This window comes from Xyrauchen texanus, chromosome 42, assembly GCF_025860055.1.
Source record: "Xyrauchen texanus isolate HMW12.3.18 chromosome 42, RBS_HiC_50CHRs, whole genome shotgun sequence".
Taxonomy (NCBI): domain Eukaryota; kingdom Metazoa; phylum Chordata; class Actinopteri; order Cypriniformes; family Catostomidae; genus Xyrauchen; species Xyrauchen texanus.
In genome coordinates, this window is record NC_068317.1 from 15,676,482 (window position 1) to 15,748,570 (window position 72,089).

At 38.1% G+C, this 72,089-nt stretch overlaps 1 protein-coding gene across 9 annotated transcripts; it reads left to right on the forward strand.

Moving 5' to 3' along the window:
• The first annotated feature begins 3,659 nt into the window (after positions 1-3,659).
• LOC127635347 (eyes absent homolog 1-like) lies at positions 3,660-50,687 on the forward strand. Of its 9 annotated transcripts, none has more exons than XM_052115310.1 (19): positions 9,070-9,712; positions 10,739-10,860; positions 11,261-11,388; positions 12,535-12,600; positions 15,004-15,081; positions 17,152-17,218; positions 17,586-17,731; positions 19,033-19,170; positions 23,695-23,777; positions 24,167-24,353; positions 26,566-26,708; positions 27,305-27,388; positions 31,548-31,637; positions 42,480-42,538; positions 43,168-43,328; positions 43,511-43,625; positions 44,992-45,113; positions 45,801-45,901; positions 48,682-50,687. In XM_052115310.1, the coding sequence occupies exons 3-19, from the start codon at positions 11,265-11,267 to the stop codon at positions 48,760-48,762; spliced, it is 1,845 nt and encodes a 614-aa protein (XP_051971270.1). In that variant the 5' UTR covers positions 9,070-9,712; positions 10,739-10,860; positions 11,261-11,264; the 3' UTR covers positions 48,763-50,687. The 9 variants fall into 9 exon arrangements, with proteins under 9 accessions (XP_051971269.1, XP_051971275.1, XP_051971274.1 ...); XM_052115311.1 differs by having other exon boundaries at positions 9,070-9,306; XM_052115309.1 differs by lacking the exons at positions 9,070-9,712; positions 10,739-10,860 and adding an exon at positions 3,660-3,914.
• Positions 50,688-72,089: the final 21,402 nt, after the last annotated feature.

Genomic DNA, 72,089 nt, shown 5'->3' on the forward strand with positions numbered 1-72,089 from the left:
TTAGAAAACTGAAGTTATAGGTCCCATATTAAAATGTTAATGGATTTGCAATGTAAGCATCACGACAAAGTATGTAAATACTGTACATGAATATGGAACTATATGCATGTTACTGGCCAAGCTTCAAATGCAACTCTTTATTTTATTCTGCTAAATATGGAATAGAGGAAATGAGGCTAAAACTTCGGGTTTCTCAATACTGAATTATCTGAAATATTGTAACAAATACAAAATTTCATTGTTTCTTTCTGTCTCTTGCTAACAGCTGTCATTAGCCTGATTTGCTGCATGAGTTTATCACTATGTTTATCCTATGATTAGTGTTATAAAAAGGAATTATTTATCCAATTTTAGCTGCTCAACTGCTTGAAAAATCACCCCTCAGCAACCTCTCCCATCTTCTACCTGTGTGAGGCCCTGAAACATTTTTTCTTCCCTTGTCAATAGGTAAACATTTCACCTAGTATTTTTTAGGTAAAATGTGTAAAGCTTGTTTTCATTAGACAAAGATGGGAGTTCAAGTTTCCTATATTGGGGGAAGCTTTAGAGTGTTATGTTCTGGGACTACAGGCAGAAAAAGAAACTCGATCTCACCAAAGTGTGACATTGTGAAAACACTTTTGTACCAGTATGCAAACAAATGTATGATATACTGCATACACATTAAAATACAGCAAAAGTGTTGCTGTGGTACTAGTTTGATCTTTTATGAACATTATATGATCTCTGATCACAAAATAAATATTGCTATGTATTTTATTTGATTGTCTAAACAAATCTGGTCAATAATTTGAAAAAGTATTACCAGGCCCAGACAGAATCCACTCATCTTTCACATTTTCAGCACTGATTTGGGGGGAAAATGTGTTATGTTTGTAGCTGAGACTGCTACAATTTTATTGGTGGCTGAAAACCTAATACAATTAGCTAAATATTTCATTAACAGACAATAGAAGGGGGATATGAGAATTATGAGAATTACATTTAATTTCTGCAGAAATATGCAGAGCTTTTCACACAATGATTCAATATGATCCTGAGTCTGAATGCTCATAGAACCTGCTGCACAACAGCAAGAATGACATTCCATCAGGGCATCCATTTATTGTTCTTCAGTTGAATTACTTTAGTTTGTAATGAGCATCTCAACTTCAGGCAGTTGGTTTTAGTGGCTCAGCTGTGGGCAATGCATGAATTATAGCATAATAATGCATTTGTGGCATCATTTCTCGATAAACCCTGTTCAATGTAGGACACAGTAGATCCCCAGTGTTTCTACTTTTCAGGCAGGCAGCTCTGCAGCCTCCCAGTAAGACTGCAGGGTCCCATCAAGATAATCCTTAATAAAGAACGGCTTCACTTAATCTCACGCACTTCTCATATTTCTAGCTTGATATAGTTTTTGGCAAGTAATGTTTAAGCACTGATGTCAGTCTAGGACTATCAATGAATCTTTGTTAAGTCCACCATAGGCACATAATAGGAACACTGCAAGTCTGATTTTCTAATTCTAAAGTGACATTTTGCTAAGCTTTTAAGTCTAGGGAAAAAATAAGTCTAAAACCTAGGAGTGACATAGCTTTTAGATTTAAACTAAATCAGAAATTAAAATGTTTAATGTTTCATTTTTAGTTATGTATAGATTTACAACAGAAATAAAATTAATAGTTTTTCTGCTTTGCCATTTAAGACTGTATATATGTATAACACATGTATTATTGTATTATTACCATTTAATAATTGCATGCTCGCACACAAATCTCAACTGTTCTCCCTCAGGCCACAAGCAGTATTATACAGTGTGATAAACAGTTTATAACACCTTTATTATGTATTGTGAAATCTTTCCCAAGATTTGAGTTAACGGAGTTTATTTAAAAAAAATAGTTTTAACTTAATGATTCCATATATCTTTAATCTTTTAGAATTGTCATTTTCAGTCTTATTGTATATTATGAGGAATCTCTCATCCTGATATTGTGTTATTTATAGTTTCGATGGTACAGTAATGGGAAATATACCTTTCAACATCTTTCCGTTGATGAAGATGACTTTGCTTGAGAGAAAATGAAAGTGGTTACTTGGGAGACAACAACAACTTGTTGTAATTATTCTGTGCAATTTCAAAATAACTGCAAAATTACATTGAAAGTTAATTTTAAATGAGAGAGAGAGGGCTATAACTCGATTGGCGTATACACCCCTCCGCTACTGCGAATAGTTACTTGAGATTCCCTCTGCATTTATTAGTCTATTGAGTTATCAAGAGCCTCTTCAAAATGCAATATATTTAATTTTCAGAGGCTGAAACATGAAACTCTGGGTTTTACCTGTAGGCACATCTGTAGCATAATCGCCTGTGCATTTGCATCTCAACTGCTTTACCAGCACAGCACATCAAGATCAGCAAAAGTCAAGCTTGGGTCTATTTATACTGAGGAGAGAGCAGCAGAGGTTTGTGGAGCTCATGTTGACCTGCTGTCCCTTATAAGGCTGCTGATCCACTGCCGTTTAACTGCAGCAAACCAATATCATCAAGGTGTGTGTGTGTCTTTTTAGCATGTATCCAGTTTTTATATATATATATATATACACACACACACACACAAACACACAATAAAGCACGTACTGTCTTTGTTCATTTTAAAACTTGTTCAGACACTTCATTTCAGTTATTATATTACTACTTCTCATTCTTTCCTATCCCTTTGATACTTTATGCATAGGTACATTTGAAAAACTATAACACCAGGTTTGACTTTATTATTCTTCATTTATTCTTTATTTTATTCTTTATATTTTACATTTGCATTCCTTAATTTCAGAAGGAAAAAAATACATTTTGTATCTAAATGCACAACACATCCACAACAGGAATGCCTGTCCTATAGTATGTGATAGATTGCATTTGTAGTATTTCATTGTGCGGGAGTAGAGAAGGTAAACATTGGAACAAATGAAGTAATATGCTGTAGCAGACAGACGGAAGTCATTACCTTGCAAACAGCAGTGAGTGGTCTACTTGTTGATGGAGAGCTTCCACTATAACGTTGATCGGTCAAGCCAGTTTGCTGCAATAAAATAAACTCCATCATTTACTGAATGCATACCTACTAGGATCCTTTGTCAGGGACAAACCAGAGAGAATCAGCCACACAAAAAAAAATATTACTGAACTGGTGTGTGGCATAAAAACAATCAAACAAGAAAATAAAAATAAAGGGAAGAGGGAAAAGCTTTGCCCTGGGGCTGTGTGTGTGCAGAGCCACAGGATCCAGACTAGCAGAGGCACATGAAGGCTCTGCCGTTTCATTGTCTTAGGATCACTGATACAATCTGGAGAAGGGCTATATTGCTTAAAGCTGTGAGTGAATGACATATGGAGGGCTAGTGTGAAGAAAACTCCCCAGTGCCTCCTCCAAACTAAAGTCTTCCTGTGAGAGAGAGCAGCGAGCAACTTTCTGCGCTTTCAAACTGCAAGCTCCCTCCCTCCCTCTCTCTCTCTCTCTCTCTCTCTCTCTCTCTCTCTCTCTCTCTCTCTCTCTCTCTCTCACACACTCTCTCACACACACACACACACACACACACACACACACACACTACCGGCTCTTTCTCTTTCACTCTTTTTTTCTTTTCCTCAGACACTAGCTAGTCACTGCCTGCAGCAGTAATCGGACAACTCTCGTTCTTGCTCGGAGTCTGTCTCTTGAGATCTAGAACGGGGCTCCATGGCTTTTCACCCTTAAAATGAAAAAGAAAAAAGTTGCCATTTATCGGTAATTTGTTTGTTTAAGTTGAGTCAGAGAAAAGTTTTTTAAAATTTCTTCATTTGCTCTGGAACGGAAAGACACTCAACAGAAAATTGGGGAAAAAGGAGCATTAAAAGAAAGAGCAAGGATTCTACCATAATTGTAGTGAGTACCATTTTGATAATTTACAAATGGTGTTTACTTTTATATTTGGCATTTTGAGTTTCCAATGTTGTTTCACTTTTAAACTGTTTCTGTCGGTTGCAAAATTTGTACTTGGGTAAATGTAGATCAGTGTATTGAAACGGCATATAAGTAGAGCACTTTTAAATTGAGACATATTTTAAAACATATTTTTATGCCCATCAAATTTCAAAATTACAGTGATTTTAAACCACTGATAATTATGCGAGAGACTGAGCATATTAATATTAGTGATCACTCAGCAAAGTGTACGTGCTTTTCAAAATCTGCTCAATCAATTTGATGTAAATTTACTACAATCATTTCTTAAAATATTGTAATATATACATTTTTATATATAGATATAATTATATATAGTAATATATAGATGTGTTTGTATATATATATATATATATATATATATATATCTAATAAAAAAAAATTGACAACCATGTAAATTTCACCAATTCCAGAAAAGGTACAAAACCAAAATTTCTGTAGTGTATTTTGAAAGATAATTTTCAAAACGCATTTATCAAAGCATTTAGTTTTTATTCTGATGGTTATGTTTACACATAAATTATTTAATAACAACAACAACAAAACATTTTTTTAACTGGACTGATATTTTATGGCATATCAAGTATAATATTCTTACATTTTAATTGTACATTTCTGATATATTAGGTACATGTATTCAATTTAAAAATGAATTTCCTTTGAGTTACAGCAAAAAAACTTTTGATTTTAAAGTTTTTTATTGTGCAAATAATGCATTATATTGCTGTCACAGTTTGCCGCTCAAATTTAAATCCCCAGTGACCCGCTCACCCGAGAGCTCACACACCTGATTCACACCTTCACCCGTTTTTCCCTTTCCTCAGCCCTCAGGTGAGGAGTATCTTGATTTTTGATACTTTAAAACAGGTGTACGAGGCACAGAAATAAGAGATAGCATTGTAAATAATTGCCCTCCATTTTAGTCTGCTATATCCTTCTGCTCAATAAGTTTCCATTTTCCATCCAGCAAGCAAAACACAACAGACTCCCCACAGAAGATCCCATTCAGCTGGAAGAATAAACAAAACCTGTCCAGTTTTAGCAGTTGACATCCAATGCCATCTGCTGCATGCCGGAATGCTTTAGTGTAGAAAGAGCGGCAGGCCAGGGTGCATATTGGTGTCTTGTAAGTCATCGGCAGGCAGCCACCACAATACCAACAAAACTGTGCAGTTTTGACAATGTAATGTTTTTGTGTTGTACTGTGAAATGTAATTACACAAATATAATATTTTCTCAAAAGGACAGTATAAATCTTTATTTTATTTAGTAGTTTTTACAGTGGCATAGTGACATATTGTGCTCCAATTAAGAAAATATTGCTTTGTCAAAAATACTTTTGATGTCGAAGAATTAAAATGTCTTACTGCACCAGCTGCTCTCCAACTCGTGTTGTTTTTGCCAGAGTGTGTTAGCACAGAGTAGCCTCAAGCCGGCCCTTTCTGTGTTCCTTTCTTTTCTAATTACCTCATAATGGGTTGGTTGATTCGGATTGTTTGCACACTGTATTTGTTTTAATAAGGCATAAGTTGGACTGCATTAGGCCCTTCCTGATAAGCCCCCATGCGTTCAGCCCCACGATGCGCTGTTGTTTGCCGAAGGCCCAATGTGTTCCGTATGTGTGCGGCCAGAGCCTTTTTCTGAGCTGGAAATGGAGTGCGGTGAAAAACACAGGGTTAATTGAAATTGCTGTGCTTTACTGTTTATGAGATAGAGACAGCGGAAACCATTTGTGGCAATTAGCTGTTTACTAAATACAGTAGAGTGTTATTTTCTTAACATGCCACTGTTTGTCTCAGGAAAACGTCGCTCAGGGAGAAGGAAATAAGGGCTGAGAAGCTCAATTGATCACGGCTCTTCCACATTCACAAATTTCTTTGTGTTTGTTTATATGTAATCAAGGAGTTTGTTTACTTAAGCAGGGGAGCAGAGGATGAGCTAAATCTGGGCATCTTTTCTTTTTTTTTTTTTTTTGAATGTATGTAGAGGAGCTGATTTTTGAAGTAAAGGACTAAAAGACAAAAGAAATTGAACACATTTTTTTCCATTACATATAAATTTGCGTTTTCATATATGTATATTTTTATTCACTAACATTAAAATCTGATTATATTTTATTTTGATCATTTACAAATTTAGACAGATTAATTTCTTCATATCATCAGTGTATAATGCAGTGATTTTTCAATCTAAAATTAAAAGCCAAGAAAAGGATGTAATAATATATTAAAATGTAATGCTTCATCAATACAAATGTACTTGTTCGCAGTTATATAGAGGTCAAGGTTTTCCCCCCGTGCGCTGCGGTGGGAAGAATGTGATCAGATGTGTACCTTAAATCTTCTGTGTTAGACACTCAAAGTGAACGGACTTCTGGAAATAATTTAGTGTGATGAAGAGCTCAGAATTAACAGATTTAATGTAGCTGTGCTGTCCATCGCTCGAGCTCCATGTCAGTTTGAACAAAATGAAAGAGACAAATTGTACATCAACGAAGCACATCACATGTGTTCAGAATTAGCATTTTAATTACATACAATTCTAGAAATGTAAAAGTCATCTTAAAATATACATATGAAATGAAACTTTTCTGAATATGCGTCTAAGCGTGTTTCTGAAAATATGTGTGATAAATATATGTCCTTGGCTTTGGAAGTTTTTTTATATTTATTTGTTTGCGCGTGTCTTTTTTATGGGCCTCATACAGCGTTTATAGGTGTATCAATATTTATTGATTTTCTTGAGTGGATAGTTTTCATGTTGTAATTTAATAACGTATTGTCAGTATTTTAGTACACTCATATTTTAAATCCAAAATCCAGTTACAGGGAAAAAACATGAAGGCATGTACCTGCAATAAAATGATATCTGATGATACAGGCACACATTTCTAATTCTTTTTCAAATGTCGTTTTTTAAATAATCTAATCAGGGTTTTGTTGGTGGTGCACATTTCTTTGCTCCATACTCCTCTTGAGTCAAGTGAAGTGTAGCATTTTGTAAACTGTGTCTAATTCTAGTCACATCTGTGTTCAATTGTTGTCTACATCAACATTCTTTGCAAGTGGATTTATTTTTCCTGGGCCACCATGTGGATTCAGCTGACCAGCTTAAGTTGGGATTAGTTGTTTTAAAGTTATTTTGATTAAAGCGTTGTTTTTCAAAACTAGTAACTTGCAACACATGGTTGGCATAGTCTATAAAATTTGACAAAGGAATATGCATGTCTTGCCCTATAAAAATTAAAGTCTCAAAAACTGTGGCTGGAAACCAAGCAGGAAAAATGGAAGATTTCATGATTAATTTTGGAATTGGAAAATAATTATTCTGCTTTTATTATAATTCTTTTAAATCAACATATTCCAATTTAATCCTAAAATGAATGCTGAGTGGCATAAAATTTTCCAATGAAGTGCATTCTCATTATAAATATCCATAAATATTTCAGCCCTGCTTGTTATTGACAGTTGTAAGAAATAAAGGATTCAGGTGAATTGCTTGAACGTTCTCTATAATGATCAATGTTAAAAGCCTGGCTGTGTTTGCCGATGGAAACGCAGTGCTTGAAATGAGCAAAGCGAGACAAAAAGCCGTGCAAACAGTCCAATGTGAAGTGTGTTTGGCTTTTTGATGACACTTCCAACGTGCCCCTTTGTTCCGAGAGCATCAAAGGCAGCTCAGTTCAGGTTGAATTAAAAAGAACATCAAAGATGCTGAATGCAGTCGTCTTTCTGTTCATACAATACATTTTTAGCAGTACAGGAGAAGGGCTTGTTTTGCTTTTAATCCCATCCCCAACCCCTCGCCTACCTTTCTCATTCACCTGGTGAAAATCACCTGCTGAATGAGGGGCTCTGCAGTGAGACCAGCATATGCGTTGTGCTTCATAACATCTGAGCGCAGAATACAGGCGCACCACTATTCCCTAAAAATCCCTGTTTCTTTGTCCTGCATTGATTTCTTCATCTATCTTTCCTAAAATGAAAGAACTTACACTGTAATGTTTACACAATGTCAAAAGTTTTGCTTTTGAGGTTTGTATTATGTAAGTAATGTATTTAGAGTATAAAAGTGTGTTAATATATCTGGACAGGGTAGAAAGCGAAAGAAGGACGGACTAGGTTGAAATTCTAAAACTTGACCATTATTCATCATGGCTCGGCCATAGTGGGACGAGGTGGGGGCGAAAACACACCAAGACCAAACAGCTCAGGTTACTACATCTCATGAAAACAGTCCACCATTAAAAATTCATCCAGGGATTTTTCAGACTTTTAACATTTTTGGTGAAAAGGCAGAATAAGCGTGACCTACATCCATCCGCAGAGCAAACACTTTGGCCCTGGTCTGGTCTGATTTTGAGTTTTAGCACCACAGGTATACAGCTTTTCTGATGTGCATTGCCTTGGCTAGAGCAGAATGTAATTGTCAACTAAAAAGAGTAATAGCGCCATTTGAAGTGCATAGAAAACATATGTGGCCCCATATGTTCACCTTGTTCTTTTTCCCAGCCTTATTGTAAGAGATGTACTGAGTGGTATCTATAGTGGCTCTGTTGTTGTGTTCTCTCTGGTCGCCCCCTGCATCCCCTCAAAGCCTCGGGCAAAGTCACAATCATCCCCCTGACCATCATTAGGAACTGTCAGTGTGCCTGGAGAGGGAGTGTAGATAAATTTCAGATAGTGTCAATTGCAGATGAAAGATCTCCTGAAGATGCTAGGGGTGTCATGCTTGAATAGCTTCTGTTCAACAAACTCCCATCTCTCTCAACCTTGCACCCCCCCAAACTTCCAGAGGCAACAGCGGCAGTGACCTCAAGCAGGCGCCCCCACCTCGCTCACACAAAAAACAAAACCCCCGGTCCCCCCAACCTCCCCTCTTTGCATGTTGATTGGGGGAGGACTAATCCAGTTTGCAGCTGTCGTAGACCAATGATGAATCACCTTTCCGTCATTCGGCTGTTCTCTCTCTCTCTCTCTCTCTCTCTCTCTCTCTCTCCGAGGGAGGAGGGAAAACCTGGAGTAGGAAACAGCAGCAGAGGGGTTGAGCCTACAGACAATGTGCCTCTGTTTTACCAGCTCCTCTCTTCCCATTCTGCGAGAGAATAACAAAAATGTTTTCTCAGACAACGTCTATTGTGTCACGGATGGCTCTTCACAATGACATCGAGCTGAAATAACAAGGAGTGATATTGTTTTTAGGGTCCTGGCACAGGTGGACAAAAAGATAGAGAGGGATAGTGAGAGAGAAATTTAGAATGAAAAGTGAAGAAAACGCTATGTGACACACATGGCTCAGGCCAATGCAGTTTCAGGTAAGAAGGGAGCTGATTTGCCACCAGCAGCATCACTAAGAAACACTTAAGCAAAGTACTGCCGTTTTCTAGAGGCGAATCAGGTGAAGTTAGTGCTGAAATGCTCAGGACTTGGAAGAAGCAACTGGAAGTTTTGTAAACTGCAGAAAGTGTAAACGAATCAAGAATTAAGGGAGAGAACAAGTGCTGAAGGGACCCACTCCCTTAGGGAAATGCATATTTGAATATTGTTTGCTGTCAGTGCACCAATTTAGGCGGTAATTTGACAGTTCTCGGTCAGGGGTGTTATTTGAAAAGTAAGTTGCATTTTAACATCTCCGTGGCATGGATTCTTTTTCTCTCGTTTTAACTGCCACCATCTGTAACGGATATTTTATAGCCGATCAAGAACAACTGCTAAAAAGAGGTACAGTATGATAATCTACACTGATAAAATGTTGCTTATCTCCTCCTCTTTGCTAGTTATAAAAGTTGACTGTTTTGTTGATAGCAGGGACACAACCCTCTCTAACTGACTCCAGCAGAGTAGTGCGCTAGGCGTTGTGTTTGTTGCGTAATTAGTGCAATAATGCTTTTCTGGAGACTAATGTGTGTTTTAGTTTTGCGGCTGGGCTAACAACAGACACAAACACGCATGCAGACATCCGACCGCAAACACACACTAGCCTGACCTTCTATTTGCTATGCATAATGAAATCGTGTGATTGTGCAATGGAGCCAATAGAATAATGTTTTCAGTGGCGTGGCTCTCAGTATATAAACAAAGAAACAATTATGACGCTTGCCAGAGAAAACAGCATGCTTAAGTGAACTCTTCATTCTGTTTCGTTGAGGTTTAAGGCCTCACGATCACACAGCGATCGCTGGGGGAAATGATCATATGAAAATTGCAGCGTGCTACGGTGCCAGAGGTGGTTAATTTTTAATGCTTAAAATGAGAAAGTCAATCAATCATCAGATGTCTCATTAATTGTTAAATTTGTGTCAAATGTCGTTTGATGTGCCTCAGGGGAATGCCCTTGTTAAACGTACTTCTCTGGAGGGCCGCTGGAATGCTCACTTTAAATGTAGTTTACATTTCCGTAGATCTAATTTTTATTTTTTTAATTCTTCTTTTAATTTTAATTGATAAATGGTGGAATTAAACAATGCCCTCTTGTTTTATTATGTTTATTTTATGGTTAGTAATTGTTTCTCTTTCTCTGAAAGATACATTTTGAGATTTTGGCTATGTGAATATAATTGTGAATTTAAATATGTGTACACTGTATGCATACGGTGTGGTTCAAAAACATGAATCCACATTGCATATTTGGGACTTAAATTTAAAACTGAAAAAAAAAAAAAGAATTTTGAACAATTTAAAACAAAGTAATGTAATAATTTTATAATGTAAAATGAAGAAGTATTTACGATTCTGCACTATTTCTAGGTCACTTGATCAAATAAGCACATTTGTTACATTGACATCAAGCTGGGATAACATGGATCAGCAGGTTTTGCACAAACTTCTGGAAAAGCCAGCCCGAGTGCACACTTTTATTAAAGTAAAAGGTGGGCAAATACTAAGAAATGAATTAATTTAATTAATTAATTTCATTTGTCAAATCCACGTTTCCATTAAATTGTTATGATGATTATATTAATTATTAAAAAACTAAAAAGTTTTAAATGAAAATACGCAAAAGTAGAAACATTTTCACCATATGCTGTATATACAAGAACATATAATCACTTTCTTTTTTTTTATTATTTAATGTAACTTTTAAAATAAAAACAGTATCAAAATTCTAATTTATCTTAAGAGTACTGAAATAAGCATTATATATCAGACTCCCTGTTGTGAGGCTATAAATGTTCATTTGTGGTGTGTGTGTGTGTGTGTGTGCATCATTTAGTACTGATGTCTGTTAGTCTGTGTGTGACCATCTGCATGTCTCTGTCTTCCTTTCAGGTCTATGGAAATGCAGGATCTAGCTAGTCCACACAGTCGAGTAAGTGGAAGCAGTGAGTCCCCTAATGGTCCCAGCATCGACAACTCACATATAAATAACAATTCCATGACACCAAATGGCACTGAAGGTACGTCTCTCCTTCCTCTCATGGGCCGTATACCTTCATTACTCAGGATTTATAAGTGTTATAACACACGGTTTCTCTCCAGTGGAGCAGTTTTTAACTTGCACATTCCCTCTGTGTAGCGTTTATGCCCCTGTTAACTTGTGAAAAGTTGAATTACTGTTAAACATCTACAAATTGTGCTCTGACGGAAATGTGATCTGCTTGTTCAGATTTGACCATTGTAATCTTCTCAACCCTTAAAAAATGTAGTTCTACAAATGTAATTTTGAATGTATGTGAATATTGTATGTCTGATGCTCTGACTTGTAATTAATCTACACTGTAAAAATTAGAAAATGTGAAGTTGTTACCTTAAATAGGTACTTATATTTTATCTAGCCTTAAATTGAAAAAACTGCTTCATGTGGTAAAATATAAAGTAGCTGGTTTGATTAAAGTCAAAAAAATAATTAAACATGTCTGAATCAACCAAAAGGCATTAGTTTACACCAACAAAACTAATGTTTAATGGTTTGAGTGGGTAGAAATAGCTCCATAATGTAACAGTTGCACTTTTTACTGTGTAGGTTACCTGGCCAATCATTTTTTACTGTGTACGGTACAGCTATTGTTCACTCAGCAGGCTGTGCATTGCCGTAATGTTTTAGAGAGAATTAATGGATATTTTCAAATTATGCTGTAAAACCTTTTGCTTTATGTGGTAACTTCTAAATGAACTGTTTTGATTAAATTAAAAAAATTGTGTTTGCCATCACTGATCCTGATGGTTTCACTAACAAAACTAATTTAAAGGTTAGATCAAGTAGAAATAAGACTTTAAGGTAACAATTGCGCATTATCACTTTTTACGGAGTATACATAAGTAAACGTTGTTATACATTTAATACCTTTCATTTATAATTTATCTACCAGTGTGCTACGGCATTACATAAATTCACTTCTTTATGCATGGACTATAAACTTTATACTGTATACCTTTCACTATTTTCAGAGATCATGTTACACCCCATAAGAATTTTAATCAGATCTGAAGTAGTTCCCATAATGTAATCTTGACTGTGGTTTTGTTCCATTTCTTTAGTGATAAGCCCCAAACTGTGGCAGTGCAGATTGTCATGTGTTCTGTCCCATTCTTTCTCCCTATAGGTGATAACATCACTATGCTTACTACAGCTGACTGGTTGTTAAGTTCTAGTTCACAGTCCGCTGCAGGTTTGTGCAGTTCTGGTGCAACAATGAAAGGACAATACTTGGCGTTATATCTGAAATTATGCACTTGTTATGCATTCTTTTTGCCCTATGGCAAAGACAATTTTATGTAATTAGGTTCACAATTGTGAAAACCCAATTTGATCTACTTACGTTGCTTCAACTATTGTGCCTTTCATTTGGAATCTTGTTTGGCATTCTGTATTGTGTTCTGGTGAATCTGTTGAAAGCATGGTTTGACACTTTTTGGCTTTGATTCCAGACTGTCAATGAATGGTGCGGGCACGCGTAATGTGCATTTAGCGCTTTATTTGATATTCTGCAGGATGGTTATATGGTTATGTGTGGTATGTGATAAGACTTGACTGCGCTAGTTTTTGCATGCTCTGTGCCACTCTTTTCCTGTATCCCTTTAAGAGGGGTGGGGGATGTTAGTGTGCATTCAAACCACTCCCCATCAACATGTGTTTCCTTTGAGAGATGAGCATAGCTGCAACATGTTCGACATGACAAGCTGATGGCTACCTTAGCCATGAGGGATTTCAGTGGGCATGACTTGTACCCACATAGTGAATTTTGTTTTCATAAAAGTAAACCCTCCATCCCACCCCCTCCAGAGACAGAGATGGATTCATTTCAAAGATCCGGGCCTGTCTAAACGCTGTGAAATCGTCTCCGGGTTGCCCCCATTGTAGGTCGGAGCGGTTGTGTCAAACACATTTTGTACATCATGCATTGCCTTGACATATCAATTATGCTGCACGTCCATGCATTCCACAGTTTACTCCTGCCATTTAATTCCACCTTTTATGCCTGTTTTCCCTTGATGCTACACAAAACCTTTCTGGTAAGAAATCAAGTAACTAACTGTGAAATAATAAAGAAATATGCCACAAGAGGCTGTGCATTATAGTGAATTTACCACGGTAAGTTTTAGCCCGTGATAAAATCACTGCAACGCACAGGCTTGAAGTGACAACAGAAAAAGGATTAAAGACACAAATCTTCATTTAACAGTTATATCTATTAATAATATTTTTTGGAATAAACAAACTCATATAGTTCATTATCCAAGATTAACTGTTGGCTGTTTAGCACCTTGGTGCATTACTGGTGGCCATTTATAATCATTTTACAATGGCATTATCATTGTTAATCCAATCCGAATTTTGAGTAGAACGATCTGTTCTTAAAATCGTAGGCCATGTCCACGCTAATACGTTTTCATTTGAAAACTCATTGATTTCGGTACATTTTTGCCTCTCATTAACTTTAATGGAGTTTAAACTTTAAACTTTAATTTAAAGTTAATGGAAAGGTGTTTTTTTCCAGCGAAAACTGAGCATTTTTAAAATGCTCTCAATTACCGATGACATTAGGAAACTAAAAATGGATTTGTGTGCATGTAGGATGTAGGATTTAGGCCATGTCCACATTAATAAAAAACAAATTTGAAACCTCATTCATTTTGCTACGTTTATGCCTATTATTCACACTGTAATGGAATTTTCCTTCACAAAAAATGAATACTGCGTATCTTAAAAATGATAATGTAAGAAAACTGAAAACAGAGGAGTCAAACTGAAACAGATTAGTGTTGATGTGGCCTAAGTTTCAGGTTATGTCCGCACATTTAATAATTTATTTTTATTAAAAACGCATTGATTTTGCTATGTTTGCACCTCTCATCCACACTGGAAATGTGCTTTCCTCCACTGAAAATGTAGAATTTTGAAAGAATTTTGATTTGCTGTCCTTTACTGCACACTTTGGAAATGATCATGTTAGGAAGCTGAGCGTTTTTCAAACTCAAACAGATTAGTGTGTACGTGGCCTTAGAATAGAGGATTTGGCATTAACCAAAAGGTCAATTTCCATAAATAAAAAGTCCTTCTTCATTCTGTATTTATATGTACTATATTTGATGTTCTATTGCACTCTTAATTTGCTTTGTACAACACGTCAGTCTTGTTCCACAGAAGTAGATTGGAGAGGTTTGTGGATTTAAATAAGAGCATTCAGTATGGCTATTGTCCTTAAATCAACAGAAGAGCTGTGTGTATTGGAAAGGAAGTGTCCTTCTCTTATTTGTACAATAGATTAACGTTTAATTGTCGGCCTCTCCTGTGGGTTAGCCAAGACAGAAGTGTGGAAAACTGAATGCTCCATTTTCTTAATAGAAACCCCACTTCATTACATCACCCTTACAAAACCCGACCACCAAATGATTACTGTGATCCTTGCCACATTGGCAGCCAATTAAGTATATTAAGTATACAATTAAGTATTGTGACTTAACAAGCACAGGGACCTGAGTAAGGCTTTGAGTAGAGGGAGTGTGATTGAGTGGGCTAAAAAAATTGGGTAAGTGCTGTCACACAAATGCGGCTTTCCTTCTGTTCACAGTTAAAACAGAGCCAATGAGCAGCAGTGAAATCGCCACCCCTGTAGCAGACGGCTCTCTAGACGGCTTCTCAGGATCAGGTAAGACAAACACATTCACTCTGCTGGTGCGAAATGATCTCAGAAATGGGTTACTGATAAGCAGAGGCCCAGGAAGTGTCCCTGTGGCTGGAGCTCTAGTAGCGTGATGCACTGTCTTAGTTCCCATGCCAACAGCCGCTGAGTTATGACCCACCTGGCCCCCCTGCTCGGACCTAATCAAGTGACACCCTATCCCTGTGGCCCTCACACCCGATGTCAGTTTTCAGACTGTAGTAGAACACTGCAAATCCAAGACTCTGAAACTTTGAATAGCCTTCCAAAACCAGGGAATGCCAATTAATAATTAAAATAAATAAATACAAATAATTACATTTAATAGAGACAGAAAAAGACAGAGAATGTAAATTGACTGCTTATTTTTTCTTCTTTTCTAAAGAAAAGCACAACTGAGCATTCTGGAGTTCACTTGCATCGTGTCAAGAGTGTTATACTCTCAATGGTATATTTTCAAACTTAAACATACAAATTTAGGTAGATCTACTCTGTGTTATAAATGACTTACATTACTTACTAAGCAAATGCCAGAGAATGCGAGAACTCTTCATGGAGTATTACATTCCTGCTAATTTGTCTTTTTTCCCTACCTATTTGACTAAGTACATGATACCTTAATGTTAGACTCATATAAATCATGGCCGTGACTTCTATCTCTGACAGAATGAATGAAATTGAGTCATTTGAGACTTGTTTTATACTCGGGGGATGCAGCAGTGCAGTGGTTCACTGTTTGTCCAGGCCAGGTGCTGAAGTGTGGGGAAAAGACCTCTGTCTCAGGGTGTAGAGAATACAGTTACATCGAGCAAAATCTCCTTAACTAACCCTTATTTTAGATGTCACAGCCAATTACAAACACAGGCAAGAGCTTCGTAAAATGTGTAATATGCCCTCCCTAAAGAGAGACATCCGAACCCTACAAAGGGCAATGCACAAAAGTCCTAGGTTAATATTTAGCAATAAAAAATACTACTATTACTAATAATAATAATAATTATTATAAAAAATATTATTAGTTTAATTATTATTATTATTATTATTAAACTAATAATATTGTTGTTGTTATTAATAAATAATAACAAAAACATTATTATTAGATTATTAAATGTATATTAATACAATAATAATAATAATAATAATAATAATAATTATTATTATTATTATTATTACTACTATTATTATTAACATGAAATATTAAGGGTTTCTATTATGTTGCTTGAAAAGAAAAGTACCCTTAAAACCACTACAATTTGAGCCCATTATTCCACAGTTCCCAGACTGTAGTCCTGCATTCACTGGCACATCAAAAGCTCTCATATTGCTCTGTAGTGTTTGTGTGAGTTAACTGAGTGGCCCTCCACACCGTCATTAAAGGCTGGGAAGAAGGCTTCTTATAGTACTTACCTGTAATCAGGCCTGCTGATTTCTCATTGTACAGCGCACTTAAAGCCCTTCACTGACCGCTGCTATACATCATTCCCTGCTGTGTGTGTGTGTGTGTGTGTGTGTGTGTGTGTGTGTGTGTGTGTGTGTGTGTGTGTGTGTGTGTGTGTGTGTGTGTGTGTTTGGGCAGGTTTGGGTGGTGGACGTTTTTTTTAAGTTAAAACTGGTAATTACAAGGGTATTATGCTATAAATGTGGTTTATGAGGACATTTCTAGTGTCCCCATAATTCAAATCACTTAAAAATCATACTAAATAGTTTAAAATTTTTAATTTTTTTTATGTAAAAAGTTTTTTTTGTGAGGGTTAGGTTTAGGGGATAGAATCTATAGTTTGTACATTATAAAAATCATTATGTATATTGAGAGTGCTCATAAGGATAGCCGTATATATGTATACAGTCTGCAGAAAAACCTAACGTTTTACCTGATTATTTTCCTTCGTTATTGCTGTTAAATTTTAAATCCAAAATAAGGTTAGCGAAATAAATAGTGTTATGCTGTGTAATAACTGTTTCCTTAGATACCAGAAGTTCTGTTGGCAAAGAATAATATTTACCTTATTTTTTTAATGTTTGAATATGCTTGCCTCTTTTCTTTTTAACTCTCCACAGCCATTGGAACCAGTGGCTTCAGCCCAAGACAAACTCACCAGTTCTCTCCCCAGATTTACCCTTCCAAGTAAGGCTTCTTTTATTTTTCTTTAAAAAATAAGCAGCATCCAACTTCATTTGGGCCTTTAATTAGATCCGTCTGCCAGATCTTGGACTCTCCGGCTGCTTTGTTTTCATTGATGTCTGCAGCTTGCATACTCTAAAATCTGTTGTAATTGTTATCTTGCAAAAATTTCCCCAACTATTTAATATTCTTTTGCTATGTATATCAGCTGCTTAATGGCTATATTTTTCTTTATTTCAAAGCTTGGCCAAATATTTATTATTGAGTAGCAGAATTACAGAGAATTTTTCTCTGAGCAAATTTCACGATATGAGCTGTAGGGTAAAACAAAATTGTGTCTCCCTTTTCTCTTACTTTTGCTCTCAAATAGCAGACCTTATCCACACATTCTTCCAACTCCTTCCACCCAAAACATGGCCGCGTACGGACAGACGCAATACACCACAGGAATGCAGCAGGCTGCTGCCTATGGCACATATCCTCAGCCAGGCCAGCCCTATGGAATTCCAGCCTATGGTAACAACAGCAAGAGAAAGGGCATTTCAATTTATTGTCTCTGCTTAATGCTCTGTAATCCAGGTTTTCATTTGCTCCTCACTTAAACAGACATATGAAAAACCAAAATGTATCATGGTAACAAAAGTTGGCAAAATACCATAATTACTAATTGTATCATTAGTGTGTATTAAGCTTTCAGAACCTTAGTAATTAAAGTAACTTTCATTTTTGTTTTGTTTTATGACATTGGTGGATAATACCAAGTTCACTATGATATACATTTAAATACAGCTGAGTAGTCACAATAATGATTAAAACTGTGGTATTGTGGTGTAAACTATGTTAACTATGGTATTATTTTAAACCATTATTTAATGTTCATTGTCCATTTTAACACTTAACTAAAACTTAATTAGCAAGTTTAGTATTATACATAAAATGTACATACTGTAAGTAACAATGTGCTGATAACTATAATTTGGCTTACTCTGACCTCTGACCTCTGGCTTCTTTTCCCACCTTCAATTGAAATTAAGAACTCTTCTGACCTTTTGTTTTGCTTGTGCAAATTTCTTATTTTATGCTAGTTTGACAGATGTCAGAGATATGAAGAATTCAATTTGAAACAAGGCATTTGCAATGGAGCTTTGTTTGTCCAAGGGATTGAACGTTCTGAACCCTTTGCGAAAATATGTGCACAGATAATGTTGTTTAGGTAGAACAATCTCGAAAAACGCTCTAGAGAGTTCCGATGTTTGTTTGAATGGAAGCAAATTGCAAACCTGCATTGGGCCTGATTCAATCTAATCAAAAGTGAGTTTTGTTTTAACATTGACCAGCAAATTCTTGAAAGCCTTTGCTGTGATTAGTGCAAACTTTACATAACGCTTCAATGCAAAGTTAACGTTGTGATCTCTCGCTAGGGATGGGAAATTACAAGTTTTTGTAAATAAAAAAATTATTGTTGATATATTAAAAGTAATTTAAAAATGTATGTTCGATGATGGTTGTAAATAATTGAATAACAAATATTTCAGTCTTTAGGCCTAATATTTTTAAATTTTGGCTTTTAGATCTAATGTTAAATGGCTTTAATTACCAATTTATCCATTTAATAGAGGTACTGGTTGCTGATATTCGCCTACTTTGTATCGGATCGAAAAGAAAATAGGTGTTATCACCCATCCTTACCTTTAGCACCTCTACCAAAGTTTGAACCATGGCCCAGTTAGAACCAAGCCACCTATCTTTTACTTGATTGGAGAAAGTAACACTAAGAATTGTGCATCATACTGCTCTGGTGTCACTAACTGATTTAGGTCCATTGTGGGCAGGCATCAAGACAGAGGGTGGACTAACCCAGGCCCAGTCTCCAGGCCAGAGTGGCTTCCTTAGCTACAGTTCCAGTTTCTCCACGCCTCAGACAGGACAAGCACCCTACAGCTACCAGATGCAAGGTCAGGATCTCCCCTTTCCTTTTCTCTTTCCCTCCACTGATGGAGTGGCAAAATCGAGCCGTGATTCCTTTCTGGCCCCCTTCAAAAGACGACACAATTAATGGCAGACACAAACAATTCATAACATCCCCAAGCAGATGGTTGTATTGGTTTGTAGTTAGACACAGTCTTTTATGCATTAGGCCTGAAGAGAAACAGCACAGATGGAAAAAATAGATGGCTTTTCCCCACTTTAAGAACAGTCCTTTTCCCCATGGTTTGGCTTTTTGCTTGGCCATGGATGGTCTTAAGTATGTTTGCATTAGAGAGAACACCCGAGACTCTTTCAGGTCAATGCATGAAAGTCACACTTGCATACTGAGATTTAAATGTGCATAAGTTGAACTTTGTCACCCAGACAGTTTGTTTTTTTAGAAGACAGTGACAACGGCTCCAAAGCCACCAGTCTGTTTCTATCTTTCTCCTCTCTCTCACTCAGTGTTTTCCTTCAAGCCTCCAATAGTTTGCGCCAATTTGAGCTCTCTAATCTCCAAATAATGTGTGACCATAGAAACATCTCCATGTTTTTGAAGGCTCTCCAGAGCATAATAAATTATGTGAATAAATAAGCAAATAATGTGTCATCTGTGGTCTGTGGAAGCTTCTTTTCCATGCCTCATAAGTAAAAACTGCTGCTGATAATCATGCTTGAACAACAGGCCTATAAATGTTAGTGTCCCCAAACGACAGCAGTCTGAAGGCATGTTCATACTAAATCAAAAGAGACAAAATGTTACCCATGTCAAACACAATTTTTTGCACCAAAATCTATTTACCAAAAAGAGTCCAATGCCAAATTTTCTTGGAATGTTGAATATTTTGTCTCTCTCTTAAAATGTTATATATTCTTGGCAAAAAAAAAATGTAGCACACAAATGTAAAAAACAAATCGACTTCGAGAATCGAAAAATCGAGAAAATAAAGATGTTCATCACACCGTATTCAGATTTCAAAAATAGCTGTTTGACATCATTGACACCAAACGGCATTGGTTCTCTTCATGTGTTGTTACTGTACTCGGCAAAGCAGTTTGGATATTTAGAATGTAGGATGAGATTTGAAATGTAGAAAAGTATATGAAAGATTAAGATGAAGTTTAAGATTTTCTGTAAATAATTACTTAAATTCTGATATGTTCCGACAGACATTAAGATGAGTAAATAATTACAGATTTTACCATTTTGGGTGTGCTATTACTTTAACTCTGGTGTCTTCTGACAATGACAGTATGCATTGAGTTTGCTGCAAGTATAGGCCATCCTAAGGGACTAAAGTATCTTCAGTTCAATCTGCCATACATAGCCCACACAGTAATAAATACATTAGCTCCTAACTGCAACAGCAGATGACAGATGACTATTAACCAGGCCAGTCTGTCCCTACCGGCTTACTCTCAATGCCTCATCGATTGGGCAGGTCTGTGCTCGGAGAAAGAGCCTGAACATGGTGGCAGGCCTATACCCCCATCTATACGATACCAACTGCTATCCTATAACCCCAGCAGAGCCAGCCTGTACCCAGCTGTCAGAGGGAATACAATTAAATTCATGTTTCCACCCGCTCTTTCATGTCTAATAGGAAGGTGCTGGGTGTCTGTGATCTGGGTGTTCTTGGCTTAAAACTGTGAGATTTTGAAGTTGCAGACGGAGCACAGCAAAATGGAACTGAACGCAGGGATTTGAAATATGTGTTAAAAGTTGGACTATTTTTAACTTGACACTTATTTTTTTTTCAAAATCCAAATGTTAAATATATAAATGTACATATAGAAGTAACAAATCTAGATATTCTTGTTGACCACAGTAATCCATGTAATGTTGGGACTCTCCCTAGTGGAGATTTGATTTGCTACATTCCAATAAATGTTAAGACTTCTCAACTGTATTTCACTCAATACGTCCAAGCATACATTCTGAATTAATTGTCCACTTTCATACCTGTTTGTGCTTTGCTTCCTTTTCCATAAGCCTAATGGCTATACGGCATGAGTTGAGTGAGAGAGACAGGCTTCACTGATTTTCACTCAGAGTAGATGATAATTACAGCAACAATTGGGCCTCCCTCCATTCTGCAAACAGTGTGAGAGGAGCAGCAGACTGCTTTTAAAGAAGTGCATCTGGACTTGATCGCTTGCTCCCTAGAGACGCCTACAAAACTTCTGCTACAAATATTGTGCACTGATGATAGACATAGCCCATGGCAAGAGGACTGATCAAGCACAGCAAATGGACTCCCAATTGGAGAGGCCATAAGGAGAGCCAGTGTCTCGTCTTGACTGAACTAACTGGAGCAAGACAAAGTGAAAGGGGGGTGGAACGACCAGCATGGAGTCATTCTTTAGGGACTGGAGGGGATCTTGCTTGGCTTTTATGTGGTTCCATAATCTCTGGAGTCAACTTCTATACTACAACTCCTGGCTTTTATGACTTTTTGAACTGTGAATTTAGCTAATTTGTTGTGCAAAAGGGTTTGATGTGTCCTGCCTAATGTGAGATGTGAGGGCCCAAGTCTGTAGAGGTCAGAACAGAACAATTTCTGTTCTGAAGAGAAGAAAGAAGGAAAGAAAGAAAGAAAGAAAGAAAGAAAGAAAGAAAGAAAGACATATCTTTCAGAGTTTAATTCTGCTTGTTTTGCTGAACAAATGTGCATTTATGCTTTTATATTAACACATTTAGTTAATGTTGGGGCCATTTCAAATTGATAAGTTTGTTCAGTGATAACTTAAGTCTCTAGAGAACCTATGAGGTTCCTCTTGCAACCTTTTTGAAAACGTGGGACTTCAGAGACTGTTAATGTTAGTTAGCAAACAAAAACTGCTGGGAAAATGCTTACAACAACCATCACTGACAATGTTGGTTTTGAAAAAGAAGATTTAAACCTGAATTGTTCTGAGGTCCCTTTAGAAGCAATTAGGAAAGCATTGGAGACTTCACTTACCTTAAGGCTATCTCAGTCCCCTATAACCCATGTCATGTATGTTATTAAGTCATTAGATGTTATCTCTCCATAGAGAGACATAATTAGCTAGAAAATGCTTCTTTGGAGCAGCTTGAAAAGCAGATAGATATGCATATTCATTAAGGCAGGATGTCAGGTAAAAAGACCACCCTCTAACACACAAGAGTAGCACTCTTTCTATCATTGTAAAGGTAGCAATGGATGAAATAATAGACCTGACCCCCTTTACTTTTTAATTAAAAAACCTGAGGCCTCCTGCTTTTCATATTTTTCTCTAAATGTTATCTTATATGTATCTAACTAGAGTTTTAGAAGAGATCTCAACAATGTCTCAAACTGTATACAGATTTTCCAAGATACCAAGGGGCCGGGGTGAGAGGGGGCCAGCAACGGTCAACCAAAAGAAACCATAAAAATGAAAGATTCACTAATGTATTGTGGCCTGTAAAATCTGCAATTTTTGCATGTGCTCTCTCCTCTGGTTTAGTGCCCGATTCACTAAAGAAATAATGCATATCAGGCAACGGTGCAAAAGCGCCCACAAAATCGTGCTAAATGCAATTTTCACAAGCAATTCTGATCTTGTGGTCCAATTCTGAGCACTATATAACGAAGGAACAAGCAGACCACCGTATTAGACACACCCTGCTGGGACTGTACAACATCACTTTGATTCAGACACCTGGATCATCTCTTAAGCATGCAGAACGTGTGCTTGACAGCACCGCACATCTGGATAAATGCTAGGTTATAACGCTTTTCTCCATCATTTGATGATTATTTGATTAATTGTACATAATGCACACAAATGTCTCTTTGACTTTAAATAAAAATCATTTTACCGCCTACTTTCATTTGCCAGTAATAGCACAATCTAAATTGCTCCATGCAATTTCTGTGAATGACGTGCAATTTTCAATGAGCCTAATTTACATAGAAAGGAGGCGTGTTTGCGTGGATAGGAATGACAGTGACTTCAATTAAATAATCAAGACGCAGCGCAATTTCAATGCTGATTGTGCCTGCTAAAATAGATTGTGGGTCATTAGTGAATATGATACAGGTTTTAGCACTGAAATACCACGCTCAAAAGTGGCGCAACTGTTTAGTGAATCTGCCCCAGATATATTATTATGAACTCAAGAAACATTTCTAATCAAATTCTCCCAAGACCTATTTATCTGAGCTATACTGTCCACTTCATAGTGCTGTTTCATTACTGTACGACAACCATTATGGTTTCTCCTAAGGAATTCTATGAGAAAAATCTGAGACAAACTTGATGCTTAATTGAATTCTCAGTTATGTTTAACTAAAGTCTTGATAGCTATTAAAGAGCAAAATCTGAGCAAGAAAATTGACATTACAGCTCCATCATTTAATTGTTTTATTTTTTGTACAATGCAGAAAAGAATCACTTGAAAACAAGACTTAATGTCTATCACATCAGATTAGAACTTACTGTGCTTTTTTCATTTTGTCTTGCTGCATTTGTAGATAACTCACCATAATGTCTTGCACTCATAGGAGGCAGTTTTACAACAACTTCAGGGCTGTATGCTGGAAGCAATTCCCTCACAAACTCAACTGGATTCAATAGTACACAACAGGTAGCTGAAATTAAATTTTCATCTCTGAAATCTCTGACTATCTAGTCTGTAGTGCATGGTGAAATTATATTTCCTATGTCTCAACTCTAGCCTGTCATTCAGTATTTTCTCCTACCTCCTGGAAGCCTTTATAGAACATGTGTATGCTTGCATTATTCAGATGATATGAATCATTCTAAATGTCTCTACCACTGTATGCAAGGATTACCTCTTGCTCTATGTGCCTATGAATTATGCCACAAGGAGAGTAAAAAAAGTGAAGACAGATCACTGTCCAGATGTAGCACACTGGAGACATATGTTCACATTTACGTTTTGGAATCTGCACTGTAAAGTAGCAGCGTTGCGGTGCGGCCATCTCACATTACGGCCTTGATGTCTTTTTGCAGGAATACCCCTCCTACCCAGCCTTCGGGCAGAGTCAGTATGCGCAATATTACAACAGTAGCCCCTACACCTCTCCCTACATGACCAGTAACAACACCAGCCCCACCACACCCTCCACTACTGCCACCTACACCCTACAGGAGCCTCCATCAGCGATCACCAGCCAGGTCCTCTCAGAGCAACCTGCAGGTAAATGGGTTTTGCAAATTAATTGAGGTATGGCAATTGGAAAACTGCATGCTGTTGACGTGATTTGGTGAAATGAAACCCTGGTGGTGAAACTTTGTAGCTCATTGCCGTTATAGTGTTTAAGATGCACTCAATATACTGTATTTATATTATACATTTTAAATCACAGAATATATATAGTGTGGCTGACAGCAAATAATACAATGACATCAGGAACTGAAAACTGTTTTTGAGTGATGCCGCATCTATACCACTAGGTATTAAGCCCAAAGTATACTTTGGTCAGACGTGCTCGAGCACTGAACACGTGCAGCCCGACTTTTCTAACCGTCCGTTTTTGTACCTTTTAAGCCCAGAAATAGTTGTGTACTCAATTTTTTGAAGTGTGACTAATGTGACTATTCTGCACTTTCCTAAAGTACTATATTGCTCTACAAAGGGAGATACTTTTTTTATCAGGCACTAAAAAACTGAATAAAGGCTGAGCTCATTATAAATGATTTATTTTACCATCTCTACTTGCCTGTTAATTTATTATTCAGTTAAACACTCAACAAGAAAAATTATAGAACTTTTAATATGTGTTGCAAAGAGGGCGAGTTTCCTTATTTTATTCTCAAAACATTACCCGATTACATGCTAAAAGGGTCATGATGCGAGTCTCATCAATGGTTTGACTTTCCATTCAGCACACGACTGAATAACACAGGCTGCATGACTATGATAAATGATTACTGCAAGAGTTAGATTAACATACAGGTGTGAAGGGACTTCAACGTTTCTAAATTGCACAAATAAAAAATACATATTCATATTAGTCTCTTGCTTGCTATTGCTCACGTGTCAATGATTGCCCCCCTCCACGTGTCAATGATCCCTTTTATGTTTAATTTCATCCCTGAGAAGGTTTACCTGCAAACTTAATAGCACCAAACATCAAAAGCAGCCTCAAGAATGGACACAGAGTAGCCATATAACACTTTTCCATGAGCAGAATATTGCATTAGAGATTGCTAAGTTTGTTCAAAGGGAGTTAGAAAGAGTGCACTCACATGCATGGTTGCCAGATTGCACAAAATAATTATGACATTAGGCGAAATATTTCCAATCTGTTATTGGAAATATCCAAGTATTCCAAGTATAAATCTCAAATTGGAGATTGTTGCGTCTCTTATCTGGCAACCCTGAGCATGTCAAACACTTTGGAGGGGCGTTAGGTTCCAATGCAAGATAACTGAAATATCCAATGAAAAAAAAACGCTTTTAGGATAAATGATTAAACCATGTGGAGAGCCGGATCCAGCTCGTGGGCCATAAGTTGCCCAGGTCTGCTTTAGGCTTTAGTGGAACATAAGCATGAATTTTATTGAGTGCACCTTACAATTTGTTGTTCAGTTCATGTAGTTTAAGCAGTAGAGCTTGGTGCTAGCAATGGCAAGCCTGTGGGTTAGATTCCCAGGGAAAATTCTAAACTGTAAGATGTATACCTTGAATAAAAGCATCAGGCAAATACCTATATTTAAATGTACATTTTCTCATTATTTAAGCAGTATTGAATGAACAAGTGAGCCATTGCAATGAATATCAGTGCCACTGTAATTTGGATGTGAGTACAAGGATATCACAGCCTTGCTGATGCTCAGTATAACAAATCCATGTGTGATATTGCTTTTATACAACAGTTCTATAGACAGTAAGTTTATATAGAGTAACATAAAATGGGCAGTTAATAGGTTTCTGTTTGCCTCGCCAACAAATTGTTTTATGTTTGCATCTGCAACGAAAATAGTTACAGAAGAATCCAAAGCAAGATGAACTATTTCATGTTGCAGAGCAGCGAGACATACCTGTTCAATTTTACTGGAGGGTTTCAGCTTGGCCTTTTGAAATAGAAGACCAGAACAACTGTTGTATAATTTGAATGATTTTGAACACACTTTCGTTTCCAATAGCTTTAACTTTCTTCTTACATTTGCCTTCTCATGCAGTTACTGTGAGCATTGACGTTATGTCCACCACACCCCCATTCCCATTAGAATAGTCTGAATGGTATCGGGGGTATGAACTGATCCGATAAAGAGCAAATTAGAGCATTTGGGAAGTAACTACTGGATGAGATAAACAGATCCAACCGCAATGTTGAATTGTGAAGGTGAAAGCCTTTTTTATTTACCCCTTTTGATATACTTTTTGCATTTCTTTTTTCCTGCAGGAGAGTACAGTACAATCCACAGTCCATCAACCCCCATTAAAGATTCAGATTCAGATCGATTGCGTCGGGCCGCAGATGGAAAGTCACGTGGCCGTGGAAGAAGGAACAACAACCCATCCCCACCTCCTGACTCTGACCTTGAGGTATTGGACCGCTGCCTCTCTTTCAATGAGTCTCAGGCAGGCTGGAATAGGAGAGTTAGAATTAATTATGAAACTTTAATTATGTAGAATCAGGGCTTTCAACCAGGAGTCCGTGAAGGTACTGCAGGCAAAAGCTTTATAACATGTAATAATGTTGGTTCACGATTTTAATTAAGTTTTACAACAGAGAAAAAGTTCATATTTTGGAACTTTGTTGGTTGTTTTGTACCCAAATCAGTTTGTTCTAAGCAGAGAATTTTTAGTACCACATTAGTTATCTTTTCATATTTGATCTGCATAGTTTCGTTAACATAAGCTGAACCTCAAGAAGGTTTTGCCCCCATTAGCAAGCTGAGATCATAGCATGTTAACAAATCTAGTTAATTAGTTTGTTGCTATTGATTGTGTTAATGCATTGAGGACAAGAGATGGATAGTCTGCTGGTGGTTCTTCCAGCAGTTGTGGGGTGGGATGGTGACCATCATTGCTGAATATCAACAGATCCCAGAGCGCATAAATCTGCGCACCCTTCTTATTGACAATCAGATCATCTTGCATGCTGAGAGAGCCATTGATTTTGCTCTTTCTTTTCCCAGCGCGTGTTCATTTGGGACTTGGATGAAACAATCATCGTTTTCCATTCCTTGCTCACAGGATCTTACGCCAACAGATTCGGCAGGGTGAGTGAAGTATTTTAACAGCAAACATAGGCAAATATTGCGACAAAGTTTAGAAAAACATACAGAAAGAGAGTGGGACTGTTTGGGTACAGCTTCGAGGAACTCTCGGCATTCAGGTAACTGTTTCTTTTTTTTAATAAGACCAACGAGGCCTCACAGGCATTTAGCTAGGACTGCAGCTGTCTGAGTTATGTGGCTGGTACAGGCGTGGATTACAAACCAGTTGCACAGAGAATGTCCATTGACACTTCTTAAGGGGTTTTTATCCTTCATAAATGCATCATTGTTAGGTTTAATTAAGTGTTTGCCCTTTAAGTGGGGTTAGTCTGTTATAGCATAAAGAAAAATGATCTTTAGTGTTGGACTTCATTATATTATACAAGAATTATAGTGTAGTTACATTATTCAAACTGGTCTTATTAAGGCTTACTACCAAATTTAGCAAGTTCAAAAGGGTTTTGAATATGAAATGAGAACTAGTTTACTTCTGCTGTCATTGTATTTGTTATTTTATATACAGTAAACCATTATAGGCTATATCTGAACTTTCAAAACAAACAATTTGGGAAGTATGCCAATCTAAAATTCTCAGGCTTTGTCAATGATCTCATGGCTTTATTTTACTTGGGGGCAAGTGCTCCCCTAATAAACCAAATTACAATAAAAAAATTAAATAAATATAAAAGATTTTATTGCAGTTTTAATCTGAATTCAGTATGCATGTGTTTTTGAATTGTGTCTGAAGAATGTAGAATACTGCTTTCTTTTTTGAGGGAATAAATCACAAAGCTGGCACTTCTTGGCGAGGGTTCTTGAAGGGTTTTTCTTTGTGCTGAGTGTAGATGACAGCAGCGCTCATATGTCAGTGAAACGGGGCCTGTCGGCTGGTTTGTTCTCTTTGTTCCTCAGGCAGGGTGTTTGATGAAGGTGGTGTTTTGTTTTAAGGGTGAGGGAGGACTGGCCCTCGACCCTGCACTGTTTATTTACTTTATCTCGGCTGAGCATGCTGGGTAAAGAAGCGAAACTCTGAGAGTGCTTCAACGTCTTGGCGTCTGTTCTCATACACTCACACACACACTTTAGTTGAGCCCATTCTTCAGTGCATCCTTCTGATTTTAACCAATCATCAATTATAATGTGACAGCAAGCCCCCATCTTTCTTTCTTTCTTTCTTTCTTTCTTCATTTTTATATTGTATTGCTTGCTTTACTTTTTCACCTTCCTTCCTTTCTTTCTTTTTTCGCTTCCTTCCTTCCATGTTTGCTTACTTGATTTCCCTTTCTTTCTTTTCTTTCTTCCCCTCACTTCCTCTCTCCCTTTATCACTTTCCCTCGCTCTCTCTTTCACAAAATCTGATTACACATTGCCCTCCTACCAGAAATATGCTTATCCCATCTACTCTGCTACATCACAAACCACATAATGCTCTCTTAAATCATATCAACACACTCATCTCAAACCCTTACTTTAAAATCCAAGGTGCTTCACATTTCTCAGATATGAGCCTTATATGACATAAACAGTAAGAAAACCCACTGAAATGCATTTCTTCCAGGGAGGCCGTTGAAGAAGAGCTCTATAAATAGAGCTATGCAGGAGAGCTCACTGCTGTGGTTATCAGTTATCCTAATTGGCATTAGAGCAGCTCGCTCCCATAAAGTTGATGGCTCAGGCCAGCTGTGTGGCCATCAGCCTGAAGGGAAAGATTTGGGAGGGTGTTGGAGGGGAGGACTTGGCATCTTTTGGGTGGCACTGATGTGTGGGGACAGCTGAAGACCCTCAGGCACTCTGGCCTGCTTGTATTCTTAACTCTCCTGCTGAATGATTGTTTAGATTTAATTGGAGAGGATTCGTCAGGCCAGAGAAGTGCACTTTGCATACCTCTCACCACCAAACCTTCTTTTATTAACTGTCAGATATATACGCAGGTGTTTATATTAAGTTGACTGACTGGCAGACTGAAAATAGATAGGAAGTTTGGAGTATTCAAACATGAGTGCTTTACAAAGAAAGGATCTAGTTTATACTCTATACTGTATCTAAAAGTAATTATGTTCATATCTAAAAGTCACACTATTTGTTTGACATACATTTTTTATTTACTTAATTTGCATCATGAAATATACTAATTTGTATAGCTTTTATAGGCAGGTTTCAAGATCCAAAAGTGTGTGAAGATTTTCTTTAAAACCTCATCAGTGGCATTGCTGGTGTTCTGTTCTACTTGTGTGGTTTCCCCTCCCGCTGTCCACAGTTAAACATTTTCATTGTTGAGTGTGACATGTAATCAGTAAAAAGCTCAGCCGTTTCTTCAGGTGGCTTTAAGCTCTAATCCCTGAAGCAGAGCTCTCTGACTCAGCATGGCCGTACAGACACTGGAATAAATCCCTTCCTTCATTCCTCCTCCGCTTTCCACTTTCCCTCGCACACTCATGCAATCCTCTTAATGAACAACGAGAGAGTGGCCACTGATTAGAAAATAAGCCCATATGAAATGAAGATCACAAAAGATGATTTTAAACAGAATATTTGACTAATGTATGAACTGAAAGTCATGTGGCCTTTTTCAAGCTAGTCTTTGTCTCAACACCGTATACTGACACTCTAAATGCAATTAATATTACAAATGCTTGCAGTTGTTTGCAGACAACACATGAAACCTTAGAAGGAGAGATAGAGCACTCCAAGTGACCACTTTAGTGATCGAGCACTTTATTTAGGAAACAACAAAATATAAACCTGTCAGATGCAAAGGGGAGTTAATGCATTACACGTACATGTCAAGATCGAGATTTTAGGTGGAACTTATATGAATGTATAAGGGAATAAAGTGTATATTTTATTTGTTGGCTGGTTAACAGTTTTTCGCTGTTTTTAATTACCTTGTTGACTTTACTAGTTCATTTAAAATGGCCATGCATTGTGACATATCAACTTTTTAAAAGTAGTCTCTCAATTAATATGAGGTCTTAAAAGCTGCATACAGTACATACTAATAAATAATTACCAAAATGCTGTTTAAAATAGTTTTAGAGAATCACACTGCAACACACTTCCAAAAATTATTTAATGTCAACTACTTCATTATAAATGCGAGGACATGCAAGTTTATAATAATGACAACGTCATAAGTGTTATTTTGCGATGAGCTTCTCCAATGAGTGTTGTCTATATTATTAAGGCAAAAACACTCTGCAGTTGATTCATTAACAATTCATAGAGCCATCATTGTGTCAGCTCTAACACAATCACTGAGATCACCATTACTGCCAGTATTGCATTACAGTGGAAACAGAATACAATTTAAAAAAAAAAAAGTCCATTATATTTTAAGTGAGTAATCCATTTTGATTACTGCCAATGCCCAGGTTTGTAAAGCTTTTCTGTGTAGGAAAATTGTGTGTCTTCCTTGTTCTAAGTTTCTATTAAATTCCCAACATGAACCTTTTACGAATAGTTAGAATAAATCCTCCATTTTTCTCTGATGTGTGCAAATTGTTTGGGGGAAATGCATTGGTAATGCTTAGAAAGATGATCTAGGGTCTGAGGTATGTGGACAGTGATGTATTTATGACAACACATTGACCTCAAGTTCATTTCAGCTCATCGGCACATCTAAGACTATTTTTACTGCCTTTACTGAGTGGCTCGCCCATAGTTCACCCAAGAAGTAAAATTCTGTCAGCATTTACTCCTACATTTGTGTCATTCCAAAACCGTATGTCGTTTTTTTTTTTCTTCCATGGAACACAAAAGGAGGTGTAAAGCAGAAAGACAGGGACTGACAGCCTCAGTCACCTTTTACTTTTATTGTCTGAATAAAAAGATGAATGAAAGTGAATGGTGACTAAGGCTGGCATTCTGCAAAACATCTCCTTACGTGTTCCACAGAAGAAATAAAGTCATAGAAGTTTGCAACAATATAAGGGTGAGGAATAATGACAGAATTTTCATTTTTGGGTGAACTAACCCTTTAAGTACATTTCAACTAGAACGTTCTATGTATATATGAATTGCAAAGACATGTATATACTGTACAGTATATATATATATATATATATATATATATATATATATATATATATATATATTCTTTATTTCTGATCTAGAAGGTGTAATTGATTGCTGAGTACATATATATCTTCTTTTTCTTTTTCAGGATCCGCCAACGTCTGTATCATTGGGACTAAGAATGGAAGAGATGATCTTCAACTTGGCCGACACACATTTCTTCTTCAATGACTTAGAGGTAAATCGAGCATGCTTTGTCACTATAGGGGATATCCCCATTTTTTGTGCTTAACATATATGTAGCTGGCTTCACCCCCTGCAAAGTCTACTTCAAGACTTCTAAGTATGTGATTACTTTTACAGCTTGCTTTCATAGCAACAATATTTAAAACGCAGCCCCAAAAGGTGGATAAGTCACAACTGAGTGTATACATTACATTACGAGCAAAAGAGCAGTCCATTAAAGTTTAAGCCATAGCATCAACAACCATTTAATAGCAGGGTGCCTATTTCTCGCTAATGTCCCTTAGTGGTGAAGTATTACCTCGGAGCCCACAGTATACTATGAATTTTACATGTGCTGTCAGTCTCCCCGGCCGTGCCCACCTCCCCCCGCCCCCTCCCTGCTGCCCAGGCCAATTTGTTAGCTTCTAATATTTCTGTACGTGCTCTGACTGTCTGCGTGTCATGCTGTGTGCTCTGTGTCTCTGTCCACCCCGGCCGCAAACTCTCAGTCACGGTCTGAAAACTGCTTCTCTGCTTCATTCATGTTTGATCAGTGTAGAATCTGCCCCTGGGGGCAGTTACAGAGAGGGTATCTAGGTGTCTGTCTGCCCCGCCTGGTGAGGGGTGAAAATGAGAGCGGCAGGTTTTCTTCTACCCATGATTGACAGTACTCCATGTGTTCATAGAAGTGAAGTTCAGTTTGACCAGATCTGGTGTTGCTCAAGTTAGCACATCATTCAGTGTATTCAAAGTGGCCAGTTAAAATGGCATCAGGCTTGAAATATGCACTGTGAAATAAAAAAAAATCTATGAACCCTTAAAGGAAAAGTTCACCCCCCAAAAAAAAGAATATTCATGTCGTTACAAAGTTATATTACCTTCTTTCTTTGTGGAATGTAAGTGGAGACATTTTGAAAAATGCTCTGATCGCAATTTTACAATAACAATTAATAGGGACTAGCTTTCAATCTTCAAAATGGATGTAAAAGCACCATAAAGCTGTCAATAAAAGTGCCCCTTTTGACTTGTGCTGTCTATTCCAAATCATGTAAAGCACGTTCTTGAGAGTTCATGAGAGAAGTAGCGATGTCCGATCTGTGAACGAATCGTTCAGAGCGGTTTTGTGAACCGGATCAGCTAATTGAAAGAACTGTATGTTGTTTAGAAAACTATCCTCTGGCTTGTGAAGACTTGGAATATAGTGCATGAGTCATATGGACTAATTTCATTATACTTTTATGGTGCTTCTGCATTATTTTTGAAGCTTGAAAGCTCCAGTCAACATTAATTGTAAATGCATTGAAAAGATCGACCAGTTCATCAGTAACAATTTCTTCTTTTGTGTTCCACGGAAGAAAGAAAGTCATACGGGTTTGGAAAGGCAAAATTCCTAAAATGAGGAAAGTGAGCTATTCCTTAATAAATCCTTGCCCAATCTGATCTTATTGAGCCCGTTGTACCCACTCTGGCTCAGACACCGCTGGCGAGGCACTCTCCCTCGTCCCAGAACCCGACACCACTGACCCATTGATTTTCCTCTGCGTCCTGCTCGCAGCTGACCCTGCAGAGGAGGAAATGTTTTGTTTGATACTTAAGTGTGAGGAGAACTGTTGCGAGTCTGCCAAGTCTCATTAGTCAACGGCCCTGCTCTGCTTTTCCTGCCTCGAGAACCAGGGAGAAAGAAAATGTTTGTGCTGCCCAAGACAGACGAGTGACGGGGAGATTCCAATCGCACTCATCTTGATCAAAGTTAATTGGCAGAAATTGGCTGTTAAATATTTCCCGATGTTTGGCCACATCGAATTGTGCACACTGCACTTTTTATAATGGAAGTGCCCCCACCATTCTAAAAGAAAGACAGTTTTGCGACAAAGCTTAAATGTGGCTTTTTCAAAACATCTGTCCTGTATTTTGATTTTGTTTCATGTGTTTAAACTGCTTGCGTATGAATTGGCTGTCCGGGCATCTTGTAAAATTATTGGATTGTGCAATGCGCAGTTTTTCTTGTCTGCTATATCTCAGCGACGGAATTATTGCATTTCGTTTTGACACTTTAAAGCGAAGGACCATTCTCTTAAAACTACAATTGCATGCAATACCAGAATACTTTGCTGTCTATACTGTAAACCGCAACAGAATGTTTTCTCTGAAATGAAAGGGGTGTTTAGAGGAGCAAAGAAAGTAACTGAAAAGAATTGGAAGGAGAATTCCAAAGGAATCCAAACTGTAAATATCACCACAGCAGATGTAAATTTGAGCCTTTAGAAAAATGCATATGCTCAGTCTAATATAGTCAAAGTCATAAAGGGATTTCCCTCTGGTTTTGCGCAAACAAATGTCTGATGTTGTTTGTCAACTGTGTAACTTATGCACAAATGTGCAAATGTCAAGTGGTACAGTCCTTAAATAAACCATCAGCCTGATTGATACACGTTATAGATTTTGTATAATACCCTTTGCCATGCTCCTTAGCTTTAGGTTTGTGCTAAGCTATTACAGTGCACACTTTTGGGAAGAAAGCAGAAGTAAGAATCTAGTAAATGCTGGTGGTGTGTAATCCAGATACTGTCGGTAATTTTTCTTGTGGTCACGTCCTCTCTGATTAAAGTATCTGTCTGTTTTTGTGTTGTGTTGCATTGGGGTCATGTTGCATTGTGTTGTGTTGCACTACAGTATTTTGTGCAGTTGAGTGGTTGTGTTATCTGTTTCCCCCCAATTTCTTGAGTGTGTGTGATTAGAGTTCGATCATTGCTGATAATTATCAATAAAGTTAAAAAAATAAAATGGCATGCCATAGAGGTCATAAAGGATCAACTGTACTTTATAAACACACACACAACACACACTACTGTGATATTGCACAAAACCTTGGTCTTCGGAAGAGGTCTTTGAAAAAACACACAGTCTTGTTTTTTTTGGCTCACTTAATTATTGATATTGTACAATGGCAGAATATAATTCATACTTGTCAGCAATATGATCCTTGTATTGATTGCAGTATACTGATTCAGAATTCTTCATGAGAGGAATATTTTAGCAGTTATTTTTAGGGACTACATGTTTCGAAATAAAATAGTGTGTGCAATGTCCGTGCAAATTTAGCAAATAACATTACTAAATTGTTAATCACAATATGTGTTCCTGTGCTATCCATGGTGCACATGTGCAAAATATGTGTTCACTCCTAAGCTAGGCTCATTATTATTTCAATATTTATATTTATAAATATACATGTGCAAATTGTACATAATAAATTATTAAACTGTAAAATATTTGTCAGTAATGTAAATATACAGAGTAATATGTAGTTATATTCTGTATATGTATGCCCTGTTCATTTATTCATTATTTTTATCAGTACTTTTAATTCAAAACTGTATTTTTCTTTAAATGTCATTTTAATTTATTATCAAAACTGTTTATAATTACTACTTATTTCTTATTACTATTATAATGTACACACCTATTATAGTCAATTTAGACTTGGAATGTAAACCTCAGTAAAATTCAACAATTTAGAATTTAGTAGACAATATAGCACAATAAGTATTATTTTTCTTGTATTCTGTAAAATATTGAATTATGTACAATTATAGATTAAAAGTTCTTTTCACGGGTTAAGACACTGTTTCCATCCCTAATTTAACAATAAATGATCAACTGCATAAGAGCATGGAAAATGGTTTTCTTGAAATGATTCTTTCTGGTTGTACCACAACTCTTGTACGCAATTACCCCTAGCTTGTGTGATATGCTGCGTGGACCTGAGAGTGAGGACATTTTAGGGATGAAAGCATTCTTGTGTTTCGGTGAGAGGTGGAGTGCGGGTTTGTGTGTGGGAATGTGCATCTCAGGGGCCCGGCTGTGCTCCCTCACAGCGGGGAAGGGCCACGGCTCGCTGGGAGAGAAAACAACACAGAGCCGTCTGCAGGACAGAGTTCTCCTCCCTGGCTCTGTGCTCTGCTCGGCCGGAGTGGGAATGGTTTCAATTATCCCCAGCCACACCTCCACAGATGCATACCTGAGGCCAAACCAGTGACACTGCAAAGCCCAGGACGGTTTTTAGCACCTCTAGGATGTTGGGGCTTCACTTATCATTTTACAGTAAGCAAATGGGACTGAGCAGAGATGTGACATTCATGTGTTTTTGTTGAGGTTAAAATTAGAATTAAAAATAGTTGGGTTTTTTTGCACTAAAATGTAACTTTTTTCATTTACGTTTCACCATTAAAATGTCACTTTTTGTGAAGTTTTATGAATTTAAAGATTTAAATTCTATCATCATTTATTCACCCTCAAGTTGATCCAAAATTATATGACTTTCTTTTGTGCAACAAAAAAGGAGATGTTAGGCAGTACTGATGTTTGTGTGTTTCAGTCATCATTCACTTTCATTGCATCTTTTTTCCTGTCACTTTAAGAACATCAGTGTTTTACTATAACATCTTTCCATTGCAATTCAGCTATTATAGTTCATTTTTGTTGTTGGTTATTTAGATACACATAGATATATCTTTATTTAATATACAGTATTTCTGGCCAATACCACAAGCAAATGTTCCATCAAAATTCCTTGAGCTCTTTGGACCAAACCAAAATAGAGGAGTGACTCTTTTGAAAGTGAAATAAGTCATTATCATAACTTTCCCTACGCGTGTTGTGTGCCCGGGAACAGGATTTGACTCTGTGGTTTTAATGTGTTTTTGTGTCTAGACGCAGGTAGTGTCTGTTGGCTGTCAGGGCTCCAGAAGTCCCTAGGCAGGAGCCCTGATGTGTTTTGGAATGACTAAAGAGAGAAAGGAGAGCTTTTAAAGTCTTCCTGTCCATCTTCTCTCAGCGCCGGCCCCTCTTACCCCGCAGTATCCCACAGTACCGGGGCCTAAAAGCAATAAGGGTTGTGCGTCTATTGAAGATGTAGTGTTACAAACAATGTGATGACAATAGATGGTTTTGAAACCGATTGCTCATCATCAATGCAAATTCCTAACATTTGTCTGTCTAGGTGTTTTTCAAACAAAGAAATGTTTGAAAGCTGCTACAAAAGTACCTCTGATAGAATATAGAAATAAATATTTGATTAATTTTTACATTTAAATTATTTATCGAAAATGTAAAAATGTCGATGTAATCCTCATGTCATCAGAGGATTAATAAGAGCATGTTTTTCCTTGTCGTCCTAGTTGGATAGACATTTGTTTTAACTGGAATCACACGTATAAGGTAGTAATGCAATATAGTGCAGTGGAACATTTGGCTGTAGTACCTGTGTGTTGAGTAGCCTCTTTATTAGATGTCTTTACAAGAGCATTTTTTTAGAGCATTCAATGCTTTTTATATATTCAGACCAGCTGAGCTCCATACAACTTCTCCATCATCTTCTCGCCATCAAACTCACTTTACTTTAGTCTACTTAACTATTTTCCATCTTAATATGAGAGTGTGATAAGCTTTGGTTTTAAGAAACCTATGTTTCCAGAGAGCTTTGTTTTACCCGTCTGTTTGAATTCCATGACTCTTCAAGCACAAACTGTGGATTGGAATGAAGTGGGTTTGAAGAACTCTCTTTGTTCTCCATATCCTGTGTCTGACCCACAGGTAAGCTGCTCCCCTCCCTCTCTCTCTCTCTACCTCTCTACCTCTCTCACCCTAGTGTGGGCCAACTGTGGTGGGAAAGTGATGGGGGGGCCAACACTGGGGTCATGAACCCCCCTCACAGATGGGGGGATGACAGACCCTGCCAATGGATTGGCAGCATTGAGAACCTGCGAACCATGGATTGGGCTTTTTCACATGGACTTAGCTTGTAGGCTTGGAGGAATGTTGTGATGATGGCTGTAATCACTCACACTGTGCCTTTGTTACCTAGGCTGCTCACCTGTATGGGGAGTCGGTTTTTCTCTAGACTCAATCTCTGTTCCAAAACCTAGTGTGCTGCCTAGGCACGCTTGTGTCGAGAAGGCTGTTCCAAAAGTTGGGTAGCTAAATTATGCTAAGGTATCATCATCGTTTGTATACTTCTCCAGAAGGCAACACTATAATGCACTATAATTAAGAAGCTCTATGAAAAATATTTTCAACATGGAGAACAAAGCGAGATACATATTTATTATAAATATACATGGTATATTCAGTAAGTTCAAAAATAAGTGGGTAAAATTCAGTGAGTAAAAATAATAGAAAACTTACTATTTTACCCAAAATGAGTGTGTATCCTGTATATTTATGCTCATTAGAGTAATGGGTCATTCCTCTCATGTCACTTGTATTGAAATAAATTGTAAGTCCAGCACACTTTGCATGAGGACTGCTATTTGAATGACTCACTGAGTTGCTGTCTATGTAGAGCATTTCAAATCAGTCACTCATAAGGTTCCAGGACAGTTAGGGGTCGTTTGCACCAAACACGTTATGGTGTTGATCTGTGCTGTTTTTTGATATTTTCCATTCAGTACTGAAAGGTATAGATAAAAATGGTTTAAAATAATACAAAACAACTATTTTACCCAAAATGTATTTGTTCTATGTGAGCTGCCCAGCTCATGGTCAGTCATTACCTTATTGCGATATTATTCTTGCATCACATACAGTATATTTAAATTAATCTCCCTTGCACTGTGCGTGAGGAATGCTATTTTGTTGACACGCAGAGTTTCCGCCTATATAGAGCACTCCAAATCAGTCACTTGATGTTTCCTGACAGTTAGGGGTCATTCACACCGACTGTGTTGTGCCCCGTTTTTTTGTGTGTCATGCAGAAGCATCATGTATTTAGATGCTGTGTCAAATTAAAAGAAATTGTCTTTTGACACCAGCACTATGTTCTATTTGTTGTGCTGCGTTAATGGACCCTTAAGATGCTGCAATAGACGGCTGCTGCCTGTGTAGGTAGTGAGGCAGCTTACTAGGTTTTGAAACAGACCCAAAGAACGGCAGTAAGCTTCAGCTGAGTTCTGGCAAAAGGCACGACCAGGGATGAAAGCCCCTTACCTCCTGTGCGAAGTGAAAAAAGAGAGAAAGAGCTAGGAGAAACTAGGAGGTAGCCAGAGGAGTAATGCAATATGGATGTTTCCAGTTTCTGCACCAGGACGCAAGGGAAAGTGAGGTTTGTAGTTTTAAATAATCATTTTCTTTTTTGACATTCTCCAGCTCGCTTCTGAGCAGTCAGCAGCAAAGCCCTTCCTCTGGCCAACAGGAAGAATCAGCCAGTCCGGCCTGATTGCTTAATGACAGATGCCAGGCGAACAAAGAAGGCTCTGATAGCTCGCATAAATGAAAAGGTTTTTCAAGGCCTGGATAGTCAAAGGAGGAACTGAAAGGAAAATGAGAGTGAGAGAATGGAAATAGAGAAGAGCTGATTTGAAGGTGTTTATTTTGTAGTTTGTTAGGCCCCTCTTGCTGTTTCCCACAGTTATGCACAGTAGCTCTTTATGGATTAGTTTCTTTAGATTTCTTTCTGCAACCAGAACCTTTAGACAGTTGAATGAACAAGAGGAATGATCAAAAACATTGATGAATTAAACAGAGAGACAAAGTGTTTGTATAAGACGTAATTATGTATGGATTGCAGAGGAGGATCTTTACACAGCCTACAGTAGGAACATCTGGTCTTAGTTAAGAGCGATTGTAGGTTGTGTAAGAACCACTACTTGGTGAAGGAGGAGTAAAGAACTACAATGAAGACAACCAAAGGACAGACAGACCTATTTGCACTGGATTATGCTCGGTTGTCATTTCCTCTACCATCTCAAAGCCCAATATCTCAATTGAGTTCCTACACCCAGCTCTCAATTAACCTACATTAAGGTATACATAATGCAATATTTATAGCATCTCAACCCAAGATAACACCGTCTTGAAGATACCTTCAGCCACCCTTGAAGATCAACCACATGCGGTACTTAACCACTTAAAGCTGACCTATCCTTGGCCATTAGGCTTAACAGTGTTTACGAGTGCTTAAGAAGCTGCCTTAATGAGTCTCGTGAGTTACTATAAGACATTAGGAACAGTCGGCTCCATTAGGGGCTTGGTGCAGCTACCAGAGTGGCAGTCAAGTGGTTTATGTGGGCCCCAGCTGTGTGCAGTAATTGCAAGACGTTGTACATTCTTTCTCTGTCCTTACTTTCCTCCAGGAGGTCTAGAAGCCCACAACACAACTGTTAATTGAGTGTCGTAATAACCGTTGAATTAAAAGACAATGTTAACATGCGGTAGTTCCGACAAAGTTGGTGGTAGAAGTGAGATTCTAACATGCCAGCTGCTCACACTCTAAGGAGCTTTTCAGATGCATTCTTGCATTTAAAAAGTAAATGGCACAGCATGCAGATATCCCAAGATGCTGCAAATCTTACGACGCGCTGTGCAATGGTCCAAAATGGACACAAAAATGTTTTCAGTATGAAGAGGCCCTAATGAGGTCAACACTATTGGAATGTATTTCTGGTTTATAGTTTCAGTGGTTTAGATATTGATGATTTTTACATGGCTTGTGGTTGCTTAAGCAAAAAAGTTTTTTTATAAAACGCATATTAGTTTAAAACTCAAGCATTAGCATTAAAATCCTCATTTGTTAGGTAGAATATATCTTGCTTTTAGCGCCACACAGTGGGTGTTTTACCTCTAAACGCCACGCTACGTAGTATGAAACATATAATTTAATTTTACAAAAATAACATAGCATAATTTTCATGAGATCTTGCTGTTTTTTACAGTGCTTTTTATTAATTTTATAGATTCAATTAGATTTATAAATCATGTACGCTTTATCTCAAATGATCATGGACATATTGCATATTTTGTCATCGTAATGATTTGATGAGCACTATGCTTTCCAGTGAGTGAGCCATGATTTAACATTGTAATGGAGGCCCCAGTTTTCTGTAATGATTTTGGTCTGTCCAAAGGTCCTCTTTCAAAAATAAATTGGTACTTCACATGTATTGCAGATCCAATGCTGACTGTCTAGAAACAGATTACGCAAATAGGTTGAGGTGTTCCTGAGCTGTGGCTGCAATTGGCAGTCCATCTCTTGGCCCCGCATCACTCCAAGTTCTCCATGTGAGGTCACTCCGCCTCCCCCCACAAACCCCCCTCCCTCCAGCCCCCCTCCCCCTTATCTGAGCCTGTGGAGCCTTGGAGAGGAGGAGCAGGGCACAGGGTCAAAGTCTTTTCCTCTTTGGATCTCGAGGCTTGCTGGGAGAAGCTTGGCGAGAGAATGGCTGCATTAGAGCTGGGGTTGGGGGTCAAGATTTTAATTATGTTAAAGAACAGCTGGTTTGAGTTTCTCTTCACGTCGCTCTCCCCTCCCTCTCCCCACAAATCCAGAGAGATGAAAAATTTGTTCAGAGGGGAACCAGTAAAATAAAAAAGGTTTACAGTCTGAAGCTCTTACCCCTACCCTGCTGTAGCATTAGACAGGAATGCAATAACGTCAGCATTTGGCCAGGTTCAGCTTGAGTTAAAACAAGGAAGTCCTTTTTGTGTTTTCAGTGTCTTAGCAGGCCGTTGAAACTTAATTAAAAGGATTAAAGTTATGAAAAGGAAATATTCAATAATAGCTAAACGGAAATACCACCTTCTTAGGTTCGACTACCATGTAAATTGTTGAAATACGATTGGTGGTTTAAAGCTGAAGTGTGTAATTTTTGCGACACTACCATCACCAATCAGAATTGCAAAAATAATCACTGTTTAAAAACACATTCTAGAGAATTCCCCACATACTCAATTGGTTGTACAAATGGATAGTCCCGCCCCAAACTCACTCCAATGGTCAAGCCAATGTCAAGCTCAAAATTACAGTTTCACACAAAAATTAAAACTTTTTGATAATGTCACAGAACCAAAATGCTAAACTTTTGGGTCAAATAAACCTACAAACAACTTCCTTATAGTTGAGACTTTATATTATTCTGGGATAAGAGAAATGTATCCTTTAAAGAATTTGAACATCCAAAATATTACACTCATCAGCTCTATACATTATAATTTTCAGTCATTTCTGTATTCATATATCCAAAAATCATCTGTGTGTGTATATATATATATATATATATATATATACACACAGATGATTTTTGGAATGGTTAAGCCCGGCTTTCTAGCATCTATGGCTCTTACAGAGGGAGAGGGGAAGGCAGACTATAAATGGAAAACTAATAACAGATTTTCAGTCTGCTTTCTCCAAAAGCTGGCCTCAGGCTGTGTTGGTGTGTGGCTCGGCAGCAATCAGAGGTCATAATTTCATTGGCGGTTAGCATCAGGTTCAATTTTTGTAGTACGTTACACTTACCAGAAAGTCTGGTTTGTGTTACAGTGTACACTAGCTGAATCGGCTCTTGAGCTGCAGAATCATTCAGCCATTCCAAGAAGTAGAGACCCTGAAGGTAGCTCAGACGCTCTCATTATCCCACAGCTATCTCTATGTTCAGGCACCAGTCGCTGGATTAGCAGTCCGAACACAGAGAGTGAGGCCTTTTCTTCCTTACCAGAGTGTACAGCAGCACGCTGATCCCATCCCGATTGATTTTATGTATTGGCAAATGTGTATATCAAGAGATCCCCCTAGTGGTAGAGGCCAAATAGGTTGAGCCCCCGGTCCCCTGATGATTGTGTTTATTTTTATTAAGATTTAGCAGGTGGGGGGTTAGGGGCTGGAATGGGTTGAGGGCTGATTTGAGCTTTTGGGAGAGAGCTTAGGCTTTAAATGGGAATTCCACAGTTGTTGACATTATTCAATTCACGGATTCAAGCTGCCAAATTGCACCCATTTTTGCACATGAAAACAATTAATCAAAGCAGCTTATTTTAATTCATTGCGGCTTACCATGTCCATTCTATGTTTTTCTTTTTCCAGGAGTGTGATCAGGTTCATATCGATGATGTGTCGTCAGACGACAACGGGCAGGATCTAAGGTAGAGTTGGCACCTTGTTGTACACATTTGACAGTTTTGGATCCCTCAGGGAGCAGCACAGGGGGAAATGATATTGCTCAGAGGTTGCTCTTTCAAAGCTCAGGAGACTTAATTGAATGCTCAGTTGTTTTTTCATTGAAGTATTAACTTTTTTTCAGATGTTTCTCCTAAAAATGTGTTAAAAATTGATGCAAATGAGAGTTCATACAAAAAGAGGCAATTCAGACTGAATGCATTCTTGCATTCAAAACATCTATATTCAGTGCAACAAATGGAACAGAATACAGACAACGTTTTTGAGTAGCTGAAATTCTTTTAACCTGACAAGGCATTTTATAAACGGCACACACATGCTTGAGAAGTTGAAATAATGGAAAGATGTGGCACAACAATCAGTTTGAGCCTTAACAGTATACTAATAAAATTCATGTCGGTAGTAAAGTACAAAAAAATTGGTCTTGGAATAATTAGGTGAGAAATATGTGTTGTTGAGTTGATATCGCATCTCCTTTGAAATTTATTTGCAGTCTAGGAGAAACAACTGAGATATTAAAGAGATTGCATTTGTAATTTTTCATTCCTATGAAATGTCAAGCTCAATGTGCATTCTCTCTCTCCTCTCTGCTTAGTACGTATAATTTTAGCACAGATGGATTCCACGCTGCTGCCACTAGTGCCAACCTGTGCCTTGCCACTGGCGTAAGAGGAGGTGTGGACTGGATGAGAAAGCTTGCCTTCCGCTACAGACGAGTAAAAGAAATTTACACCACCTATAAAAATAACGTTGGAGGTAATCCCCCAATAAATTGCTTTGCTAAAATTGCTGGGGAGGGGATAGTGTGTCGACATATGCACACTCATAAGTTTTTCAAATAACCCCTTATGCAGAACCACTTGGTCAGGGTAAATTTTGAAATTTCTGAAAGTGTTTGCAGGATGGTCCAACTCAAACAATGTTTCTGTTCATTTCAGGTCTGCTTGGCCCAGCCAAAAGGGAAGCCTGGTTGCAATTGCGAGCAGAAATTGAAGCCTTGACGGACTCTTGGTTAACACTGGCACTGAAAGCACTAACATTAATCCACTCAAGGTAAGCCTTAGCAAATGCAAATTATATAGAGCCCATCTCTGTTATACATAAATAAAGAGGCATGAATAGTGTTGGTGAGCACTCTACCTCAATACCTCAAAAACACTTCTCTAGACTTAGCCTCTTCATTGTTTTGGAAGGTAGCTTTTTATAGCACTGAAAAACCAAAAACGAAAATATTACCATAATCGATTCACCCTCATGTCTTTCCAAACCCACATGACTTTCTAAAGCGGAACACACACAAAAAAAAGAGTTGTTTTAATGAATATCCCAGTCTTCAGTTGATGCAGTTGATAATGACTCATTTTAAAACTTAAAAAAGACCCATAAAAATAAATAAATAGTCAATGCGACTACTGCCTCATATTCCAGGTCTTCTGAAGACAAACAAGAGGTTTTGAAGTTCAAGTTGTTTTCCAGTAAAATCTAGAAGTCTGTTATGCATTCATGAGCACTTTGAGAGAAGCTCGTTCACAGAGACTCATGTGTTCATTTGAGAACTTTTGTTTAGCGCTAAAAACAAACCACGTTTCAGTGTGAACACGTGTGCTACTGTGAATACGCTTCTCTCATGCACTAATGAACACGCATTCCGACTTTTTCATCATGTCTTCAGAATACTTGGAATATATAGCAATTTTGGACTTTATTCTGACTTAATTTTTATCGTATACCTTCAGAAGACTTGGAATATGATGACATGTTCACTTTAATTTCAAATGTATTTTCATCGTGTGTCTTCAGAAAACTTGGAATATGACACAAGTTTCATCTTAATTCCAACTTTTCATCATATACATAAAGAAAATTTGAAACATGACAGAATTTTCATCTTAATTTCGACTTAATTATTATCGTATATCTTCATAAGATTTAGAGTATGATGAAATTTGTGTCTTAATTTCGTGTTCATTTTCATCAAGACTTGATGAATAAAATAAAATTTTCATCTTAATTTCAACTTAATTTACATTGAGTCCTATCCATGTCTTCTGAAGTCATACAAAGGTTGCATCGACTACTTATATGTTACTTTTGGGTCCTCTTTTAAGCTTTAAAATTAGTCACTATAAACTAGCATTGAACTTGAAGATGGATCAGGATATCAATTAAAATTTCTCTTTTTGTTTTCAGCATAAGGAAAATCATACAGGTTTTTAACGACATGAGTGTGAGTAAATTATGAAAGAATTTTCATTTCTGGGTGAAATAATTTGCAAACAATTAAAGGTCCATTAATCATGTCAAGATTGCCTGGTGTGTTGTGGGTGACGAATGGAATGCTTTGTCATTTGTAAAGCCGCTGTTATTCTTGTCCACCCTCCTGCACTTTAGCTTAACAGAATGTATCTTTCAATTACAGGTCAAACTGTGTGAACATCTTAGTGACCACAACACAGCTTATACCTGCCCTCGCCAAGGTCCTCCTCTATGGCCTGGGAGTAGTATTTCCAATTGAAAACATTTATAGCGCCACCAAAATAGGTAAGTGTTTTGATGTTGGCAGCAATACTACAGTAACTACCTGTGTGTGTCTGTGGCTTGAGAATGGACTCTTCATGTGGGCTATTGGAGTGTGGCCATAATTACTGCGATATTACGTGTAAACAGCGTGAGACACATGGCGTGTGATTGGGTTAGGCTGCAGAAGTGGTGGACACACGAGAGGGTTGATGTTCAGGAAGAGGCCTAATCAGGCTGGGATTATTTTCTTGGAGCTCAGCCTGAGCTGGGCCTCTCCTTTTCAGGTCTACATATGAAACCACTTCGGCAAATTTATGTCATTCCACTTTCTTCTCGGCCTCCACTTTTTCAAATGCTAAATAAACACCAACCTTCACTTTCGGGCCATTGTCAACCAGATCCACCACTTGCACAATATCCCGTGGTTGTGAGCACCGTGCCTCCCAAACTGGCATTTGCATGTGAGGCTGATTTAGCTTGTTAAACTCCATTTGTCCCAGATTCTGGGAGGAATAAGACACACTTAATGCATTTCAGACTGCCTTTATCTAGGTATCGATTTTATCGAATCTCCAAGCCAAGGCAAAGTGTTTACACTGCGTAATTTTGTGTAACTTATTGCGTATTTAAAGAGCCCTCACAAGGGCTGGGTCTTGGATGTGGCTTCCATGCTTTCTGCTGCACTAAACCTGTTTCTCTTCTCCCCAGGAAAAGAGAGCTGCTTCGAGAGAGTAATTCAGAGGTTTGGAAGGAAAGTTGTTTATGTGGTGGTGGGGGACGGTGTGGAGGAGGAGCAAGGCTCAAAAAAGGTATGAAGAACCCCAGAACTCTATACCTTTTTTGTTTGTTTTTTCCTTTAAACCTTCCATTTCTTTTGTCTGTTCCCTGAAAGTTTAATTGGTCGAGGAAGAGAATGAATCTTGCATTGTAATCAGCTCAACTCCCCTTACAGCTCTAATGCAAAGGGAGGCGAGATTACATAATGATATGTCCCTGCCTGTGACTGCACCATTGCACTGTGTGTAATGCAAGACAAGTCCTCTCAGGCATGTTAGAGGGACCAGTTAATAAATAAAACATGCATTTAAGAGGCTTAAATCATTGTTCGATATGTTTAGGATGTTCAGTGCAATCACAAGCATTGAGGAATGAAGAATAGAGGCGTTTGGACAAGCACTCAATGTTGTTTCCCCTGCCTCTTGTTGTTCCAACTTGAAGATTTATGTTACCTGCCATTTGTTGACAAGAAGTGTCATATATTCAAAATGCCTGCCAAGTGTCATGTAAACCACAGAACCTGAAATTATTCATAAAGTAATTAATTATGTGTTGTTCAGACAGGTTAGAAATAGACACGTAAGAATGAGAGTGTTGTCACGATTCTTTATTATATTGTGCCAGGTGATTAGTTCCATGTTGTCAATTAATCATGCAAGCAAGTTTAGAGAGGGCAAAGCTGCTCATCAGTTTTACATGTCAGCCCCATTTCCTGAGACCAAGGCCTTTAGTGTTTAGCTGCAGTACAGGAGATTTTAATAAGTCCTAGGCACTTTATATAGAGGAATGCAGAAAACCAGGCAAATCTGGCTTGATATAAAATGGCACAGTTTTGTCAGATACAGGACGAGTGTCAAAGGGTGACTTTGTATGAAACCAGCAAAGTAAAGTCAAACCTTTGTATAGTTTGGTTTTTTCATTGTCCTCTTGAAAGAATCCCAGAAAACAATTCCCCTCTAGTTAATAACTCGACCGAGGCAAAGACAGATAACATCTCTGGCTTTTAAAGTTAAAAGCAAAGACAATTTACAAAACAAAAGAAAAGAGTCTTTTAAGGGTCAGTGCAAACTTCTCTAAGCGGAACATATGCCTGAGAGAGGCTATACCTTTGATAAGACTCAGTAATGGTTTGTGTGTAGAGGACTCGGAGCTGACAAGCTTCTTTCATTCCGGCAGAATCATATTTCCCTCTGGCCTCTCCCAGGAACAATGCCTCATTTGCAGTGTTGTCTCCAGCTAAGTTTGTGCAGAGTTGCTGTATATATAGTGCATTTAATAGTTATTTCCCACTGGGCCATTATACCATATCCTGAGGAGTAGTAATTAATCATTCACACTTTGACACTAGATTCATTTTTCTAATGGGCCTCCCTTAAGTTTCTTTAAGTTTTGATAACAAGCAAAAATATATTTCAGAATATATTTCAGAATAAAATATAATTACATGTTTTTTTTTTGTAACTACAGCCTCCAAGTGTAACTTTCAAAATGTTATCTCACGTTGTAACACTGATTCCTTCTTAATGGGCCTCCCCTACTTCTTAAACTTAAAATTTCCTAAAGTTTTGATAACAAGTGCAAAATATCAGAATAAGATATTACATTAGAAATCTGCAGTAATGACATATTTCTTGTTACAATAGCCTTTTAGTTTAACTATTACAATTTTAACTTGGACTCTAACACTAGATTTCTTTTTCTTGTTAAACTTTCTCTTTAGGTTTTGATAACAAGTGCAGGAAAAAAAAACCATTATAAAATAGTAAATATAATGACATTTATTTTGGAATTAGAGCCCTTAATAAAAATATTTAAAATAAATAAAATTATATATATATATATATATATATATATATATATATATATATATATATATATATATATATAATTGTATTCATTTTTTCAATATTTTTTTATTATTAATATAATTTTTTTATATAATATTTAAAAAAAATATTTTATTTTTTTATTTTATTATAATAACAAAAAGAAACAATTTTGCTGATAGAAAGTAAATCGTATTTTAGGACCATTAAAATTTTATTATATTGTGACAATTGTTTTTTATGACAGTTATGCACATTTTTGCCTCCCTATTACCGTGGTGTGAAAAAGATGGTTATTACGATATTCTCATTAACACAATGTGAAAAAAAATATATATTTAATTTGTAATGTATTTATACATCACAGTAGTACTTCCTTGGTACTGCCTTTAATTTTTGCAGCTTTTAATTAAGAACATTATTGTACAACAGCATCTTTTTTATTGTAATCCAGTAATGACAGCATTACGGTAACGCAAATCATGATTAAAAACAATGGGGGACAAAGTTTAACGTACAGATGCATAGCGGTAAGGAGAATTTGGGTAAAATAAAAAAAAATTAATTGTCGTGAAAATAATGTCACATTGAAAAAATCTTAATGGTCCTAAATGTAGACTTTTTTTTTGTTAAATATGATCAGAAATTTTTTGTCAGGTTTCGTGAGAATAACCCATAGTATCGTTATTTTATTTTAATATGTATAGTATTATAATTATTATTTATAACAATTATTTTTATTCAAATAATATGAATGAGATGGCACAGGATCATCTGCATTATCTAAATGGTATGGTTCCACTTTTGTGCTTCTAGTTTAGAAATCCTTGTGTGATGTTATGGGCCATCATGTATGTTCAGACACCACTCATGTCATGGGTGTGATTGTTTTTCCAAGTGAAGTGTTCATTGGTGCGTTTGTGTTTGCTTTCTCCTTTCTATTTTCTGTCTTCACTTTCAAAAATTCTCTCTTTGTGTCTCTCCAGCACAACATGCCTTTCTGGAGGATCTCAAGTCACTCTGACCTCATGGCCCTTCACCACGCTCTGGACCTGGAGTACTTGTAGCACTGTGACAGCCGTTCCTTCCCAGCCCCGCTTCGGCCCTGTCGCTGGGACTGCGCGCAGGCCTTGCAGACCCACACCCCACACCATCATCAGCATCGTCAGCCTGCTGTGTCGCCCAAGTGTCTGCGTTCCAATAGTACCAGACCAAAAACTAAAATTCATATAGTATAGAGCCAGCAAAACCAGAGCGACATGCTCATCGTGTTGACATATGGCTGCAATTCGTCTTAACCCTAAACCTTTTCGAAGTGGAGGAGAGTGAATTTATGGTGCTGCAGCTGCTGGCCCTGGTTACTGTGAATTGGCTTTTTTCTAAAGCCATCAAAATGTTTTACAGCCCTGCCTGTGCGGGGGACTCGGCAAGGGTTCACACCTGTGACAAAAACTGAGCTACCGATGCCTTTGGAACTTAGTGGGACTCAGATCCCATTGCGGCTCAGTGTAAACTTCCTCTGTTTTGTGTCTTTATGTCTCCATCTTTCTCAACCAATGGTACAAAGACAGAAGGGCATGGCCCCTCGTTTTCCTCGTTCCTCCAGCCTTGGTTTGATAACCATTGCCCTAGATGTCCTACACTTCTTATTTATAATCTGAGACTTTGTGGAGCGGCACTGGCCTGAAAAGGTGCCCAATTTGTGTGACTTGTGCCTTTTCACTTGACAAAGTACTTTGATTCCACTACACCAAGAAGTTTTAATGGAGGAAAATGGATTTTCTAGTAATTTAAGAAAGAACATTATTTACATTGCGGAGACAATCGTGTACAGAAGACATTTTTTGTGCGTGTAAATTTGTAATCACTGGACTATTCCTTCCTATATTGATTGAGCTACATGCTGTGGAAAGGTGGCAATGCTTCTTTTCTTTTTCAAGGAAGTACATAAAGGCGTTCGCACACAGTCGCTTGTGCAAAGCCTGAAAGTGTTGATGTGTTCAAGGTTTCGTTCAATAAATAATTGTAGATAAGGGATTTTTTTGTGATAATTGTTTTGTCATGACCAAAAGCATGGATGTCAAGTGTCAATAATTTCGTAATTTCTTCAGTGATGTTTGTTTTTCTCCTTTGTACCTTCTCTGTTTCAAAGTCATTGAGAGATTGCATCCAAATAGAGATGCAAGTCTCTCTCCACAATGAAATGTGACTCATCTGGTCAGGATTTCATTCAGGACTGAATTCTAGAGTGTCCACAGTCCCAAAGGTAGCTCACAACACCAACTCCAAGGAAGAACCATCAAGGATTACATTAGCAACATAATAAGAAATATGCATTAAGAATGTAATCTTCTAAATGTCAAGCTTCAAACTGAGTATAAATGTCCATAGTACCTATCTCATAAACCCTCAGCATCCATAACAGGCATTTAAAACAAGCTTAAAATAGGTTTTATTATCTTTTGTACCCGTGCTATACAGAAATTCTTGTACAGCCAGTGTAATTTTGTATGAAGTAGTCTTTATACTTTGACTTTGATATGTGTTCTGTGTACACTCGGAAATCGCTGACAATTTTCATTGTGCATATCGATAGTGCTTAGGTAACTGAGGACTGGGAAACTAGCTGTTGGACTTTAAGAAAGAAAGCCACTACTCAATGACACGGGCGATCATATGCACCCACACACACACACACACACACACACACACACACACAATGGAGTTGAGAACATACATGTGCTATTGACTGTGAATTTTCCCAGCTAACTCGATCTGTTTTTAATTTTCCCTCCCGGCACATGATGTTGCTCGGCTCCTGCAGGTGAGGTCTTCTCTAGGCTAAGTTTTCTCACCACATTTACAATTCCACCCCTCTTATTGCATACCCCCCCTCACCCCACCTATGCTCTCTACCCCCCATATCGGGGAATCACATTTTGCTGCTAGAACACGGTAACAGTAGACATGGGAAAAGTTTTCTAGGTTTAACACAGCAAGCTTTTGATATATATATATATATATATATATATATATATATATATATATATATATATATATATATATATATATAATAATTAAATGTTGCAATCATAATGCAAACTGGAAATAATGTACAATATGTGGGCCTCGTTGTGAAACAGTTTGTTGTGTCTGCAAAAAAGATGTGTACAGATGTTTTTGACATTATTATTTGATTGTGTTTAAATTAATAAAACTGATTTGTGAACTGTTACGCACATTTTTCCCTTTGTCCAAGTGATTGAAATTGTGGCTCTGCAATTTTCTGCTCTCAAGGTTTTATTTATTGAGTGTTCATTCCTGTGATCAGGTCAGCAATTTTTTAAGAAGGGGAAACTTGCTTATATCTGAAAACAGGAACAACCGATGCATGTTTTAAGGTCAATATTTTACAAACACACACACATACAAAGTTTCAGATATAAGTGTTTTTAAATCTGTTAAATTGGATGGATATGTAGATTTTGTGTGGCCTCATCTGTTCTTAGGTGATCAGCGATTCAACTTCTACTTTAGATGGATTCTCCTTTCCTCTGCTCTCTGTGCAAAGAAACTGTAAGCTAATTTATGTGGGATTTCGGTGTAAATTTTAAATCAATGAATTCAGTTTACATGCAAACACAGGAAACAATAAATCTGCAGCATTTCTGTCTTTTTAGTAATCATTTTTCTGGCTGCCATGTCTGGTGACTCTTCATGCCACATAGGAATCCTGCAGTCAAAGACCTTGTACTGTGTTAACAACCACAGTCATTCATTTTAGGGACTCGTGCCACAAGATATGATGATAGACATTGCTAAAGTTTAAATTTATCACAGTAACACCTTGCAAGTGTAGTGATTGACAGAAAAAATAATGCAACCAAAGTGTGAACATGGAGTTTGTTGTGGGCTTTTTTAAACACAAGGATTTTAGGTTTATGCATGCCCTATATGTAACTATTCATCATTTCTTTTCAGTTTAAACCATTTTTAATCACTGTTTTTGCCTTTGCTAGTTCATTTCACAGTAAATTGTTGTTCAATCTATTCAATGCTTTTCTCAATTAATAATAAATTATAAAAGCTGCATGCATAATAGCAAAGTAGTAAGTATTATTATTCAAAAAATATTTTTTTTAATAATTTGTAAAGTGCTGTTTGAAATAATTTTAAATAGATTATAGCATGTCACAATGCTGGAAGTCAACTTTCCAAAAGTATTTAATGTCCCCAAAAGTATCCATGTCCTTTTGATCTGTAAAGATCATATTCATCAAAACAATGCAGAAAGAAGTTCAGAATTTTTGCTTTCGCTGAATTTAGATTAGGAATTAGCCTTAATCATCCTACACGGGCACCACGGATTTGTCAGTCCGCCGTTTGTGTTATTCTTGGGCAATGTTGTAGGTGAAACCATCTCCTAATTTGTAATATCTTTTTGCAGTATAGCCAAATGCTTCCAATAACAGCTCCTCTCCACAAATGTTTCCCTCAGACACTTGCAGTTGGGAGTTGAGTTGGTTTATGTAACACATGAAAAATATTTATGAGGTTGATTTAATAAGGTGGCCAAAATGAAGATGTAACAGGAGACTGACAGAAGAATAGAGGCTTTTCTGCAAGATGGGCTCAGAAGAATTAAGCATTCATGGGATCTGATTTTAGACAGTTTCGTTCTTAATACTGAAGGCAATTATGTTTTTAGATGGTATCTTAGTGATATTCCAGTGGACTCAGGGGCAGCCAGAAGCAGCAGATAGGGTTGTTATCCACGGAATGTAACGAAACAAAATAATACAGCTTTTCCCACATCTCAGCAGTTGAAAGACAAAATACTGTCCAAGGCTCTGAACCCAGTGAGACAGAAGGTGTTCTGTTCCCTTTGATTTCCTATTTCCCATCTGCACCACTACTGCAGTTTCTTTCTTACTTTCTTTCTTTCCATCCTTTTTGCTTTTCTTCTCCCTTTTATTCCTTCCTTCCTTTTTCTAGTTTTTCTCTTCCTTCCTTCCTTCCTTCTTTCCTTCTGTAGCAGAGTGGAGGATGAAGTAAAGTAAAATGACAATTGAGGTTTTAAGTTAGAAAGGAGCTTTACTAAGCCACCCTGGGAATTTCACCCAGGGAGATGTTAAATGAAAACACCAGATTTAACCAAATAGGTCACACAGGTTCGTTCTACACACAGGGCAGGAGATGTGTGTCCAGTTATAAAAATTGATATCTTTATTTAGTACATAACACAATAAAATCAGTGTTTCAAACCAATAAAGTACACTTAAAATGGCTCATGCAGTATTGGAATCCAGTCACAGAGTTCCATTCACATATATTAATAGGTAAAAAGACTGTTAGTCCATGACACAAAATGTACTTTTACAAATTGCCAGAGAAATCATAACTACATGGCTGAGGCTTAACCGTGCACACAAATACGCACACACACACACACACACACACATGCAATGAAGTCTGAAGTAGGTGACAAACACAGCATTCGGTGAGAGGGGCACCATCACCAATTAAGGGAAAGAAAGCTAGCCTCTGCCTTGGGCACACAGCTCATGCAATAGACAAAACAAACAGAAAATATAAAAAAAACAAAACCAGTTGGCACCGTACATGTAGGCCCTTGTTATAAATATTGAACAAGGCTTAAGAAGATCCAGTGCAAAAGCAGCAGTTTGGGTATAATATGTAAACATAAATTACAGAGAAAAAGTTACTCAAAAGCAATCAAATGTAAGGTGCTTAGAAAAAAAATAATTCCAAAATTTAAGAAAATAAAATAAAAATACTAAAAACATTGGAAAGACACCATCGAGGGCATGAAATCCAAAAAATAAAAAAAGCAACTTGCAGTGCCCCAATGTAAATCGACCTGAGGCAGAGATATGGAAGTGTTTTCCCTGAGGGCAAGATACTTTTTTGAACAAAATAGCTGTAAACTCAATGAAACTGCACTTGCTTCATAGAAGAATACAAACTGCTGTAAGCAGAAGCCCAACTGGCACAAAAATCTAATAAAAAAAACAAAACAGCTGGAACAAAACAGCAGCACTTGCAGAGGGCAACCAGAACACACCGCCAGCCATTCAAGGGTACCTACAGAGAAGATGATACATTTAATGACAGAAAACCAAAAAACAGAACTAAAACTGAACAACAGAATAGACTTACATACAGAGAAGCTGGTTTCTCATTTTACCATGGCTAGGGTCAACAGCAAGCATGAAAAATGTAAATTAGCTGGAACCCATGGGCGGCGGCTAGCTTAAACACAAAGTATAAATAGCAAAGCCCTGCTACGGCCTCAGAACACTAACGCTTGATTAAAAACACCCATAAAGCATACCTGGGAGTAAGCAGGTAGTTGTTAACGTGCGGTGAAACACAGGGACCTCTCCGAAACCCATTATCAGGAGCCAAAAACAACATAGTCTGACATGCTGGGAACCGAATGTCCCAGGTGACATTTTTCATGCCTTTAATAAGCAGGCAGTCTCTAGTACAGGAAGGGTTAAACCTGCCCTGCCACACTTCCTTCCTTCCTTCCTTTCTTCCATCCTTCCTTTCTTCCTTCCTTCCTTCATTCATTTAATTTATTTAATTATCCTTTAACCCTTCATCTTTTTCTTTTCTTTTTTCATCTTTTTCATTCGTTCGTTCTTTCTTTCTTTATTATATTTTATATTCTTTGGCCTCCCCTTATATTAAGGGGGAAAATATCTAAGAGTTGAGCTGTCATGGACAAAAAAATAAAAAATAGTCACATAACACAGTAATGCCTTGACAAACAGCACTAGAGTGATTTACTGCCTGTGCCCAGACACCGATTTCATGCAGATTCACATAGAAAGAGCCACTCCTGGTGCATTGCAAGTGTACTAATATTATATTACATACATATCAAACATTAAAAACTCGTCCCGCAAGAGTTACTTTACAACCAGAGGGTCTATTAAAAGGTCCTTGTTCCCACAAGATACAGTAACTAATGTGTTACAAGCTTAGGGAGTTCAATCTCTTGTACACTGCAGACAGGAGTGAGAGAGAGAGAGAAAGAAAGAAAGAGAGAGAGAGAGAGAGAGACTGTAATAAAGAACTTGCAATGTACATTTCTCCCAACAGTAACATTATGAAACTAAATAAGTCAGTGGTGCCTGTCATTTTACTGCCATCGCCTTTAATTATGGTGCTTACATTTGGGAGAAGAAAAACACATTTGAAGTTATTGTTGCCTCTCTTCATGGTGGGTTTTGGACAGGGCGATTTAATGCTTAGAGTTAAGACTTAAACTTAAACTCTCCCATGGAGGGACCCAAACTGCCAATGCGAATCTAGGCCTTACTGCTGAACTGGGACTTTTGTTTGTTTATTTGTTTTTATTGCGAGTGAGGGGGGTTGGTGGTGGAGCTGTTTACACAGGTCAAGGAACCAATGTGAACACATACTCAGCAAGGAGCTCCTATTATGACATCATTGCTGAGCTCTGAGAGTTGCTAAATAAATAGGCTGAAAAAAGGTATGTCCATAGGGCCCTAGGTCTTCTTAATTGAGCTGAAGGGAAGACAGAATCATTCAGAGGTCATTCAAGTTTAACACCAAAGTGTTCATCTAGGGGAAACAAACTGGTGCCATTGTTTTTCGATTTACAAGTTTTAAGGACCTTGTCTGCAATCTTTACAATCAGGGTCCAAAAGTCAACCACATTAGGATTCTGAATCTACGTTAATCCTGGAAATAAACCGTTGGTTTTATGATTTTGAAAAATGTATACCACAGAAATGTAATGACGTTAAATGAAGACGCAATATTTAAGATTCTTCACTATATATAGGTCACTAACCAATAAGCAAATTTGTGACGTTGACCATATTAACTCCTTTGTGCTAAAGGCCAGATTTTCTTTATGTAAACTTCTTCATGTAAACAGATGCTGATAATCTGATTTGCAATAAATAAATGAATAACTTATGAATAATTATATTGTAAAAATACTAAATAGAAGTATTCTCACTAAAGCTGACTGACTTGGAGAATTTATGTTGCTATGAAAGATGTCAGAAGTCCCTCCACCACGAGTAAACTTAAAATTGGCTCAATTAACATATATTTGATTTATCAGTGAAACTGCAACTTCACAATGGAATGATTAAACAGTTCTGCGAGGATGTTCTTCAGTGCAACACCCAAGTGACGCTTTGTTAGCTCTGTCCTCCAAATCCTCTGCTGTGTAAACATTGCAGCCTATCACGGGCCAGTCCTTGTTTAATAGCAGCCGTGTGTTGGCCCTAAACATCGGGGTCTGTCATTAGGCAAGGAGTTGTTACTAATATTTGTGAGAGTGTTCTGCATTGGCTTTCCTTTCTCCCGTTCGCAACCTACACCTGCACTTGCGGTCAAACTGCACACTCACTGCTATTTTGTAGGCCCACCAAGCAGCGAGTGGCAGTGAGTTATATGGACAGCTCCGGGCTCATTTTGGCAGTGTGGAGCCGATGACTCCGTCTTCCCCTGCTTTGAGATGTGAGCTTCTGCATCTCCCGGGGCTTAATTTGGCCAGCGAGTTGAGCTCAGACCTCCCGGTCTGGCGTTAATTGGTCAGACTTTCTCCCGTTATGGCTCCGACTCGCTCCAAACACTTTCTCAGCTGGCCCGAGTTCCAAACTCTCAGTGAGTTTAATAAACTTTATGTCAACCATTTAATAAAACAGCGTTGTGTCCTGCCTTGGCTTGTTTTTCCTCGATAAGTCATGGGATTTTTCCTCCCTCTCCCTTTCTTTCTCCCTTTACTCTCACACACTCTGTCTCTCTCCATGGGCAATTCAGAAGCATTGCCTCCGAGGCTAAAATACACTCTGTGAGAAGTGGATAATGGCTCTTGTATTCTCTCTATAAAAATTGATCTCTCCTCCTAAGGCCGAATTCTTCTATTGTGTCATGCTCAGGGCTGGACTGGTAATCTGGCATACCGGGCATTTTCCCAGCCGACGCACTTTGGGGCCGATCAGGGGTGGAATGTCCATTGGGAGAACTGTGCGTTCCGGTGGGTCGCCGCGAAACGTGCCGAATGGGCCGCGATAAGCTCAAATGTGCCACCGCGTTATGCAGAACGGACCACAAAACGGCTCAGCGATATGCAGAAAAGGGCAGTTTAACCACCCCCTCCAACAAGTTTTGGGCCAGTTGCCATGTAAAATCCTATTCCGATTTCTCTTCCCAGTCCAGCCCTGGTCATGCTCATTGGGTCTTACAGTAAAGCATTATAGTAAGTCAACTTTAGATTGTAAAACACTTCCTTTTCTTCTTTATGGATTCCAATAAAGTGGGAGGGCTGAATTCTCTTTTGTAAGGTATGGCGGAGGATCAGTGCCTTAACAGATTCCCGAACAAACAAGAACTTACTGTTAAAAACCCCCCTAATTACTGAAATAGCGCCAACCAGCCTCCACAAGCACAATAAATGTATTGACAAAGAGACAATGAACTATTGACAGAGAACCGCATGTGACATCCGCATGCTCACCACGTGCTTATCATGTGGACAGGAAGGGGGAAACTTTGAACGTAAAAATGTGTGTGTGTGTGTGTGTTTTTCAGTTAAACACAGAACTGCATATTGCTAATGAAATACGTGTAATCCCTGTATGTTGTGTATTTCTGAGGTATATCAAACTCGTTAGAACTGTTTCGTTGTGTGTTTTAAACTCTGAGGCCTCATATTTAATAGCCTCAGTGTATATTCCCTTATTAATTGTACTAAATATACCTTTCTTGGTATCAAATTAAACCTTACGATTTGTCCGAGCTAAATTCGAATATAAGATCTTCGTAGAATGATATTACGTTATGTTTTGCCATCTTTTGAGTCATTCAGCCCAAAATCTCTTACCGTCATAAACCCAGCCAGAAACATGCAAATGAGCCGTGACGGAACAAAGGAATCATTCTCCTGCCCAGAGTAATGGAGGCCTTTACGACCTCCAAAGGAATGTTCAGAGAAGTGCTGACCCTCCCTTCATTCTCTTACTGAGAAAGAGAAATGAACCCTGTTAATCCTATATATATATTCTATATATCCATGTGATAAATATTGACATGTATCTAATGTGCCATCTCACATTTTCCCTTAAATGTGCTTGATCTATGTTTTCTTGCAAACTAATGGGTTAATGTTTCAGACTTTGCATACTATGGTTAACCAAAATCATATGTGTGGCATATTTGGTCTCTATAACTTGGTATTTTGAAGATTGAAATGACTGTGTACATGATATGTCGATAACAACAGCATATTAGTATTACCAGTATGTTTCCTATTTTCTTTCTTGCACATGCAATGGGCAATTTTACAACAAAGAGCAATAAACCAAATTCCCGCCTGGAACCCAAACCCTTCTCATTGGTCGAGCCAATGAGAGGTGGGACCTGTTTCCCGAGGGTATAAAATTGCTGCGCCCACTTCCTCTTATCCTCTTATCTTACCAACTCTTCTTAGCTTCTCTCTCTTATCTCTTCGCTCTGTTATGCTCCTCCGGCTTCCTGCCTTTCTGGTTCTCTGAGCCTTGTGCTCTCTCACTCTCTCGCTGAATGATGCCAAACTAAAGGCCCCAAGGACTCCCAAGCATGTGCCAGGCTACGGCCTCGACTGCCCATTCACCAAGATCCTCTGACTCTCACTGGTTCTCTCTCTCATCAAGACAACATCATCAAAGATCAACTGGAGCCTCAACAAATTGCATCAGGACAGTTTAATTCAAATGGGACATGCAAGTATCAAACTTAGTCTCATTATTTGATACATTAAGTATCCTTAACCCCTTTCTAAAAAGGGCGTGTCAGAACTAATATGATGGTTTGCTCAGGCTGTTGATCTGCTGAACTTCAAACAATGCTATAACTTCTTGCCTTCCTGTATTCTGCTTCAGCCCTCTTTCCCTTGGTAAACTGTATGAATGTATGTATATGTATGTTAGAGTAGTTTAAATGTTTAGTCTAGTTAATAAAGTCTTGTTCATGTCACATGTAAAGTTGTCTGTGTCTCAAGCTCATATCTAAAGTCACTAATCATAGATTTTGACTACTTGCTCTTAATACTTAGTAAGAAAGACATTTCCCTTGCCCCGGAAATGTACATTTCTATTAATTAATTAATTAATAACCAAAATTGAGTGTTCACGGGATGAACCGAGTATTTGGTTGTAATGTTAATGTAGCTACATCAAGTTAACCCGATTAACTGATCCAAATATTCATAATTGATTATAACAAGTTATGATTGATTATTAATATTTCATAGAGCTGATTCGCTACCTAATGGTGGAAGAATATAGAGCTGATTCGCTACATAATGGTGGAGAATATGCGGGCATGATTAAACAAAGGTTATGAGCTTTAACCACTGTCAACCTAAAAGTGTGCATTGAATAATTCCGGTCAGAATAGGACATGACATGCGAAACGGCATTTGCTTCACTAGTTGCTGGCTTGTTTGGATGCGGATAAAGTGATGGCTTGAATTGACATCTCTACTGTAATTGAAAGAGTTTTAAAACATTTAAGCATATTTTCAAAAGGTATCAGTGTACGAGTAATATGATTTTAGCGGAGAAACCCTAATTTCAGTATTAAAGTGTAAGTCTGTTTTGATGAAGGAATCTCAGCTCAGCGGCATGTAAACTGTACCAGAATTGATTGCTTAACCTGTTTCTGATGAAGAAATCTCAGTACAGTGTTATATAAATGTAGATTTGGGTGATGCTCCCTTTTCACAGTATAAAGGCCTTACAAATTATAGTTAGATTGATGTCCTTCATCTAAACTTTATCTGTGCATCTAAAAGGCTTAGCTTCCTGGTGATCAAACCTGTGTTTCACTCACTGAAACTCTGAAGTGCATTGGTTCCCATGACAACGACTTGTCACAGGAAGTGCTCACTCCAGATAGCACGTGTTTCCTTCCGACGCCATTTTGTAAACAAACCAGCCTAGATGGCTAAGCTAACCCAACTTAGCAGCCCCTTAGCTTAGGCTAAGCTAACTAATAGCTTCAACAGTTAGCTGCTAGCATAATTTACATGAAGCCGTTATCTACAGCTTGTGTGCATGCAGAGTGAAGTGATCTAAACCATTTTCCTTTAACCCCATTTCTGGTTTCTGAATTCTCACTTTCTCTTTCCTTAACTTTAATTCTTCTCATCTAACTTCACCTGCACCTTTCAGGTGCATCCCTTACTGAACGCTGTTCAGCTAAATTTGCAGTTACTTTGTTAATTAAATCTAAAAACTTAATTACATGTAAACTGTTTAGATAGAGAATAATTTTTATAGTTATTGGGAACTTTCAATGGCACGTTGACTAAACTTTATAGAGGGACAAACACATTGTGTGGTCTTGAACACGCAACAGCTGTGACCAACTATAGAATGATGTCCAAAGCAAATCTAATTGTTAATCATAAGTGCTATTGATTATTCCCAATACAAGGTTATTCTGCTATTTTAATCACTTCTTCAAGTCTTTTTATTATTTTTACTAATAATAGAAGTCAGCTATTCATTTTCCCATTTAACCCTCTTGGTCTAGTGTGGTTTTATTTCCCCATAAAACTGCAAAAGTAACTAGACATACTTTTCTTCTCGATTGTGTGTTTATTTGCAACAAGTTGCTTACATTTTATGAGCCAGCTACACTAGTAATCTAGACGATTTCTATGGCATAATTTTGAGCAACACTAATAGACACAATCTAATAGGAAAGCTCTTTTCTTCCTCTTTCTTTCTCCTCTTCATGTGTTCAAAGATCAAGCCTGTTGTATGCTATCAGTAAGTGCTGATAAATAATTTGACCCAAAGAAACATCTTAAGTCATTTATTAAATCTAGGCTTACGCTCTTTTAGCAAAGCCACTCAGATCCACACAAATCTGAGCACCCTGCTATTTGCAGCTAAGATGGTAATAATCAGGAACACATTTCAATTGTTAACCACACCTAGCAAAACCTAGCTGTACCTTATACACCTTGCTGTCTCACTTTGCCTTTAGCTCCAAATCCTGTTTGATCTTGCATTAGTCTCTTGCCCTTACTCTCACCAGAAGTGTGCCAAAATGTTGCAGATGCTCAGCCTAACTGCCCAGATGGCAGGCCAAAAGGACTGGCTAGGTGTTTTGAGGAACACCCTTTTATCCATGACTGCTGACGACCTTCAGCAACAGAACAAAAAGCAACTGGAAAACGAGGGAAAAGAACTAATGACAGACGACTCAAACCAGAGGTATGAGCACAAATATCTGACTGAGGTTATCGTCCTGGCCCACAACCTCACAGGTTTGAAACAGGAGGTAAACAACCTCAAACGCCAGATCACTGAGTCCCAAACGGAGCTGACACATGCTAAAAACCGCATAGACCAGCTAGAGATGGAGGCTCAGGACAGACACAAGGACCCTGGCAGAAGGGAGTCACAGGAGGTAATCCACAGACTTCAAACGGCTCTGACAGCTGCTAAACAACAAGAGCAGTTGGAAAAGACAGCTAGAGAGCACCTGGAAAAGGTACTTTTTCACAAAGATTCACTGTTAAAAACAGCAAATTCTGAACTCTTGGACAAAGATGCCAGAATCATGGCCTGTGAAGGTCAACTGAATGTGTCCAGAGCTGAAGTTAAAGTGCTGACTCAGCAGCTGGAAAACACCAAAGATGAACTTGACATGGTCCAACGAGAACTGAGACACTCTTACCTGCTGCAAAAGGAACCACAGCAGGAGAGACATCTCACTCCCCCACTTGCAATCAGCAGAGAAACCTCCCCCAGCCAAGCACAGAGTTACAAAGGGGGAGACAAACCCCACTGCTTAACACGTCATCGGACAGTTTCCTTAAAGCTTCTGCAGCCGCAGAAGGAAAAGGATTGATTCAGACGAATCTTGAAACGACACGTGTAGCGACACTCAAAGACCTCAACCGAATGGCCAGACATATCCCTGCATTTACACCAGAGCTTGCAGGAGACCACGACGTCCACGCTTACCTGCGAGACATTGACTTTCACCTGCAGTCTTTGATGAGTGTGAACCATCAAGATAGACTCCATCTGATCTGGATCACGTCCAGCCCAGAGTTGCGACGCTTTCTGGCTCGACAGCCAGAAAACATCCAGTCTAACTACCAGCAGCTGAAACAAGCCATCATAAGGGAATTCTCAGAGTCTAAAAACGGACTGATCGCTGCCCTAGACACCAAACAGGGTCGGCATGAATCTCCCTATGTTTACTACCACAGACTCAGACGAGCTTACTTCGGAGCTCGCAACATACCTGGGATGGAGGAGGACACCAGCTTCAAGAGCCTTTTCCTCCGAAACCTCCATCCTATGGTAAGTCACCATTTAGGCATTATGGCCTGCCCCCACACAATGCCTATCCAACAACTGCGTGACCTGACACAGAAGGCCTTTAACAAACACAAGGCCTCACCCAGCAAACACCACAGGACGTCCCACAGCAGTCTACAACAACATCCTCCTGTACACCTTTCAAACAGGTGCCAAACAGAGGCTGCACAAAGACAGCTAGAAACGCCTGTTACTGAGTTACAAGAGCTGCTAGCACTAGCAAAAGAGCTCCTGGAACAGAACTCCCCTGAGGAGTACTGGGAAGAACAAACCTCTGACTCTTGCCCAACACCACTCAGGCAAGCTCAAGTCAGCACTGCTGCCAGAGCAGAGTAACACTGCAGACTTCAGACACCTGGTGACTGGGTGCCGAACCAAGGGCGAACGGCCACCTGCTGCCCTTTTGCTACCAGTACTAGGTCAGTCTGAAACTCTCTCCACACTACACAATGCCCATAACCACTCCCTGCAGCCACAAACAAGCACCTGCCTCAAACGAACTGACTTCATAATGACAGGTGACACACTGTCAAGGCACCTGCTGCCTCTGCACCTGCTGCAGAGACCTGGATGTGGCTACTGTCTACATCACCCACCGTGGAACAACTACCTGCTACAAAACCCTCATGATTCACCTGCCATCCGCCATTGTGATGATTGTCGTCCGATGATGTCTCCAACAGGGACACCACCTGGCGAAAAAGGGGGACTGTAAGGTATGGCGGAGGATCAGTGCCTTAACAGATTCCCGAACAAACAAGAACTTACTGTTAAAAACCCCCCTAATTACTGAAATAGCGCCAACCAGCCTCCACAAGCACAATAAATGTATTGACAAAGAGACAATGAACTATTGACAGAGAACCGCATGTGACATCCGCATGCTCACCACGTGCTTATCATGTGGACAGGAAGGGGAAACTTTGAACGTAAAAATGTGTGTGTGTGTGTGTGTTTTCAGTTAAACACAGAACTGCATATTGCTAATGAAATACGTGTAATCCCTGTATGTTGTGTATTTCTGAGGTATATCAAACTCGTTAGAACTGTTTCGTTGTGTGTTTTAAACTCTGAGGCCTCATATTTAATAGCCTCAGTGTATATTCCCTTATTAATTGTACTAAATATACCTTTCTTGGTATCAAATTAAACCTTACGATTTGTCCGAGCTAAATTCGAATATAAGATCTTCGTAGAATGATATTACGTTATGTTTTGCCATCTTTTGAGTCATTCAGCCCAAAATCTCTTACCGTCATAAACCCAGCCAGAAACATGCAAATGAGCCGTGACGGAACAAAGGAATCATTCTCCTGCCCAGAGTAATGGAGGCCTTTACGACCTCCAAAGGAATGTTCAGAGAAGTGCTGACCCTCCCTTCATTCTCTTACTGAGAAAGAGAAATGAACCCTGTTAATCCTATATATATATTCTATATATCCATGTGATAAATATTGACATGTATCTAATGTGCCATCTCACATTTTCCCTTAAATGTGCTTGATCTATGTTTTCTTGCAAACTAATGGGTTAATGTTTCAGACTTTGCATACTATGGTTAACCAAAATCATATGTGTGGCATATTTGGTCTCTATAACTTGGTATTTTGAAGATTGAAATGACTGTGTACATGATATGTCGATAACAACAGCATATTAGTATTACCAGTATGTTTCCTATTTTCTTTCTTGCACATGCAATGGGCAATTTTACAACAAAGAGCAATAAACCAAATTCCCGCCTGGAACCCAAACCCTTCTCATTGGTCGAGCCAATGAGAGGTGGGACCTGTTTCCCGAGGGTATAAAATTGCTGCGCCCACTTCCTCTTATCCTCTTATCTTACCAACTCTTCTTAGCTCTCTCTCTTATCTCTTCGCTCTGTTATGCTCCTCCGGCTTCCTGCCTTTCTGGTTCTCTGAGCCTTGTGCTCTCTCACTCTCTCGCTGAATGATGCCAAACTAGAAGGCCCCAAGGACTCCCAAGCATGTGCCAGGCTACGGCCTCGACTGCCCATTCACCAAGATCCTCTGACTCTCACTGGTCTCTCTCTCATCAAGACAACATCATCAAAGATCAACTGGAGCCTCAACAAATTGCATCAGGACAGTTTAATTCAAATGGGACATGCAAGTATCAAACTTAGTCTCATTATTTGATACATTAAGTATCCTTAACCCCTTTCTAAAAAGGGCGTGTCAGAACTAATATGATGGTTTGCTCAGGCTGTTGATCTGCTGAACTTCAAACAATGCTATAACTTCTTGCCTTCCTGTATTCTGCTTCAGCCCTCTTTCCCTTGGTAAACTGTATGAATGTATGTATATGTATGTTAGAGTAGTTTAAATGTTTAGTCTAGTTAATAAAGTCTTGTTCATGTCACATGTAAAGTTGTCTGTGTCTCAAGCTCATATCTAAAGTCACTAATCATAGATTTTGACTACTTGCTCTTAATACTTAGTAAGAAAGACATTTCCCTTGCCCCGGAAATGTACATTTCTATTAATTAATTAATTAATAACCAAAATTGAGTGTTCACGGGATGAACCGAGTATTTGGTTGTAATGTTAATGTAGCTACATCAAGTTAACCCGATTAACTGATCCAAATATTCATAATTGATTATAACAAGTTATGATTGATTATTAATATTTCATAGATCTGATTCGCTTCCTAATGGTGGAAGAATATAGAGCTGATTCGCTACACTTTCTATTCTAGTCTGTTGAATGACGTGTTTGAGATGCTGCTTACTCTTTTATACTGGTTATCGCAGACTGATTACAATGACGGGTAGATGACAGATCGTCCACACTTACTCAGGCTTCAGCTGAGGTAATGTGCACATAAAGGGGTCAGTGATGTTTCCCATGCCATATTTGAGGGAAGGGAACTGCACACCTGTTCTCTTTACCAAATCCTGACTCTGTTATTAGCTCAAAGTCAGACATGATGTCACAAAGTACACACACTGTTTGTTTCCCCATTCTTTCTTTCTTTCATTCTTTCTTCTTTTTTGCTTTTTCCTTGCTTCCTTCCTTCCTCCCTCCCTCCCTCCCTTCTTTCTTTCTTTCTTTCTTTCTTTATTGTTCTTTCTCTTCCTTTTTGCTTCTTCCTTCCTTCTGTCCTCATTTCTTTCTTTCTTTCTATGCTACATTTTTTTGCTGCTTTTTTGTTCTTTCCTTCAATCCTATCTTTTGCTTGTTCTGTCTGTCTTTTTCTTACTTTTTGCTTGTTCCATCCTTCCTTCTCTCCTTCTTTCTTTCTTTATTTTCTACCTTCATTAATTTGTTTTTAAACTACTTTTCTTATTCTTTTTTCATCCCTGAAAAAAACATATCAGCCTTTTCGAACAGACAGAAATATGTCAGTTCCTCTGTGACTCCCTCGGCCGGGGGATTACAAAGGCTTTAAACTGGCGGATGAAGGAAAGCAAAGTGGTAAGTGACATTTCTGGTCTGGGAATATGGCAATCAGCAGCATGGAGGGCTGCCAAGTCCTGGACCTGGCCTGAAAATGCTAAAAAGGCTCTGGGAGAGTGTAAACAAACACGGTGTTGTGAGAGTGGGGGAGGGGGTCTTGGGGGACAGATCTGTTAGTCATCAGCAAGTTCTTTTCATCTGACCGCTGCTCCACTGGTAAGCTGAAGGAAGGCTTTGTATACCTGCGTTCAGACAGGAGCTAAGCATTCAGGGAGCAGGAAATCACAGCCTTCCCCCAAACCCCCTCCTCTCTTCTCTTCATCCCTCCATCCCTAAGGCCCTGCAACAGAGAGTGCTTACAGTATGGCATTCTGCGCCAGTGGCCCCTGCCTGCCACTTAGCGAACCCAAAGCCACAGGAAGCTGGCAGAGTCACTGCCAGGTCAGGGTGTACAGTCATGCAAATTTAATCACAGACAGGTTAGGGAGCACCCAGACATATGTTATAATTCAATATAATTAGCGAGAAGGCTTTAGGTTATTAATGACTACCTTTACATCAGTCAATCGACCAGTGTGTTGGCTTTTAAGGGATTTAAAATGTAAAATTCTGTCATCTTTTACTCACACTCATTCTTCTGTAAGACTTTTTTTTTTCCATGAAACTCAAAATGTTAGACAGAACGCTATGGACTAACCATGGCTTGTAAATTTGTAAATTTTTTAAATTGTACACATTTTTAATTTTAAGTTGTTTTACAATTTTCGATGTAATTGAAAAAATATATCATATATGAAACATTTTGCATCTCTTACACATTAGTCATGGGTGAAATAAATGTATTTTTGTAGGATAGTACAGAGGGGAAAAGAGAGCCATGAAGTTCGCTATCCCAAGAATTTGACCACTGACACTCAAGCAACTGCTACTTCTGCATGGTGGACCCTTCCAAACATTGGACTGGCAAAAATGCACCTGCTTTCACATATCCGGACCTTCCTTCATCCATCGCCCCAGTGCTACACTGCCATGAGCTCCGCTTATCAAATCCTCCGGAGAGAGAGCAGCCGACTTTAGAAGAGAACAGCAAGTCAGAGACCGAGGAATACATTGTAGATCTAGATGACAATTTCATAGGTGGAGCTGAGGAGAGAAACCCATACTTCCCCAACCAAAAAGACCTCAACGACTTGATTAGAGATCAAGGTCTCACTAAGTCCTATGCCAAGCTTTTGACGTCTAGGCTCAAGCAGTGGAACTTGTTGGATGAAAGTGTGAAAGTCGCAGATCAGAGGAAGTGTCACCAACCTTTTTCCAGCTTCTTCGCCCATCAAGATGGGATCTGCTTCTGCCACAATGTGACCTGTCTGTTCGAGGCAATCAGAATAACTTGTAACCAGAATGATTGGCACCTCTTCATTGACAGCTCATCCTGGAGCTTCAAAGCTGTGCTACTCCATAATGGTAACAAGTACCTGTCTCTTCCCCTGGCTCACTCAGTGCACCTCAAAGCGGATTACAACAGCATCAAGACCTTGCTGGATGCCTTGAAGTATGATCAGTATGGCTGGGAGGTCATAGGAGACGTAAAAATGGTGGCATTCCTAATGGGTCTCCAAGGCGGTTTTACCAAGTTTCCCTGCTATCTTTGCCTTTGGGACAGCAGGGACACCAAGGTGCACTATCACAGGTGGGACTGGCTACAGCAGACCGAGTTCTCTGTGGGGAGGAACAACGTCAAGTGGGAGCCACTGCTGGACCCCCGGAAGGTGCTGATGCCACCACTGCACATCAAATTGAGCCTTGTGGAACAATTTGTCAGAGCTCTAGATAAGGAGTCGGCAGCCTTCAAGTACCTTCAAGACTTCTTCCCTAAGCTGTCTGAGGCAAAGGTCAAAGCCGGTGTCTTCGTTGGACCACAGATAAAGAATCTCTTGCTCATCTTGATAAATTCAAGGAGAACATGGGAGCGAGGATTCAGACGAGCGCTTCCATCAGGATATACTGGAATTTGAAGGCCGCTACCAAGGACAGTATAACGAGAACTTGATGGGAGGTGACTTTGGGGGCTGATTCATGAAAGGGATTTACAGTATAATCGTAAATCTCGAAAAACTACTCACTTCTAAATCTTTTGTAGTCATTTTTGTTTTGCTTTAGTATAAATACATGTTAATTTGGATTCATATGTTGTTTTTTCTGGATTAATGTGAACGAAAAGACACAAATTCACCTGTTTTCTTATTGGAAACAGGTACATTTTAAAATATCACTGTCCTGGTCACAAAAGCAAAGTTTGTGGTGAATAATAGCAATTTTCTATACTTTTGAGGCATATGCAATTAGGAAATAACACTTTCTACCCAGGAACAAAAATTGTGTTACATAGTGAAATCGAATGGTTTCAGAAAAACATGAGGGTGAGTAAAGGAGAATTTTAAATATTTTGGTGAAATAACCCTTTCAATTTAAAAGCAGGTACAAGCATTTCACTTCAAGTGCTATACGTACATATAAAAAGTCAATATATTAAACTTGATGATCATTTGACTGTGCAATATAATATGCATCTAGAAATTCTACAGAAATATCCTGTGCTAAAATGTGCCTGCATTATTGTCTAATGAGTCTGGGATGAGTGCTATAATCCATCTGGGTAACACAGGGACCATCCATTGCCCTTGTTCAATAATTCATGCGCTCAATCTCTCAATTGACCAAGCCATCACCTTAAAGCATTAACAGAGCTCGCAGTTGAAATTAATACTCTCTCAGCTGTGCGAGGGGACACCAACTTTTGTACAGTTTTTTTTTTTCGTTTGATTAAGATTCCAGAGTTATCAAAGACATGTTTTAGACAGAGCTGAAGTTTAACACATCTGTGTCTGACATGTTTCCAAAACATTTACCCAATTAGTTCATTCTACAGTCTCTGAACATCATAACTGTAACAGTGCTGGAAGTGACAGAAACCATGATTGAAACATTTAATTATCTCTTTTGTTTACAGTATTACATGATTATACATTTGAGTAAAATGGAACATTGTTCTTATGTTATAGGGTGACCGGGGCTTGTTGACATACAGGGAAGTTGTAACTGTATCTCAGTAACTGTAGGGTTTTGACTCCAGTTGCACAAATACTAGTTTTTTTTACTAGTACTCACCACACTGATTAAAAAAAAAAATTATTTTACTCCCAAAAAATGAGGCAGCAATTTGCATCCACTTCCTTTGAGTACATTTTCTCAATTTTACCATGCAACATATAGGTTAAGAAAATCTAAACTGAACTGAATCTATTTCAATATCAAAAACTAAACTGAATCTATTTCAATTATGGTACTCACAAGAAACACAAAAGTAATTGTTAATAAAATTTACTGACCAACATGTGTACAAATGGGTTGGCAAAACAAAAATCTTTCACAGAGAATCATCTTTGGATCAATGATTGAATGAACAATTGGTTAAAACTTTAATACATAAAAAAAGTTCACGAGCCTTGTTGCTGCTTAGTCAGTACTTCATTGTCCTCAAAATGATAGTAAAAGGAAGACAGAAAGATTTCCATATCACACGGGTGTATAACAGCTAATTCTGTGTTGAATACAAATGGCCTGCGCAACTCGTTTTGTGTTTCCCACTATACATGAGGGCGCAGGCTCACGCTGAAAGTCCTAGGAATTCAAACGAGTGCAGTCGCACAATATCATACAAATAAGCCAAATTTAGAAAAGTAGTACGAATCCTGTCGATTTCACCGTGAGAGTGTGTTGATTAAAAATATACGTGTCTTACCTTAAATTCTGTGTCCAAATTACATTCTATCGATCCTACTGGATGTCTGTTATTTCTGTCACTGGCTGCGTCTCTCATCGATAGTGCATGTGCGCATACGTACGTAGATTAAATGTATTTTAATAGATTTTTTGAGGCTTTTGTATGTGGTAGTTTAATTAAATTATTTGAGGACATGGTGTGTAATTTTATCAAAGGAAATTTACTGCTTCTAATTAAAGAAATGTTTAAATGCTAATTATTTAGCGGGTCATGAAATGATATTTTTTTTTTATAATTTTATAATCTTCCCTGAGGTCTGCTTATAATGTTAGTAAAGTTTTTAGCTCTAAATCAGTCATAGTTGATCATTTTTTACCCGGTCTCTGTCCCTCTGTCTGAAACGCATGGCTTTGGTCTCAGCGTCAAACTTCAAAGTAAATATCCACTGTTCTGATTGGCTAACATCATGCAGCCCCTCGAACACACAGTCGTATTGAATATAACTCAGTCAGAAGAGAATTAACTTTATAAAGCTACATTTCAGGGTTAACAGATAACACACCTCCAACACATTGCTGAATATTTTAAACTGTTCACTCAAGCACATCAGCACCATAACCATCAAACAGTCATGTCAACAGTCAATATTAATGAATGAAACTGTTTACTCACGTTTTTTTGGCAAGTAAAAGTGTTTTTAACTGCCACATTCTTCAATAACAGTTCCTTTGCAAAGCTTGAATTGAATTATGTCTGGTTCACAAGCAGTCCACACACATACATAGTCCATATCACGAAGAATAGACACACACAAATAGGTGCACTGAGGCGCATATTGCCGGAAACAAATCCAAACTATCAAAGACGTCCAGCTAGTCCATGTTAACACCAGCATAAACCGACAATTAAAAATAGCGCAAATGGGCAAAAGAACAGTATGTTGAGCAGTTTGTGTTCAATACAACAAGAGTGAATTTCTTCTTCCGAGTTGTAACTTGACACCGCGTCTTTTAAAAGTGGCGAAATAAACATGACAATGGTAAAAGACTGCCGAATGTTATATATATATAAAAAATGCAAAATAGTCCAGATGGGTCTCGTTTGATGTTCAGAAATAGCTGGTCAAACTAGGCCGTTCTCTCACCCTCTCTGTTTACCATACGTACAGAATGGCAGTGGGCAGGGCCAAGGGTGCGATGACACATGTTGTGGGCCGTGTAAATACAACTGAGCAATGTCTAATACACACTTTTCAAAACAAGGCATTTCAAAAAGGTGGAGACTATAAATGCTCTTTCTAGACTGGGGAGGATGTTTTGAGTTCTGAAATTTGCAGGATGTTTTATAATACAGTTACCTCTTATATGTCTAAATATCAAGGAAACTCTTATTTTACATTTCATGACCCCTTTAAGTAAATCGACTTAAAATGATTAGATAAACTGAAGATCTTATTTCCTTAGGTACATTTTAACAAACATGTAAGAATAATAATTAATACCCCCCAAAATATATATATTCAGTGCAGTGCTTTTGTATGGTGGTTCCTATAGCTTAGAACGGTACAGTATACACATTTTATTTATTTTTTAGTGAATTCTGTCCACTAAAGAAAAATGTTAATATCATCATATTTTGTTATCACTCTGGGGTGAAAAAGAAAAGAAAACACTGGGATATAATCCAGCAGTTGGTTGACTACATACGGTAGATTTTAAGCAAAACTGTTAAGGACAAGGGTGTTTTTCATAAATATCGAGTCTGGTCAAGTTATCACATTTTTTATTGGGGCAAGTTGTTACAAGTTTTATATGTTGTAATCATTTATATGTTATAATGGCAGGTTCCTATTGTGACAACTTACCACATAACAGGATACTGTAATGTTTCAACTTGTCCCACTTTGGACAATGCTGCAGCAAAGCTAAATTAAATCTCAGTATTAGTCTGATGTTTCCAGTCATAGTCAAGCAATGATTCATATTGCTTTAACAACAATATACACCTCAGTTGTTGTAGTAATTTCAGATATGCTTGAACCTTCATTGTACTCATTCTGTAAACATTTTTCTAATATGTTTTGTCATAAGCTCTCTCCTTCCTTCTCTTTGAGCAGGTAAGTGCTTGCATGTCTGTGGAAATGTCTGTCTAAAACCACAAATTCACTCTGCAAAAGAAACACTACCTTGCTCACCCTGACGCTTGGCAGCCAGCAACTCCCAGTAGATTTCTCAGTATCCCTTGGTGTATCCAAACCCTGACTGGCTATTTAAACTGTACATTTTACAGAAAGACTCTCTTGTTGCCTAGTCCAGTCTTTCTTGTATTGCATAATAAAATTCACGATTACGCATTTGATGAACACTGTGAGAATTGCAAGCTAGATAGCTGTGTCTGGTGGGCGAAGCTGTAGATGCAACGTTGGCGTCATCACTTCACCTTGTTCCCAGAAAACCAGTCTGTTAATGGACCATGGTGAAGATGGCATATGATGCTGTGAGGGATAGAAGTACAGAGAAGTCCATTCAATGGGCTGTACTGTTAAGTACTTTGTGTAGATCATTCAGCCACCGAAACAATGAAAAAAATCTTTGCAAAATATTCCAGATGGCAAACAACTGTGGAAAACATGGGTTGTAAAAATTAACTGACATTGGATCGTAAGACAGTTTCACCTATTGAACCTCAATGACTCTCATAATTTTCATTTAGGCTACTTAAAATTAAATATGGTATCTGAAGTGTTGACAGACCCCAGATAGCACACGTACATCTCCGAGATGTCTGTTTTA

Excerpts from the sequence above, each read along its gene's own strand:
- LOC127635347 (XM_052115309.1), top strand. The coding sequence starts at position 11,265 with ATGGAAATGCAGGATCTAGCTAGTCCACACAGTCGAGTAAGTGGAAGC. Across the intron at positions 12,601-15,003 it reads TAGTTCACAGTCCGCTGCAG|TTAAAACAGAGCCAATGAGC; the intron begins GTTTGTGCAGTT and ends TTCTGTTCACAG. Across the intron at positions 42,539-43,167 it reads GACAACGGGCAGGATCTAAG|TACGTATAATTTTAGCACAG; the intron begins GTAGAGTTGGCA and ends CTCTCTGCTTAG.